At 43.9% G+C, this 66294-nt stretch overlaps 3 long non-coding RNA genes across 3 annotated transcripts; all 3 read right to left on the bottom strand.

Moving 5' to 3' along the window:
- Positions 1-18123: 18123 nt before the first annotated feature.
- LOC135367840 (uncharacterized) lies at positions 18124-19776 on the bottom strand. Its single transcript, XR_010414544.1, has 3 exons — positions 19673-19776; positions 18950-19010; positions 18124-18372 (listed from the first exon to the last, which is right to left on the bottom strand). It is a non-coding gene; the product is annotated as an uncharacterized LOC135367840 (long non-coding RNA).
- Positions 19777-24230: 4454 nt separating this feature from the next.
- On the bottom strand, positions 24231-26728 carry LOC135367839 (uncharacterized). The gene is made up of 3 exons (XR_010414543.1): positions 26599-26728; positions 25765-25843; positions 24231-24403 (listed from the first exon to the last, which is right to left on the bottom strand). It is a non-coding gene; the product is annotated as an uncharacterized LOC135367839 (long non-coding RNA).
- A 4979-nt stretch (positions 26729-31707) lies between these two features.
- On the bottom strand, positions 31708-33359 carry LOC135368490 (uncharacterized). Its single transcript, XR_010414796.1, has 3 exons — positions 33253-33359; positions 32497-32623; positions 31708-32050 (listed from the first exon to the last, which is right to left on the bottom strand). It is a non-coding gene; the product is annotated as an uncharacterized LOC135368490 (long non-coding RNA).
- Between the last annotated feature and the right edge of the window lie 32935 nt (positions 33360-66294).

Genomic DNA, 66294 nt, shown 5'->3' with positions numbered 1-66294 from the left:
GCTTCCTGATGGACGAAGGCAGGTTAATGATGCTTTTTATGATTGTGATTGATATACCGCGCCGGCGGTTAATTCCTGCAAGGAATGTCATACACAGATATGATTTGTTTGTTTGCAAAAACAAAAGGAGGAGGAAAGTGACCATTAGGTTACCTTTTAAAATATGTATTACTAAGCCCACGAAACTCATGCGCAACATCACCCATGTAGCACAAATTCAGCTGCATCCTCAACGCCCGGTGTATACGACAGACATTCACCATATATCAGCCTCTATCTATTTACCACAAACCCCTAAGAGCGCCGCTTGCCACTGCACTAATGCAGTTGTCTGGGCGACGAAAATATCTCGAATGTTGGCCCATGTTTCAGGAACTTAGATATACGACACATTATGGGATGACCATTGTAGAGAGGCTCGCATTCGATTCGCTGCTCAACCTTTTTTCATGCCCTTTCGCGTGTGTATTTCTTTGCCGTTTCGCCCAACCTATAGGAACACACAAGACAAGAAAAACGTATAGGAGGCAAATTGATTTCATATTCTGATAGTTTTTCTTTCATCGATTCTGTCGTATTGTATGACGACCCCTAGCGGGTTTCTTTTTATACGATATTTGCGCTGCTTGTCAGCACAAGCTTTGGAGCAACTTTTGGGCAAAGCTATAGAAATGGTCAGAAGGGACAAGCATGCGGGACGATTGAAATGGAATAGTGAGGCTTTGAGGGTAAGGATGAAAGGAACTGAATTGAAAGGACATCTGGCTTTGTGCGTACAGTATAGGTGGCGCTACATAAACAAGGGTTTTTCGAAGAAAGCGTACCGTACGTGTTGTGTGCTCAGCAGTTAAATTGTTAGGTGGGAAAGTCATGGTCTGAAATAACTCTCCTCGGTTGATTAGAGTTGGGAATGAGCTCAAGTATGGTCATTATGACAGACTTTGCCGTGGACGACGGGGGTACCTGCCATTTGCGTAGTAAAGAAGCAGTAAAGCTTTACTACCATTTACTACCATTTGGTAGTAAAGGTACCCTCTAAGGAGAAAAGGAGTACATTGGGGAGCAATTGCAGCTCCTAGTCCCTAGAATGAAATTGGTGCTTATTTTAGTCCCTGACCCTGAAGCTACCCCCCACCCCCCTCGCCCCCGGCACTGCAAAAAGTCCCTCGACTTCGCATAAACTTCCACGCGGTTAATGCTCCACGAGACCAATGGTATCTAGCCCTCAAAGCAGGCGCGTGACACTTCCATTGGCTGTAATGGAGCCAGTGTTTGCTGAGATACAGCGCTCCTTGCGGACGATGGACTGTTACAAAATTCTTAAAACTCAAAAAAGTTAACTCAAAACTCTTAAAAAAGTCGACAATGTTTAGACAGACATAAGTGACAAAGTGTGCTTTGGTGTGCGTGCACGTTTTCATTTATTTAGTTTTCTTGTTATTTAGTTTTTCGCACCTGTGAACCTATTTTTGGGGGGGGGGGGGAATATGTTTATTGAGAAAAAAAAACAAGGAAAGGTTAGTCAGGCAAAGGCCGACTTGCTATTCCTTTCGTAAAGAGGAACGGAAAAGGAAAGGGGACGAAAAGATAGGAAGAAAACGAAAAAAGGAAAGAAGGCGGCAAGAAAGAAAACGAAAAAAAAACGAAAGAAAGAAAGCGAAAAAAAGGGAGAAAACGAAATAGAGGAAAGAAAACGAAAAAATAGAGAGAAAACGAAAAAAAAAGAAAAAAAGGAAAAAAAAGGAAAGAAACGAAAAGAAAAGGGAAAGAAACGAAAAAGAGGAAAGAAAACGAAAAAAGGAAAAAAAGGAAAGAAGCGAAAAAGAAGAAGAAACGAAAAAAAAGAAAGAAATGAAAAGAAAAGGGAAAGAAACGAAAAAGAGGAAAGAAAACGAAAAAAGGAAAAAAAAGGAAAGGAGCGAAAAAAAAGAAAGAAACGAAAAAAAGGAAAGAAAACGGAATACACACACACATACACACATACAGATACACAAAAGGGCCTTAGAGGCTGGTCGAGAGACCGGTTGCACGGAGAAAGCTCAAGAGGGCAGTCGTAACTGCCCCCTGGTTGTGCAGGACCGGGCCGAGCAGGGTGGCCAAAGAGACGTTAGGGTAGCCAAGTTGTCGCAAGTGGCGTTGGAGGACGAGTCTTTCTGGGAGGTACCGGTTACAGGATAGGAGGTAGTGCTCGATGTCGGCTTCCACAGAACAAGTTGTGCAATCGGGGGAGTTCGTCTGGCACATTTTATGCAGGAGTGAGGGTGTCCGTGCAACATTCATTCGAAGGCGGTGGAGGAGTGATTCTTCAGCTCTATTGCAGCGGCAGGCAATAGTGAAGTCCTGCACGGGGTCAATGAGGTTTACGAAATGATGATATGAGGTAGAGTCCGCTCGGAACTGCCGGGTACGGACATAACGCCACCGACGAATGTGCAGGGAGCAGACAGAGATCGTTAGGGGCAGAGGGGTGGCAGGAAGAGCTCTGTTAGATGTTGCGTCTCTTGCTATTGTGTCTGCGCGGGTGTTACCCAGAAGGCCTACGTGTCCCGGGATCCATTGAAGCGTCACAGAATGGCCAGTTACCGCAAGTTGTGTCAGAGCTTGTAGTATGAGCGTGTGGAGAGTGCATATGGTGCTGGGGCGAAACGAGAGCAGCAAATCCAGTGAGGCCTTGCTGTCAGTCAGAACAACCCACTGTGCAGCCGGCAGACCGAGCAGATGCTGTAGAGCAGAGAGGATGCCGAGGAGTTCCGCTTCCATAGAAGACATTGGGTATGGGAGGACAACGGCTTGCTGAAAGTCACTATCAGGGATATAAAATGCAGCACCCGAGCTGTCTGCCGTGACTGAGCCGTCCGTGTATACATGGCGATGATTCTGATACGTGGAGTGCAAACAATGGAGAGCGAGTTGGAGGGCTACAGGTGCGGGAGTGTCACGCTTGCGCTGAAGACCAGGGATGGTGGAGCAGATATCAGGACGCGCAAGGGTCCACATTGCTGGCGCATATGTGGGAGTGGTTGGGGAGGGAGGAAGATGATCCTTCAGGCGGGCGATGGTCTTGCCGAAAGCTGAGTCAGGGCATTCGTCGTCAATATGGCAAAGATAGTGGTGAGGGTGACTGGTTAGATAGCGAGAATATACTCGAAGTGTATCAGCATCCCGCAGAAGAGGGACAGGAGTCTCCCGTGCTTCAGCAAGCGTGCCGTAAGTCTCTGATGTTCGTGGTACTCCCAGACAAATGCGAAGGCCGCGGGCTTGGATGTTAAGGAGCTCGCGCTCCTGTGTTTGGCTGAGGGCATGCAAGATAGGGAGGCTGTAGCGTAGTGTCCCCAACACGAGGGCCTGATGGACGCGATGAAGATCAGAGCAGGACGGGCCCCAGGACGCACCAGCGATACGTCTGAGGACGTGAACTGAGGCAGTCGCCTTTGTGGTAATCATCTTCACATGGCGGGACCAAGTTAGGTCGCGATCAAGTATAACACCTAGGTATCGGCATGAAGTGGCGAAAGTCAGAGGGGAGCCGTCAAGGTAGAGCGGATACCTGCGGAAGCACTTGCGCGAGAACGCCATTGCAACAGTCTTCGCCGGCGACACTGTTAGGCCACGGGAGGCAAGATAGGTGGTAATCACATGTAGAGAGCTTTGCAGTCGGCGCTGGATCGTGTCTCGACGGGTTGCAGAAGTCCAGATGCAGATGTCGTCGGCGTATATTGTGATGGATGTATGAGCAGGGATCAACGGGGTAAGGGAAGCCATGATAAGGTTAAAGAGGAGGGGGCTAAGGACACTGCCCTGCGGGACCCCACGGGTCACGTGGTGCTTGGTGGTGTCACCGCCAGCGGTGCGCACGAAGAGATAACGGCCTGATAAGAAGTCTTCTATCCATCGCAGGGGGCAGCCGCCAACTTGAGCCGCAGTAAGAGCGTCAAGGATGGCAGCATGGTAAACACTGTCGTAGGCTTTCTTTACGTCGAGGAACACAGCGGCAGTCAATAATCCCTCTGCTTTGGCTTGTTGTACCTGACTGACTAGGTTGATGACACAGTCCAGCGCTGATCGGCCCGGGCGGAATCCCGCCATCACTTCCGGGAAATACTCAGCAGCCTCAAGGAACCAGCTGAGACGTGTGAAAATCATGCGTTCAAGTGTCTTCCCTATACAGCTGGTGAGGGCAATGGGACGAAAAGAGTCAACGTGATGCGGCGATTGGCCTATTTTTGGGATCTGCCCTGCATCAAAAGGGATTAGGTGCATGGTACTTGGTACTCTACTTTACTCTACGCTTACTGGGTATGCACAGTTTCGCTGCATGTGGATAGAGGGATGCGTAGCGCGTTGAGGCTGAGGCTTGCGCAGGACACTATTTCGCACACGTATCCACCACCAGTTTTGCTGCTGCCCGTTCCTGGTGGTTCCCGCTTCCTCACGCACTCTTTGGTAAGAATGCGTTGCATTTACTTTGGCATGCAAGTATTGTGTATCCAACATCAATTCCAAAGAAGCCACAATGTATTTTACTCGCGATGTCAAACAAAAATAATACATCTGCAACAATAACAAACGTCAGTGCGTATATGGGTCAGTCAGGTTATACAGCCGCAATTCCTTGTCAAGGTACGTCGTTAATCTGTGCTCCCGGACTAAGTTTGTGCGCTAACGACACCAGCATGTTTCTCTCTGAAACGGATATTAACGAACAAATCGTAAAAGCGAATTCCTTGCTGCACAGTTTCTTGACATGGTCTGAAGCGAACATGCTGAAACTAAACACAACCAAAACAAAAGCAGTCGTTTTCTGACCAAGAAATAAGAAGATTAATGTACAGAACTGCCTTTACTTAAATGGGAGAACGGTTGACATAGTTAATACGGTAAAAGTTCTGGGTGTGCACTTTTCTGCGACATTGTTTTGGGATGCCCACATACAGTATACGTTCGTTCCCGGAGTTGCTCCATTTTGGGAATACAGCATCGATGCAAATATTTTCTCTCACGTCAGGCACTAAAATCAATATACTACGCGCACATCAACTCACATCTTAGCTACTGTCTGTTGGTTTGGGGAGCAACTTCTAGACATTCAACCTCCAAACTATTGGTCTTCCAAAAGAAATTTCTACGTATTTTAGAAGATGTGAGCTACTACTATACGACAGCGGGGCTATTCGAGAAGTATCGGATACCCAGAATTCACAGCCTTTACTACTATAGGCAGTTAAGGAAAACTGAAGTGACCTTCTGGACGTGGCGAGCTTAGAAATTACTAATCCCGCACTGGGGCACTTAGGTATGGTACCGCAATTGTTGCGGTGAATCACCTCACCCATAATCATTCATGTAGTTGTTGTTGTTGTTGTTCCCGCTTACAATTACCACCACCCTTTAACATACACTCTTAAAAATGAGCTTCACCGCATAGCACGCTCCTAGCCAACCATCATCTTCAATGATATCGTTATCTGCCCTGATTTGTTGAACACGGGAGGCGTACGCCTTTTGTGTGACACTTATGCTGTTCATAATTGTCACAGAAAAGGCGTACGCCTCCCGTTTTCAACAAATCAGGGCAGGTAACGATATCATTCGAGATGATGGTTGGCCAAGATCGTGCTATGCGGTGAAGTTAATTTTTAAGAGTGTACAAAGTTCCACAGTGCCGGACTTCGGACGGGTTCCACAGGTTGCAATATAATTTAGTTAGTCTACTCAATGATAATACATGCGATTTGTTGTCTTTACACACAAAATGATTTGCTATCATATTTTTGTAATTTAGAATAATCACTACTGTATATAAACGTCACAATGCTGTAGCATAGGTAAGGTTCAAAACTGATCTTTGTTTCATTTGATATTTATTCTATTGATGATTGAGTGATATTTTTGTACTTGTTTATCATTGTGCATAGAGTTGCATACATTGTGATTACTTACTGTGCTGCTGCAGGGGGTAGAGGACTTGTCAAGTCACTCGCGACTTTTTAGCCTCTGTTCCCAATCACTTGTGTGATGAAATAAATATTATTATTATTATTATTATTATTGAAGTATTAACTAAAAAAACGTCGATAAATAACAAATCGTTCAAAAAATGTTTCGCGTATCGACAGCAAATACGAACTTGTTGGAAAAACGCATAGAACACTGTGCACATCAACAAAGCCGGAGACGCACTACGAAGCCTCCCACTATGATCAGAAAGTAAAATGCACGGAATACGTGAAGGCAGAAAACCTTCTAATGGTGGCCGGGAAACACGGCGAGTGTCTCAGGCGTGCCCAAAGGACCAAAATTAGTCCTTTTTCTTCTTCTTCTTCTTATACGGTACACGTATACAGTCCACGTGAAGTCCACGCATGTCGCTTGCGTGTAAAATTTTCTTGCTTCAGGGTTACTCAGAAACAAAATCTCGAAGGCTAACTTTTCCAGAGAGCACTAAAGCACTGTGCTGGTATCAAAAACACAGATACCCAGAGTATCTGCAGAGCTGGTGAAGTTCGATCCACATTGAACAAGTAGTTACTCAAGTACAGCTATCACAAGAATGCTAGAGAAGATAAAACGGCGTACGCGCAGCCAAGCTGGTTGTGTTGTCCCTTTTTGGGTGTACTCAAGCTCTGACTTTCTTTATAATGATTACTAGAAAAGTTACGTGTCACATAAAAATGTCCCCAAAATAGGGTCAGAATTATTCGAGCTTTCAGTATTCACATTAATAACGTGCTAACTTGAAGTATTACTATGCAGACTGATTAGCATGTCAACTACAAGATATACTAAAAATCGCTACTGTCTGGTACGCCATGACAAAAAAATGAATGAAAAAAGAAGAGAAAAGAAATGAAAAGCTACCACGATGTTAATTTAGCTAGCCATAAAAAATTAGCATATTAATTACACGTCCTTATCGAGTGTGAGCTATACGAAACGGAGATGCGGATACTCCATGCTAACTTGAATAGTATCATGAATAGTGCGCTTGAATAGTGCGATGAAACTCCCCACTCTCCAAGGCCGAAAATAAAGTTGTTGTTGTTGTTGAATAGTATCAGCAGGAAGCTCTTCGGCATGGCTGTCATTACAGGCCTTCAGTATTTCTCCTCAAAGGTCTTCAAATATTTATGGACTTCCGGGTTGCTCCAGACACTATGTCCTCTCTCTCTTTTGTTTTCTTTCTTTTTTTTTTGCTCTGTATTTCACAGACACCCGAAGACCCCACGAAACGTTTGCACTTATTCTGTATTGTTCTCTATTGTAGTGTAATTATTCTGCACCTCAATTGTATTCCACCCATTTCACTTTCTTCCCAAACCCATGTCTTCTTTTCCGCTATTATAGTGTCTTTTTTCCTTTCTTTTTTTTTCTTCTTTTCCGGTTTTTTGTTTTCTCCCTTTCTATGGAATAGCAAGCCGGCTCTTTGCCTGGCTGAACCTTACTTTTCCTTTTTTTTAATACACATATCCCCCCCCCCCCCCATTTCACGTCATTTTCGTAGCACTAATAAAACGGCTCACATATAACGCGATAGGTTGTTGCCGATGCTGTCTCCAAATTGGAAATGCCAGCGCGACAAATCCTTTATCGACGTCTGGGATTATCTTCTGAGTGAGATACTGAGATAATGTCTATCGAAGACTGGAGGATCGAGATGACTTGTCTTCATCCACCTTGTCGCAGTGACAGCTCACGCATGTATTGGTAAAAGAGTGGAAGTTCAGACCCACGGACCGGCTCCCTCTAACATTCTACTGCTACCTGGACGATGGGACAAGTCGCAATGTTTGACTAGTCTAACATTTCCCTTTCTTTTCTAAATAACGCGTCCTGGAGTAACCAGTCCCGAGTGGCTCGGGACTAACATCTCCATTTTTTTATTTTACAAATCAATCAATCAATCACTCTCGAACATTTCAGACGAATTGAAATATCCCGGAAACAGGGAAATGTGCCGTGATAGGAAACGTCATAGAACAGCTATTTCCCCCTCTCACGAGAAACTTTTCAGTTTGCATCGTCACATAAACTTTCGTACTCTCAACACTTTCGGTTTCCACATTGTGCGCTGCAACTTCTTAATGAAACGCAGCAACTCACTCGCCCCTAAATATTCCCTCGGGATCTCTTACTATATCCTGTGCGCTCCACATGGATTGTGCGTGTTTCTGACCCACTCAGAGTCTGAATTTAATTTCGACGAAGCTGTCCGAGAGGGTCGTATCCCTGTCACCCACAAAACAAGTCCCTTTGAAAACACAGACATTACAAACGGAGCTGGGATCGTCTGTAGGCTGTCCCATGCAAGTGAGAAGTGCAATATGGGCAGACAAAGACTGTGTAAAGTGAACAGCGGCGAGCGGCTGGAATAATTGTGTTATACTCCGGCAGGACGAGAATAGAATAGCGTGGAAAGTGGCATACGTTTAGCGTCCTTCGAAATCCCAGATAAAGTTTGCAAAGTCTGCGAAGTCCTAGACAAAGCAAAGGGCAGGATGAATATGTAAGACGTAAAAAACACTAGTTCGGGATGTTTGTCGCCCGCCCCCAACTACTGGGTTTTCTTCCTCCTTTTATTTATTTCAACTGACTGCGGCTAAGTGGTCTGGGGTAGCCAGTCCGACTTTGTCGTGACATAAATCCCCATTGTAAATCCCCATAAATCACCGGCCTCTCGATCAGCCTTTAAGGCCCCTTTTGCGTGTGTGTGTTTTCTTTTTCCTTCTTTTCTTTTTTTATTCAAGGAATAGCAAGTCGGCCTACGCGTGACTAACCTTTCCTCACTTTCCTTTTTTTTATAAACATATCCCTTTTTTTTCTTTTTCACATCACATCACATTACGTGAAAAACTGTGTGTTGTGCAACAGTACTCGTTGCATTTTTACAAACATTTACAATTTTACAAACATTTTTTTACAAACATGCATTTTTTATTCATAGCTGACGCCAAAGAGTGAAGGACAATTTCCATATTTATGCGCATGCTTGAGAGGGAGGGCATGTAAGAAATGTCATGCAGAGGCGTTATATGTGACAGAAAGACATGCCGTTTCGCTCTTTCGTGAAATACGGTGCGATATCTGCATCACGAAGCCTTTCAGGCAAACCAGGAGAAACAAAGAGCAAGAGATAAGCGTATCGTCGGGAAGGTGTTGGAAGACTGGCCTATACCATCCACCTAATGCTATACGCCCCACCTTTGCGGACCCTCGTGCTGCTTACGACGGACCTGCATATTCCCGACATGTCCCGCAAAAAAGACACTCCTGTCCTCGCTGCGCGCCAGTTTGCTCTTGACCATTTGAGCTCGGCCCACGGTCAGCGTAAAGCAATTTTCACGGAATGGCTCGGTTGTGCACGGCGCGTCGTCTGCAGCTTTCTACATGCCTCACGGCGACACTGCGCAGGCTTTCAAGCTGCCTGCAGGAACTTTCATCCACTGAAGCGGAACTGACAGCCACCTATGAAGCGCTCAACGCCATATCCTGTTCACAGGCCGACTCGTGGCCCAACTTCACGGACAGCAAGTCAGCAATGGAGATCTTGGCGTCGTACCGGTGCAGTGTTATTTGCGATATCCGCACGCTTGTAATCGCCAGATACAACGAGCTCCTGGCTTCCGGCCACAGCGGACGGCTCCAGTGGGTGCTCAGTCAAGTCGGGCTGCCCGGAAATACCCGTGCCGACATTGCTGCGAAACGTGCTTACACCACGGCTGCCTTATGTCTCAGCATCCCGCTCTCCATGTCAGCCTGCCAGCTCCAAATACGTCGCTTGCGCTCTCGCTGTGTCCAAGATTTCGTAGAACGTGCCATCTCGCCCAATACATTTCTGCACTCCATCGACCCAAAAATGCAATACGTCCCTCCCCCAAACATCACGAGGAGGGAGGCATCTGCTATCCACCGTCTACGGTTAAGCGTGGCTCGAACGCCAACACGGCTCTTCCAAATCAGCATGCTTGACACCCCTACATGTGCAGCCTCTTCTACGTCCTCTACCTTCCTTCCTTATTATGGGTTTAGAGTGGTCAGCCTGACGGTATGGCTTGCTACTCTACCGAGGGCAACACTTCCCACCTGCTCCTCCACTGTCGCCTGTTCGCCGCTCCCCGTGCCGCTCTCATGGAGCGGCTGGCTGTCCTGGGGCTGAGGGAGGTCTCACTTGCAACGATACTGAGCTCCCTGCAACGCCCCCTTCAATGGCGCGTCGGAAGGGAACTCGTGCGCTTTCTGACTGACACAGGGCTCGCGCTGAGCCTGTGACTGCGCCTCTTTTTTTTCGCTCTTTTCGTTTTTTTTTATCACGGAAATAGCAAGTCGGATTCTGGAACCAGGCTAACCTTTCCCCTCTTTCTTTGTTTCTTTCTTTGCAATAAACCTATACCACCCCCCTCCATCCACCTATGACGCGCAATATCACCTCATAACATTTCTTGTGGTCATATAGAAGGAGACTTCATTTTAATATTTCTTTTTAGCCATGCGCTGTTAATTGCTCTGGAGTAGCATACATCTCCAAACAGGGTTGGGGAATTAGGTGACCCATTCCATTCGAACTTCATTCCTGAATTCCTCAGATTGAATCCATGGTCAATAACCAACCGTTTTCTTATTCAACCCAAGTAGCCAGGGAGTTGGGTAACGACGTCAGAGCCTTCATCATCACGTGACTCCAGAGTAGCCGCCCTTTGACCGTAATTTTCGAACGGCTAGAGTTACTCTGTGCTGAAAATGGCAGACTGGCCTGACGGGCGAGACGATGTGGAAGTGGTGGCATACGGTCTGTTCTTACCGCAGATGCGTGCACTCTAGCAGATTTTGAAAATGTTCGACAGTTTTTAACCAGCCCTACATTTCCGAATTGAACACCACCCAAATTGTCTGTCAACAGAACGGTTGGTAGCAGACGACGCATCGTCGTCTGCTAGATTGTGTGTGACGTCATAGCGACGGCTACCCTTCTTCAGAGCAGAGTTGGCAGGAGTTGGCATTGCACTAGTTCTAGTTTTAGTCCTGGCTTGTTGAGTTATATGGGAGCCAGTCCTTGTGACTGGTCTTCCGCCTCGATGCAGAGTAGAGAAGAGTTGTCACTCTTCGGCTACTCTGGCTAGTTTTCGCCGCAGAGTTATGACGTCGTTTCCACTACTATGGCTACTCTGGCTAGTTTTCACCGCAGAGTTATGATGTCATTTCCACTACTATGGCTACTCTGGCTAGTTTTCGCTGGCTCAAAGTAACTCGGAGTTGCCAGAGTTGAATAAGAAAACGCACCCATTGTTTCTCTTCTTCATCCGCCGCCTGCATGTGTGCCGGGTGCAAGCGTGCGCCTTGCACATTACTCGCCTATTGCCTGAACGTATTGCGAACGTGCATCACTTTTCAGTAGCAGACAACAGTTGAGCACAGCGCGCAGCCGGGCTCGTGATGCTGGACAAGTGCGGTGCGTGATCGTGGGTTCAAGAGACAGAAGAACGCAGCGTTCAACCGAAATACTTTCATAGGGTTACCCTTGCCATTCCATTCCGGCGAAAAAGCGGAATGATTCCATTCCCACTCCAGTAATAATTTCGTTGTTGCCATTCCATTCCATTCCGGTGAAAAAGCGGAATGGTTCCATTCCCACTCCAGTAATAATTTCGTTGTTGCCATTCCATTCCCATTCCATCCCGAGCTTTCTAAAAGAGGAATCGTTCCGGAATCATTCCGGAAACTCCGGAGTGGCAACTCCGCAGCCCTGTCTACAAATTTTATTTTCTAGTCCCATTATCATTATTAGCAGCGGCATACAGTCGATATACTTTGCTAAAGCGTCTGTCCTTGGCATAAACACGCACAGGATGCAAAAACCCACCGCGTGGTGGAACTACCTCTGCGGAACTACTTTGGTTGCTTTACAAAGTGTCTTCTTCCACTGAAGGAAATGAGCTAAATTGCCTATTCATCATACACGAACTTCCAAATCGCATTACTCACTTTAATTTCTTTGTGCGCTCTCGCTGTACAAGCACGACCGCCCTTTCTTCTAAAATAACATACACGCCCAACCACGCAACAAACGCCAGGAAGCTGTTATATATGTCACTGTGCATTAAGTAATGTGAATGACGACCGCAATATGTTTGCGAGACATTAACCAAACGCTGTCGTTTTACTGCTTAGCCGTAAACACGTTGTCCCAGAACTGTCACTGCGCTGGGCAAGCGAACACGTAATTTACTGAGTGGCTAGTCCTTATATTAAGTTGCCGACGGTAATAAACTCGGCACGATATGACGCCGTAAACAGGTACGCAGGCCATGTGCAGGTAGAGTGACGACCCCGGTGAACGTGGGTATGGGCGAGACACTTCTGGATTGTTTTGAATAACAACAATACGCGTCGCCCGAATACAATGGCACTCCCTCCAACCGCGATACAAAGCTGTTGGGCGGGTGTAGGACTAGGATAGGTTACAGCAACACATGTCGAACAGCAACATAATGCGACACGTACGATTATACGTACCTTACGTGTTTGGATACGCAGAACCTACAAATGCATAAATAAAATGTAGTAACTACTGGTACTTCATCATCACCTTGGTACTCTCATCTCATCGTCATGCTTGTGTTGAGCTCACGTGCATGAGTTGTTGTTCACTGGTAAGCAGAGCCAACACTCAAGCGTGTGACCCTTTTGTGCGGCAAGTTGTTTATCTACATTTGCAAAATCTGTTAATATGAGAAAGCGTTTTTAAGTGATTTAGTGTCGCTCTCTTCCTTCATTTTCAACATGTCAAACTACAGTAACAGTGTAACAGAAATACATGAATCTCTAAAAATAAACTAAAAAATCCCTTGCCGGATTCCGTACGCCCTGTAAAGTATGCTTTCCACAGCAGGATGCATAATGTGGCAAAGCTTACTTTAAGCAAGAGCAACACCGAATAACAATCTAGGTAACACATCGTTCGACATATTACGGATGATTTTCCATTGCGGACAATACATGCTTTTAATGTTCAAGGTATTACATACCTTGTATATATCAGCAATAGGTCAGGACATCATTTCTCCACTGTGTCGTACTGACGAACCTAGTGGAGGGATACCAACAAAGCATTAGACACGTCTAAGTATTCTTCATAAGACGTGCAACTGTGCGTCTCTCACGGTTTTCCAGTGAGAACAAGCAAGGTAAGGCTACTGTGTCTTTGCATATCTTACACAGCAATATGTAACAAGCACGTCTGTCTAATTACACAGTAGTTAATTCAGAACTCAAGTGACTGTAATGCTGATAAGATTTCACTGTTTTACGTCGTAAGACAGCTGTGATGTTGAGCGTTGAAATCTCAAAAGTACACGACACCCCGCACTGAGCATCCTTCTCTTCCATACCAGGTAATGATGCCATGTATAGTTGCACTCCAAGAAAAACAAAGTACAAAGAAGGAGTAATTGCAACTTTTACTCCTTTAGATTGCAGGTACTCCCTATTTCAGTCCCATGATCCTGAAATTTACTTCCCAGGATTGTAAATAGTCACTAAACCACGCAAATGGATCCTCTAATGCAACAGTCTGCGAAAATATGTTCTCTTCGTCAATTTCAATGCATAGGGCTGCATAACATAGCAATGTTATATCCACAGAGTAAGCCTCTTGTTGTGAAGGAGCTCATTATTTCATTCCCCACATCACCATCAGCAATGGGGTAGAGCATCGCCCTCTGGTGATGAAACTCCCCATTCACCAGTTTCAAAATAAAGTTGTTGTTTAGGTCGTGCTTCTTTCTTGACAAATTGTGCCCTACGCATGTCGCAATACTTTATAGTACTTCACATATCACTGTGGCCTGTTTAATTCAAGGTATTTTCACTTATGCACATGAATTATGTACATGGAGAGGAAGACAGAGAGTGAAAGGCAGTATCCGCATTTTGACATTCATTTACTCCCATGCAGTTAGTCCTGAAAGGGATTAATTTTTTTGTGGCAGTGCATTTAGTCCCGCAAAGGAGTAGAATTCCTCTTTTTTTTCCTTGGAGTGTGTTGGAGTCACCGCACGAGTTCGCAACCTTGGGATCAGCGGACGTCTTACCAGATGATATTCCAACGGCAGCGTGTTGTGAAAGTAACTGAGTAGCCTTGTTGAAACGCATTGTGGACGTCTAGGGAAGTTATTATTCTTCTTGAACGTATAATTATTATTATGCAACACCATACACACACTAACAATATCTTTACCTGCATAGTAATTCAATAAAACGACAAAAAGAGCGCAAGAAAAAGCGGCCTAAAACTTTCTGTGACAGTGCTGTTCAAAACCTCGAACTGGACAGACACATTTCCCGTATGTTCGATTCGTAAGATCCATGCTGCCAGTTTACACGCCGGCATGTGTGCCATGATGTTTACTACAATTTTCTTATGGCAAGTATACCGAATAGAAATTTACGCGGCATTCTAAACAACAATCATAAGCTATACACTATAACATAGAACATTGTTAATATGTCGTTTATGTAATGGCCTTTTCGCCCACAACTTCACTAAACTATCTGGCCATGCTAAAACACAGATTGTATCAACTTCGAACTTTACAGACTGCGTACAAATAGAAGAGGGCACGGAAGCACCACTGACCGACCAAGAAATAAATAAGAACAGGCTAGACGGGTGAGATGCGTTGATCAAATATCAAACAAAGTGAACGGTCGCCGACAACAGGTACCCTAACAAATACATGAAAAAAAGAAAAGAAAACGAAATGGGAGGCATAAAGACTGTAAGACGAGCGTTCCCCTGGTGACAGCCGAAAGCAACTGCTGCCGGTCATATGACTTATGCATTTTACATAAAACGTCAAACCGACGGAGTCGGCGTTCTGTCTCTGCTGCACCCTTCATCCCCCCCCCCATTTTTTCTTTTTTGTTACTTCGGGTGGGCTTGAGTGATTTCTTTCAGTCGTAAATGGAAAAGCTTTTTGGTGGCTGCTTAGAATGGCACTCGAGAAATCTGTGCGAAATTTCTGTATCTTTACATTAACCATACGTACGACCATAGGTCAGTCGATCTTCGAAAACGAATCGATCATTGTTGACGCTATCAACCTTGATCGTATGCTGCCCCAACGGCGCCAAAAACCCGATACTTCCAAATATTTTCAAACATGGCACGTCGTAGAGCAGGGATATGTTTATTAGGAGAAAGAAAGAGGAGGACAAAGAAAAGAAAAAAAGGAAAGGTCAGCCACATCGTAGCTTAATTACCAATCCAATGACGAGCAGCAATATTAGTTAGTAGTCTGCCCACTTATAATTCATTATCACTACCATATAATTCACGAGCGGAGTACTGAATGATGAACATCTGTGTTTTTTTTACATTATCCTACTTTAGTTTCCATATTTTTTTTTCCGATTTATGAAACATGCGGATAAGCTTGCATAGAATTATTGTAGCTCTTCCCGTACCTATGCAATTCTCCCGTACTGCAATGGAGTGGTTTAATGAAAGCGGGAGGCCAGAGCAGAGCTCGCATTAATGGGGGTGTCGACGGTGTGCAGGCGTCAGCGTTTCCTTCACGGTCCCATTCGACGTTCCGCAGACGTTCAATTAACCAGCACGGAAAGAGGGAGAGCAGTACAGGGTTAGGAGCTAATTTTGGCATCCAGTGACGAACGCCATTCAGGAACGGTTCAGGCATCATCTTAAGTTGATAAGTAAATTTAAAAAAATGGGCCTAATTGGATTAGATTGGAAACAAAAGAAAATATGGAGAGGTTAGTCCTGACCCAGTCAGAACTGGCTGCTCCAAAACGCGTTTGTGGGTGAAACATAGAACCGGAAAAAGAGCAGAACAAACAAACAAACAAATAGGCATAATCCTGTGCAGGCACAGGCCAGTAAGGTTCTTTATTTGAGTGACGGCAAACCCAACTATAGTAATGTTCGACTTAGGAAGGAAAAGAAATCTAGTCCGTCAACTACATACGCCGCTGGAGATAAGGAGACACAATAGCGCATAATGTAAAAAACCCCGAGACTAGGGAACACGAAGGGACAGACACAAACACGAAGTCTCAAACACAGCTCAGCTGTGTTTGAGACTTCGTGTTTGTGTCTGTCCCTTCGTGTTCCCTAGTCTCGGGGTTTTTTACATTATGCATCATCTTCACCAGCTCGCTTGCTTCCTAGCCATTTTTTCATTCACAATAGCGCGTCAGGAGAAATGTTGCAGCTCCACCATGCGCCATCAGTAAGGGAGCGCACTTTCTTTCGCCGCGTACATATGTCATGCGGCCAGTCTTAACAGCCAATACGGAAGCAGAGTAAGTATGATGAATTACATTATCTGGCGCGGGAGGGAGCGTGACCACTCTGTGTCCAGCCATCCTATCGGCGGCGCAGTAATGTTTTGAGGGCTGACAGACTGGATTTCTTTTCCTTCTTAAGTTGAACACGACTATAGTGATATCCGTATGGAACTCGTCCCGCTGAAGACTGTGCAACTGCCTGTATTTGTTTACCACATGGCCAAGTTTCAATCCAATGTTTATTTATTTTTTATTCCAGTTAATCCAGTTTTCCAAGTTTTAATCTTCCGGAGAGGCTTCGGGTTTAGTCAGGCTCTGCGTTGTTTCATATGGTATGAAATTGTTTCTCCATTTTTTCAGGTTTTTCTCATAAAACATTAATTTATGTATTTATTGCTAATAAGAAATTTTGTAGCATTTATTGAATAAGCCCCACCATGAACTGGATGAACTGTGATCTATTTCGTGGTTGTTTTCCTTTTTGTTTGTTTTTTTTTTTTTTTCTTTGCTGGGAATAGCAAGCCGCAGTAGCGCAGGCTAACCTTTCTCTCCTTTTTATGTAATGAACATATCCCCCCTCCCCACCCCCACCGCACCGCTGCTTCCGTCGGGTTTCGAAGACAGCAATAGTCGTCAGAGTGAATTTTAAAAAATGCGTGGTAGGTTGCACCCCTACAGGTTACCCAGATGTAAAGTAGACGAGCACGGTGTGGTTTGTCGAAACAAATTAGAGTCAACCGTGCTTTAAAGCGACTTCAAAACAAAAAAAAAGTATGTGTGACGCATGGCTAGAAATTGTCCATATCATCGTGGAGTGCTGACTCGTGGGAGGAAGAAGAAGAAGAAGAAGAAGAAGGAGAAAAAAAAAGGGGGGGATACTGAAAATCGAAAACACGTTATTCCGCTCTTCAAGGGTATTTTGAAGAAACAGCTGATGGAAGTTTCTGTGAAACGTATTGACAAACTGCCCTTCAACCTCGCGAAAATCCTCGGACCATGGTCGAACGCTGCCCACTAGATGCAAGGTCTTCGTCTTCTTGCGAAGTACAGGGTGTGTGCAGAAAAACATGACCCGCATTTTTACATGTAACTCGTTGTCTACTTAGCCGATGACTTCCGGTGGCGCACGACGGCGTATTTATGCGTGCGAAAGCTACAAAAAAATCCTGGAAGCCATACTCAGTGTAAAAAAATAAACAGAGCGCGAAAACATGGGCTTCCATGCATTAGAATAGGGCGGTCATGACAGTGATGGTAGTGCATTTCGGTCTCAGGAGAGTTGTGTGCAGGCACCGCTAGGGATACTGCCGATGAGCATCCATGTGGGACATCGTTTCGATTTATGCACCGATAGCTCCCCTAGCGGTACTTGAACACAACTCTCCTACGTCCACCGTGTTGCCCTTTCACATACACCCTGTTGTCCACCATGTTGCCCTATTCTGATGCACGGAAGCCGACGTTTTCGTTGTTCCGTTTATTTTTTAAGCTGAGTATGGCTTCCACAATTTTTCTGCAGATTTCGCACGCATAAATGCGCCATCGTGCGCCACCGGAAGTTCGTTAGTTAGGTAGGCAACAAGCTATGTGCCTAAATGCGGGTCATGTTTTTCTGCACACACCCTGTACTTGCGCTTCACCGGTCTGGTGACGGATCTCTGAAAGTGCTCCCCCCTTCATCATCCCCTCATCCGTTCCCAGTGTGCAATAGGGCAGTGTACCGCCTCAGCGTCGGTGAATGGCACACCTCAACATCATCCAATGAATGTATGTATGTGTGTGTGTGTCTGCGTGTGAAGAAACAGCACAGACGGCAAGCAATCCAACAGTCACTTGAATTGGATCATTTATTGTTTCCAAGACGAATATGTAAGAGTAATACAAGCTGCTGTTCTCGGTACAAGCTGCAGCATGGAACTTCACCAAGTAATTTGTTTTCACCAAATGCAAGAAGTCTCCATCGATGTTCATGTCTTGTTTCTACTTTTCCGAGAACTCCTTTGACTCGTCAGGTCCGCATCTGTTGTATCTGCAGCTGCACCTGCGGCTGCAATCATTATCATGGTCGCACTGCATAAAATATAAAATGATATATTGCGTTAGTTTCTGCTTACGCACGGTTTTACCAACTGTTTAACTTTGAACCGAGATCAAGGGTTGCTGAAAGTTGAAGTTAACACTGAATTCTTTTTCTGCAAATGCTAGTTGATGACGTAATGAATGTTTCAGTGACAATAACTCGCTTTAGTAAAGCATAGTTAAGCGTTAAACTCAAGTTAAGGAACCGTTGATATCGGTCCAAATGTTATTAATCGGCGTTGGCGATACCAGCCTTAGACATGGAAATGCCCAGACATTGTATGACTAGCGACGACAATGTAGTTTCCCTTTCTTCTTTTCTCAATAGCGCGTCCTGGAGTAGCCAGTCCCGAGTGGCTCGGGACTAACCTCTCAATTTTTTTTCTTTTACAAATCGAATCAAACCCGCAACGACATCACATGTGGCTGCTATGGCACTAACAAAAACAGCACAAGCTTCGATATATGGAATTTTCGTTATCTTACCGTGTACCCTAGACCACGAGTTGAATTTTAACTGAAATATCAGTTGACGAAAGTGGGTATGTATAGCAGAAAACGGACTTACAGACTGGCTCTTGCAGTCAGCATGCACGTCGACCGACTCTGATGAAGCAATTATGAAGCTCCTGTCAATGAACCAGTAGGACATATAAGAGATTACATCTTGTGTTGCATTCCCCTGGGGGGGGGGGGGGGGGCATGTTTAATTGTTGGTTTAATTCCTAGATAAAATATTGCGCCTGCTGATTGCGACTATTTCCTCATGACGGTAAAGGAGTAGTTTAGCTGCTACGTAGCACTACAATCGAGGTGTCCTCCACTGGCTGCGCTACGCCGATCGGATAGTGCCGAAACTTGCACGCGTACGCTCCCAACCCCAGAAAAGAGGGCACAAACAAACTGAGTGCTGCTTCATATAAGCAAATCAGTGTGCATATATCACGCATGTATGCCGCATGCGGCTACATAGGCTGTGTCGCTTGTTCGGTCTGGTTATGTCACTATTCGGTTCGTATTTTATCTGGTTTTAACATTATTATTCGCACATCCCTAGTCGAAATACCTCTAACAAGTGTCTGCGGCAGCGCCAGAAGTTATCCAGTAAGAGCTAAAGACAGTTTATCCGGTATGGCTGAACTATACCGGACCGCACACATCAGACCACACTTTGTGCCATAACATTTCCCTTCACCGAAAGTCAAAATCCTGAGTTTCGTTTCTATATACCTTTTGTCCACCTGTTATTAATGTTCTGACAAAACGTTAAGAAACGGAACGTAAAACTTACGTGATGACAAGTAGAATGAGTAAGGAGTGTCTCTTTGTGAGCATCATGGTGGAGTCAGTGTAACTGAATGACTACCTCTACCTACGCGGTATTCCCCCTTTATATTTGATGAGCGGCTAATCAATTTTCCATCGAAAGCGAAGAAAAAGCAACGGGGCGTGCCATAGTCCAGACGTGTATTTCTTGGTAGTGGACAATCAACACTCATACGTCATAATCATATACTGGATGATAGGCCATGCTGTCTAATTGGAATTCGAAATGGGGTTCGAAACAGGACGTGCTGTCCGTCTCGCTCGTTGCAGTGTGCTTTGTTGCATCGCCGTATGGACTTTGTCCTTATGGTACCTTATAGTAGTAGAATAGTGTAGTATCCTTATGGTAGCGGAAGTGTATTCTGCGAAGTGTTCACTACACAACTCAAGCCGCCCTATGCAATTATGGACGAGCGATTAATTTGATGGGGTTAAAAAAATTGGCAACGAAACTGTGCAATATCCGCTTATAGTTAACATTTTTTTCTTATCACATCGCCATCACCAGTTTAAAATTATTCTTTTAATAAATAAATACCGGATAGGGGGATCGTATACCGAAGGAAAGAACAAAAATAAGAAAGAGAGGGCGGTCTGCCTGCCGGGACGGGCGGCAAGTTGCCACGGAGAGAGACAAAAGGGGAAAGAAGAGGAAAAGAAAAAAAAAATGAGAAACGAAAAACGGGACACACCAACAAGACACACGACACATAGCAATGATTCGTTCAGTGCAGTGTGTTCGGTGGCTGTGCCATCTGGTTGTCACCTTCGGGTCACCATACAGTTCACCATAATAGCTTTCAGGTGGCCACATTTGTTACGATTTGTTGGGCAATGCAATTTCATTTGATGCTGCTTTTAGTGGTTCTGGCAGATACTGATCTGAGAACGCCTTTCGAACTCAATGTTATCGTTATTTAAAGCGTAGTTGAGAACATAACATTTCGTTTTCTCCAGCAACAACTCCAAACGGTGGTTTAAGTGGTTACGATTGACAATGTGTTTGGTGTGGGAAACATCATCACGAACTCGGTTAATGATTGAGTGGCGATGCCGCCAATGACTGACAGAAGCTGATTACTTCTTGCAGACGAATTACGGGGAAATAGCGCAACAGTTCTGGGTAACATAACAAGCTAGCACAAGCTGCTGACGCCACCTTCTATAAGGTAGGATCACGAGTTTGTCCTTCACGAAGTGGTTTGTTGGGTAACCGTTCATTGAAATAACGTTCAATCTCGCCAGGATTAACTAATTAACGAAATGAAAACTTGTCACGCAGACGCGTGATAATGCATTTCGTCATCCACCGAAATTGATATCCACTAACAGAACCTGAGCCTGTGCAGCAAGCAAATAGGGGCGACGCAGACAACAGCTCGAACACAGCTGCGCCCGAAGTTGTGACATCGAGTGACCAACCTTGCTCAGGGAGAGCAAAGGATGATGCCGGATGACGGAAACGGAAGCCGTGAACGTGGAGGAACACTGTTTGAGGAAACGCGACGGAGGGGATGGTACACATGCAGGACAGCTAGTGGACGAGATTGATGAAGAACACACAGCCTGAGCTTGAGCAGCAAACAAGTAATGACGACACAGACGACATATCTCAAACACAGATGTGCACGAAGTTGCGTCAGTCCCGTCAGAAGTCCCGGTCGGTCGTTGGAGCACCCATTGACTGGTCACGCATTTTGGAGCAAGGCAGAACTCGCGAAAACATATGGAGCGTTCATTTAATGATTTGTATTGTTAATTGTCTCTTTCCGTCGGGTAAGTGAAACCTAAACAAGAAAGCGTGGTGTACCTGCATAAACCAAGGATACGAAATACGAGATTGCATACGAGGAATTTTACGTCGATGACAACCGTCGAGCGTTTTAGAAATGCCGAGCATATGCATATGTTTTTTTTTTTGTATATTTTATAATTGAAAGATACATGGACATACGACAGCGTGAAGAACGGTCGACATATATTCTTCCGGGGGACACACATTTAGTAGATGATATCCGATTTGATTTTGTAGATATCTTGTAGCGCGTGACTATCTGTTTCTCTGCTGTATCGCGCTCGGCGCTGAACTCGATCTACAGCTTGCATTACGGGAGCAACTCTTCACAACCAATGCATTATGATATCTGGTGCATGCTTCTAAGGGGTGCATTCGGAATTAGACTCTGCATGTAACGCCTGTGTCAGTATTTTGCAGGTTTGTATGTAGAGGTAAATCCAATGGACAGTCAGCGGCCAAGATGCACAACCACAATGCGTGGACTGCATTTCATCAGAAATGCAGTTCATCAGAACTGCATTTCTCATTTCTCATCATTTGCATTTCTCAACTTGCAACTGCATTTCTCATTTCTCATCAGAACTGCATTTCTGCATTTCAGAACTGCAAAACTGCATGCAGAACTGCATTTCGTCAGAAATCCAGTTCACTGCATGAAAGCTTGTGTCAATAAACAGTTGAAAGCTTCACTGCGTGTACTTCATAAGCTCTAAACAATACGACGCCGAGCAGAACGACGGTACCGTTGTTCTGGAAGCCATCAGGACTACCGGAGGTATGTAAGCTTCGTAGTGCCATCCGAAAACACCTCCAACGCCTGGTTCGCAAAAGCTGGAAGTCATTCTGTTCCACGCTTTCCCCTTAACCACATACCGGAGGAATATGGCATGCAGATTGTTAAGACTCTTAGTTGTCCTATCGAGCAAGAGACTCCCTTCAGAGCTCTCGCGCTTCATTTGAAGATTTCAGAAATTACAGCTGGTGAAGAGCGCTCGGGACTAACATCTCAATTTTTTTCTTTTACAAATTAAATCAAATCAATCATTAGGTCGGAATGCCTTAGCTCCCATGTAGCAGGGGTTTAGGGAAAATAATCCCGCATATTGCGATACCGTTCGTTTGTTCAAATAAATGTCCATTACTGTCGGGATAAGGATGGTTCGTTCGTGTCAGCAAGTTTGTCAGCAAGCGTGATAATTCATTTCAAATGGTTCCGCTTGATGGGTTGTCGAATGGTGGTTTGAGTAACATTCTTTGGACATGTTCGCAGTAGAGGGCCAGCACGTTCTAGGACCCAGTTACCATAGCCACTGCGAGGCAAAGCAGAATTTATGGAAATAGAACATGCATTTCATCACAAGCCTTTTACTTTGAGACAGTCTGGCAACTCTATACGTAAAACGTGGCGCATTTTTGTCGGTGCACAATACGATAAGCCATTGATTCGGGCCAGAACCTTTGCAGGAGTTATAATAAACACACAAGTTATGAGAAACGTAGTGCCTCAATCCGTTACGTGTATGAGTCTTACATAGATACGGCTAGGTTTAGTAAGTGAAAGTAAATAACCAAATAACAATAACAACTTTATTTTGATCACAGTGACTGGGGTGTTTCTTCGTCAGAGGCGATGCCACAGGTCACCAGAAGGGCGGCATCTTGGAGACTCCACTTGTCACAGGCGGTAGCTCCACTGAGCAGTAAAAGCGACTGAGTCGCATCCCATTTATTAATGCAGCATCCTAACTAGACACGTTTCGTGGCGTACGGAGAGCCAGATGTATCGCTGCTGCATGTTGCTATGTCGCTGCAGAAAGCTACTACCGCGTCGTATTTCGCTCGATGCATCTCCGTGCAAGGCTGTGAAAACAGGTCGTGATGATGATGATGATGGTAGGAGCAAAAAAACATGGAGATGCGAGCCCGCTCACCGCGGGACAAGCTACTCCAGGTTTAGTAGAGAAGAAAAAAAAAAGGAAAAAAGAAACGTATAAAAAGACGAGAGCTCTTAACGAAGGTGATGAGTGAGCGCTGTGCACCCTGACAATGAATCACAGGCCATTCGCCCAGTACTTTCACGACGTCAAAGGGTCAGCCATCAAGACGGTCCAGGGATCTCTGAAGTTGCAAACGTGCAGTGCGAAACTGCGCACGTTCGAGGAGAATATGTTCCGAATCTTCACGCACACCACACGTCGAACACAACTACGAAGGATTGGCGCATATCTTGAACAGACATGCGTTGGCCAATGGGACGTTGAGTCGGAGTCTGTGAAGCAAAGCTTCGGGCGGCCGGGACATCAGCGGAGGGATTCGGTAAGAAAGGTTCGGGTCAATTCTGCGCAGCAGCGACGTCGGCTCTGCGGAATTCGACCACAGCCTCCGAAGGAAAACAGGTCGTAGCAGACTTGTGTTTGATTGATAGATTGATAAACAAAAATGTGGAGATATGAGGGCTACTCCAGAACGCGTGAATAAAAACGAAAGTAGAAAAACCAACCCCAAGATGACCAAGAGGCATAAAAAACAAATGAAGAAGCAGTGTCCAACTAATGAATGAGTTTAGTAAATGAGATAGTGGTTCAGATGACCGTAGACTAAATACACCGATGGCCCTCAACGCACTGCACAATGACCCCTGTCCTCAACGACTTGTGTTTCTTTATTGTTTATGTTCCATACATTGTTTCTTGAAAGAAGTACTTGTATATTAGAAGTTGTCATCTTGATATGTTGTCGGTTACATGAAATTCAATGTCGACTTGTATTTCAGTGGCCCGCAATTTCGTTGCCCATCTATTCATTAAGGCCCACCTGGGAGCTGGCTGGCTACGCCTGGATGCATACGCTGTAAGTACCGCATTTGCATCCTCCTCCACAGTCATCGTCGTTGTAGCACTACACGAGGAAATTATAAAATGATTAATTGATAGGTAGAAGAAAAAAATGGAGATGTTAGTCCCAAACTACTCGGTGCTAGTTATCGCCTTTGTATTTTTTTTTTTCGTTATCATTTTACATCTTATGCAGTCCCGTCGGCATTGGGGTAGTGGGCCACAACCCAGGTGGCGAATTTTCCCATTCATAATCATCAGTATATTTGTTGTTTTGTATTGTTGACTGATTAGATGAGTCACAGAATTTATGAGCCCATCTTCCTTAACGTTTTAGCTTACTACTCCCTATATCATTAATTTACTGATTCGCTTTATTTTCCCCAACAAATTAAACAATTGAGGCCAGTTCTAAAGCTCTGCCCCATTGCTTTTGCACTTGAGTGTAACACTGCATCGCGTGCTTCAGAATAGCGCCAACACTCCTGTGCTTTACAATTAACTCACCTCAAATTTCCCATAAATCCCCTCCCTGTGTTGCGCCTTTAGCATACTCTAAATTCGTTTAACTAATCTGGTAATCTAAATTTCATAACACCCTCCACTACCCTGAACCCTTTACACTGCCACTGTTTTGCGAAGTTTTTTGCTCCTAACCTTGGCCCAATATATTATAGTGTCTGTTGAAATGAGTGCCGTTGCGCTTGATGTCACAACTCTCCAAGCCTCCATGTCACAAGCCTCTCCATATTTTTCTTTCTTTTTCCAATCAAATTCCTCACAAACCAAGGTAGAGGGTTCCACTACTGGTGGCGCCACTTTAGGTGTATGCAGCTCAACAACACGTATAATGAGATATTTTCTTGAAGAGTAATAAAATGCTGACAGTATTTGGCGACACGATTACAAACCGCCCCGATCACACGAGGCTGAATTTCTGAGTTGATTTTGATTTGATTTGATTTGATCTGATGCTTATTGACGCAACAACAACGAAAATCATACTGCGCCAAGGTAAATTTCTAAGTTGAGATATGAGAAGAAAAATATGAAGACATCGGCTGGTTCGAATTTGTGATGCGCCTACTTCCAAATGTTGTTAGCCATGCGCTATTTTGAAGAGAAAAAACTGTTTTTTTTTTGCATGTAGAGAAGATGAAATGAAATTCAAACAGATCAACAATCCGCTCCATATCTTCAATCTTACCGTAATTGGAGATAATGTGATGAAGTTAAATTGAAGTTTGCATTTGGCACCTGAGCGGGGTAACATCCCTATGACATCACCACTCATCATTTAGCTGTTTTGTTGGATTTTGGAATGTCACTAATTTAGAAGCCGTTCCTGGTCTAGCGGAAGTGCAGTATTTGAAGTGAAAGAACACTCCGTCGAGGGAGAACATGTGTGATACAAAGTTTACGTACTTCAGAGCCTTCATCGTTGCACTCTTCTGCACTGTTTATGTCGGCGATTAAATCCCATGCTGCAGGCATCGATAAAACGCTGCAAAGGACGCCGAGGTATCGTTTTCTTGAAAAAGCATTAAAAAATTGCTGGACAACCAAAGGAAATGTGATCTCTTACAACCAACGTGACCCCAATGAAGGCATATATGAAATGTATGTGCTATGTATTTGCGAAGTCTGTACAATACTGTGAGAATACTTCAACTGAATTTACTAGCTTCCTCCAGTCGCGTTTTACTGCTTCCACGAACCTGGTATATAACCAACTGCTGATGTATCTTTCAGAGCATTTTATGTGATGTGATGTGATGTGATGTGAGTAAAGAAAAAAATGGGGATGTAAGTTTCGACGAAGTCAAACTGGCTACCCCAGTACACTAAATACAGAAAGTTCAATCTGACGATGAGATGATGAAAACGCAAAAGGATGATGTCCAGAGACGAACAGAGATGATAATTGAGTTCAACATGTAGGTCAAAAGTTCAAGAGCTGCGCCCAAGTTAGAGTAAAGTGGCGGAATCACCGGGGGTAGACAACGAGATTTGGCCGAGGCAGACCAACGATTAGGGACGACACAGACAAGTAAGCCTTGATAATACAGCCTTGATACATCTTTTCCCTGAGTTGTTTGCATTTCACCGGGGGCACACACAGGACACATCACACATTTTATGTGAAAGTTAAGCACTGCATCACTTGTATAGCCTGTACCATACGTACTTTAGGTATGTTTCCTATTCTTTTTTTTTTCTTTTTCCTGTGCGAATACGGAATGGGGAGGTAAAACTTACGTGAAGACAAGTAGCAAAAGCATGGTGCGCCGTACTAGAAACGCCATTTGTAGCTCACTAGCGGTGTGGCTGCTACTTGGTGTCTCCTTCTTGATTTGAGGAACATACAATTTATTTTCTCTGCAAGACACGTAGAACCAGTTATAGATTAATCTGGCACTTTTTTTACTCATAATGAAGCCAGACTTTTCATAAGCTGTGAAGCCTCATGGCAACAACAACAAATAAATCGTGACTATGACGTGGGGTGATTCACCGCTGGAGAGCAATACACTGCCCCATTACACGCTGAACATTAGATATGAGACATGAGACTGACAAGTTACCTAATGCAGAAGTCGATTGCCGTCAAGAAGGTCTTGTGCAGAAATATCCTCCGTTCTTGAGTTGAGATATCGCTTTTAACTAGTTTTCGTGTCATTTCAGCACAGATGAGGCTATCGGGGGAATAATTACTCCCAGATACATGATGGTGACGACATGATATATCCCTAGACGTACGCTGCACTAGCTCATTACATGTTACAACACTGAGAAACCGTCGCCAATGAGAGGGTAACATGACTTATATTTTATTTTACTGGCGACTTATTTCTTTAATTGCGGACTCTAAAGAGAGAACAAAAAAAATATTCCAAAGGATGGCCATTACGAAAATAACTTCGATGACCCTTCGAAAGGGGACACTCCTGTAGGCGAACCTCTGCCTAAATTTTGCCAATTAGTTCCCAGTAAGAAGTAGTATAGAAGACAGGAGAAGAAGGAATGTTCCCCACAGCAGAACGTCACCTACTACAGCTACGTTATTTTACGTTAGTTCGTCCAAAGCGTCATCAATATAGACAGCGAATTTCAAGAAATATTTAAATGACGTTCAAGGTATTTGAGACACAGCGCTGCGAGGTCCATCACTAATTACATTTTCCCTGACCAAGCCGATGTACGATATTGAAGTATGAGAGGTTAGCCCCACGGTTAGCAGTTTTCCATCAATATTTCTTCAACGTTCAGCTAGAAAAAATAATAGTAATAGGGAGAGCCTCGAGGAACGCCAGAAGTAGACGAGTAAACATCAGAACGCACACGAGAGACGCGGACAGCGCAACTGCTCTTACATAAATAAGACTAAAAAAATAACACAAGGGACTCACAAACACCGTATAGTTTGGACAGGAGAACCGCCATGATCAATTAGGTCAAATCCTTTTGAAACGTCAAAATAAACAACGTCAACCTAGCCACGAGTGTTGACGACCGGTGGAACAACAACAACAACAACTGATGGAGAAGTGGTGATGACATTGGATGTTTCCCCTTTGTTAGCGACAGGACTGTACCCCACTTCACGGAGGTTAAATATGAGAATGAATTAATGATCAGCACGACGCGAAGACAGGTCGCAGACAGGTGCTTGTACTTTTTGTGTGTAAGTGTACTGGGGTAGTCAGTTCGACTTCGTCGAAACGCACATCCCCATTTTTTTCTTTATCACATCACATATTATATCACATACTTTATCACACACACGAAGTTTTTAACGACATATTTCAAAAAGGCACCTTTTCAGATCAATTGAAAATCGCCAAAATTATTCCGGTCTATAAGAACACACACAACACACACACACACACACATTGGATGGTGATGGGGTGGGGTCTGTAAGGAGAGAGACACACAGTCACCGGGAACTATAGACCGATTGCTATACTCCCTGATCTAAGCAAAGTCCTTGAAAAACTTATTTTGAGAAGATTAGTAAGATTTTTTTAATAATTACGACCTCCTATCGCATTTACAGTTCGGGTTCCGCAAGGGAAGATCGACCATCTCTGCACTTGTAACCATTACGGAAAAGATAAGAAAGAATATTGACTCAAAATTATATACAATGGGGATCTCTTTAGACCTCAGTAAAGCGTTTGACTTGATTGATCACCAGCTTCTATTAATGAAAGTAGAGAGATACGGCATACGAGGTGTAACACGCAACCTAATTGAGAGCTACCTCAGCTGCCGGGCTCAACACGTTTCAATTGGCAATACACGCTCTGTTGAACGTTCTCTATCTCTAGGCGTCCCACAGGGTTCCATATTCTTAGTTCCCTTCTTATTAATAGTTTTTATAAACGACCTCCCTCAGTACTTAGAACCTACATCTACATCAGTCCTTTCTGCCGACGACACAAACATTTTTATTGAATGTAACTCACTTAATGCTCTTTTTGACAATGCAAATTCCACTCTGGAAAGATGCACGTACTGGTTGTCTACGAACAAACTTGTCCTTAACATTACGAAGTCAAACTATGTCCTTTTCACAACGCCCTCTGTGCCCATTAACATCGACAGCCTCAGTGTTATGCTTTCAAACTTTATCCTTGCTCGTGTCTCATCAACAAAATTTCTAGGCGTCACACTTCACGAGCATTTATCATGGCGCCATCATGTAACCGAAGTCATGCGCAAAATTCTATCGGGGATCCGTGCATTATCAAGAGCTAGAACTCTCTTTTCGATTCAGACACTACTACTCATTTATAGGTCATTGATCGAGTCACACATCATGTATGCACTAGAAATATATGGGTTAACTTGCCCAACACAGTTACAGCCTATTTATCTGTTACAAAAGAGAGCACTGCGAGTAATTCTTTCTCTCCCGGTCTATGAGAGTGTCACGTTTGCATTTGATGCGTTGAGTATATTGGATGTATATAAGCTTACCCAGCTGAGGCTATGCATGCTATTATTTAATGTTATCCATGGACATCTGCATATACAAAATGTTGACCTCTCATTTTATTCGTCTCGTTATTTGTTACGGAAAGATGAGTATATCCCCAACGCTCCCACTCCAAGAACAAACTTTATGCTACATTGAATTTCTTACCAGGGCCCCAAAATATGGAAACCCTCTCCTATCGTGTACGTGCAATGCGAACCCTTAGTGGATTCAAGCGGCTACTTAATGGGTACCTATATAATGGTACTATACAATAATCTTTAGAGAAGATTTCCATTTATAACGTCTGGGTTGTGCTAAATGTATAGGCATGTTTTGCATATTTATTGATATATAAGCCAGTGTCAGTTTCTTAGCCATGTAATGACCTTTTGTAAAAACATTAATGCAGTTTTTCGTTCATCAGTATCCTTTGTTATAATCTTTGTAGTCTTTGTATCTTCTCTTTTTTTTCGTTTTTTTATTGTTATCCACAAGACCATTTCTTATATAATGCTAATGCTGTCTAGCTTACAGGGACTGCTTTACAGGCTTGCCCTCGCAGTCCTCTTGAAACCATGTATCTTGTACTTTCTTCCAAAATAAAACAAACTGAAACATCACAAGACAGGTCGGAGTTGTCCTACTGAAACAAATGACACAAATGATACCAGATTATAGTAAGTGTCGATCTACCTGTCAGGAAGCCACTTTGGTTTTCTACAATTTCGTGCATGCAGCAGGCAGGAGTATAATATACTGATGGACCTAAAATTTTCTGCAAATAGTTCACTATCTGACTTATAAACCCGAACTACTAAGGACGTACTGCAGTATCTTGGAAATATATTGCACTTGAGCGACAGATTAAAAATATACATAAGCACGGACATGAAAATGTCGCAATAGGCATTGAGAAAGGCATTAGGTATGCCAGTGGTGTCAGGTAGCGGGCCGTAGTCGGTTTTAACTTTCGAACTGCATTAATGACATCCCTCTCGTCTAACACGAATGTGTGCAGACTATTCATAGAGCCAAAGCAACAATATAGGGTCAGCAGAAGGAGTTGTTGAGGTAAGGTCGTACACAGATGCAAAATGAGAAGCGAACATATTTGCTACAGTAGATGAATTCGACTGTACTGTGCTAGCGTCGTACAGTGAAGCTGCTGCTTCAGGTTGCAGTTGGTCTTGTTCGGTCCATTTCCGAAATTTTGTAGGGTTTATTTGCACGTCGATCTTGATATTGCTTAAATTCAACATTCGATCGCTCTCGATATAAAGTAAGGTTCTCATAATCAAGAACGTTTTTATGTTTTTTGGATCTTTTGTGATAATGCTTTTATTTGTCTTACTCAGATACAGGCGTGTCAGATGAGAGAACCAGGCAAGGAATTTGCGACGGCAGGGACTGTGCGTAAGTACAGACTGAGCTATACCGTCAGCAAGAATGGAAGTGAACAGAGACACTGCGGTGTCAGGACCGATGCAATTAAGAACAGAAGAGAAGTAAACACAAGCACAAGCACAATATGAGTAGTTTTATTTCAATTGGTTTGCAGTCAAACAGATATATTCATTCCCATGACACTGTGACATACCTGGGCATGATGCGGCTGATGCTGCGGCACGCAGAGAACATCAGAATCGTGCGTCACGACTCATATATTTCACCAAGTCCGACGCTAGGTCCATGCTGACTGCTGTGTGTCGCCAACTGGCTGAGGCAGACTGGCTCTCTGGCGGGGCTCGCGCCTCGCTGCTACACCGCGTTAACCCGGAGCTTGCCTCTACTTTCCCGACATCGTTCCCTAGGCCGTTTGCGTCACTTTACCACCGGCTTCGCCTCAACGTGCCCTACAGCTGACGTCTTCTTCACAAGCTTGGAAAGGCGGATTCACTCAACAGTGGCACCTGTGGGACTGTTGAGGACGCTGAACATATCTTATTATCCTGTCCACGGTATCAGCAGCACAGACAATCTCTACAAGCTTCCTTAGCTCGGCTGGATGGCAGACCATTTGATGTCGTTAAGGTTCTTGGCCCTTGGACACTAAACCATCAGTTTTACGCCATGCAGGCGTTTGTGCGATTTTGCGCAGACTCCAAGTTGGTGGACACAGTGTGACTGACAGCCTGTGTGGACAGTGTGTGTGAGTGACTGACCGAGAGTCTTCGTCACTCATTGGTTTTATTGTAGATAGCCATTTGTGCTTTCCTAAGTGATCTGGAGTAGCCGGCTCTGATAATGAGTGCCTATTTCTCCATTTTTTCTTTTCTTATCAACTCAACTCAGATATATTCACTCGATTTAATAACCTGTTATCTTTTTCTATGAAAGGCGTATAAAGCTTTGTACACGCGTTATGAAAGAAACAGACACGTTGGTATACTTAAACAGTGATTTTATTGTTTACAACACATTTAGGAAATAAAGCAGACGTTAAACTCGGACGTGTAGAATTATTTTCGGGATTCTTTGACGTAAATTCCTGAATACAGACTCCAACAGGTTCCTACATTCATCAGCATCGGTCCTCCCAAGCTTTTATGATCCTTTCGAAAGTGGTCAGTCTACGGTCGGTTTGTTGTCGGTTGTAGGTGCTCTCCAGTGGTGAATCACCCCAGGTCATAGTCACGATTTATTTGTTGTTGTTGTCGGTATGTTGATGCATACCTTGATTGTTTCATCGCATTTGCAGTCGGCTCCACAGTCGTTTTCGTCCTCGCACTGGGTAAAACACATTTTGAAATAAGTTGATGAAGTAGTTGAAGGAACAGTAAGAATGATTGAGCACCGTTCTGGTCTTATCACCATCAAGACGCATTGAGACCAGCACCACTACGACTCACTGAAATACAGAGTCGTATTGATGTGATTCTGTCCTGTATCTCTGGAAGTGATTCGTCCGTACGTCCGTAATTCTTTTTTTTTTTTTCAGTGGCAGTCCATTAGCCCTTCATTACCGCGAATGCTGCGAATTGATGAGCTCGATTCGTTTCTGTGGCTTTTGCAACAACGTCGATAACTAGATTTATCGGAATATTAAATGTACTATTAATTCCTCTAAAGACTCTATAATCTTCAGATGTTTATAAAAGGCATTGCCCAAACAAAATAAACTTCACTTAGCTGAACCAGCATGAAAAGGCATGTCTGAGACATAATTTACATACGTCCTCGCCTTCACTTTCGCAGTCCAGTAAGCCGCCCTCCTCCTCCTCCTCCTCCTCCTCCTCCTCCTCCTCCTCCTCCTCCGAAATCTCCTCCTCCTCGTTCGCTGATGCAGTTATTATAAAGCTTCTGTGAATATAGGAGTAAAGAATGCGGAATCCGCTATGATGTGAATAACGGAAATTATCAAAGGCAGGCCATATTTATGGACAAACACGAATACGTAAGCCTGTGAATATTTGTTTGAGTGCTCAGTTCAGTCTGGTGAACTGACTGAAGCCAAGCTGACCGCTAGGAATGACATTGTCTAGTTGTGGAAGAATATGTCTCGCTCCTGAAGCAGCCAGTGCATCGGAACCAGAATTAAAAGCGATAAAACTCCAGTGATGGCCACATAAACACACACACAGACGCACACATACAGGTACTGAAGTTTCAAAAAGTCTTATTTCAATGCAGAATTTCTCCTACATATCCTCTCTTCATCAGTTCACGCACAATTTCCCGTACCGGTACATTGCTTTAGGCGTGTTGCCGAACAGAAGTTTCCGCATTACAGAAAGTATTCTAATTGGTACGCGGAGCAACTTGAGCACACGACTAATAAAAATGCACTTTTGAAAACATTTTACATATTACTTGAAACGAATTCATGGATACTCGAAGCTTGCATATGCGACCTCTACCGCACTCAGAAATTTTCTAATTTCTCTATCCATTCTGAAACATGTACGCAGTAAGGGATGAGTATCTCTTACATTAACACAAGCAGCATGACAGAGATGCGTCGTCCCGAGAACCTCATGATCGGCTCCAGTAAGCGAATGGTTATGTGCTTAGATACGGTAGTGGCCTCTAGACACCTCTCTTCCCGGCATACTAGGGCTCAGAGAGCTGCAGCTTTATAAGGCATTTTATTACCAATGACGACAACAATATTCACATTAGGACGCCTTCCCAGTGGTATGTTGTCATATGTTTGAGGGGATGATAAAATCCTATTTCTGAAGAAATTGCCTGGCTTGTCTCATCATGTCATCTATGATTTTCGGCGCATGTCAAAACAACCCCCAACAACAACATATATATGGTGATGATGAAGTGGGGAGGTTTTCCACTCTAGGAGTGGAACGCTACCCCAAGCTAGGGGTGTAATATGAGTGGTGACAATGATGAGTAATGAAGACGAGAGATGACCCCCCCCCCCCCAACCCCCAGGTGGTCACGGTTATCCGCAGTTCTATGCTGCGGCAGGTGCAGCGTGTCGCAATACAAATTGGCTGATTCACATGACGTGCCAATCTACTCGCAATTATTATTATTATGTAAACGCGGACTAAAGCGCGGACTGTAATCTCTACAAAATGAGTTTCATATCACTTGTGTACAAATGTGAGTGACAGCCGTTCCTCGAGAGATTTTTGCTATAGTCATGTTCAACTTAAGAAGGAAAAGAAATCTGGTCCGTCAACTACATATGTCATCAAGGGTGAGGAGAAGCAATAGCGCGTCAGGAGAAATATTGCAGCGCCACCATGCGCCATCAATGGGGTAGCGCACTTTCTTCCGCAGCGTAGTGTCATGCGGCCAGTCCTACCAGCCAATACGGAAGCAGAGTGAGTATGATGAATTACATTATCTGGCGCAAGGAGGGAGCGTGTCCAGCCACCCTATCTGCGACGCAGTAATATTTTGGTGTGATGTGATGTGATAGAAAAAGAAAACAATGGGGATTTAAGTCGCGACAAAGTACCCCAGACCGCTTAGCCGCAGTTAGTCGCAATAAATAAAAACAAGGAGAAAACCCAATAGTTGGGGGCGGGAAACAAACATCCCGAACTATTGGGATATTGTATATAACTATATATAACAGAATACTTTGAGAGCTGACGGACTAGATTTGTTTTCCCTCTTAGTTGAACACGACTATAGTTTAATACACACTCCAGAGACTAGTGAGAGCAACCACTGTAAGCAAGACGTAGTTTATTAAACCAAACGTTGGGTCAGTGGCGCGCTACTTTTCGCAGTGTAATAAGTTAACAAAGAAATGTCTTCTATATGGGTGTCGCAGAACCACCCAATCGAATGGTGGTAGTTGAAGAGCTGGTAGATGTGAGGCCTGCGTTGTGTTTGTCCTTGTACGTTTAATTGCCTCATGCCTACAACGTTACGTGAAAAATTCCCAATCTCCTAGGGAAGTCTCATGCGTCCAGTATTCTGACGAAGATGATCTCCATTGTAGAACTGCATCGAACATGCAACACGAAATTTAGGTCCCGCAAAATATTCCATAGAGACGTCCCACATAATGAATTCGCGGAGTATTAATACCGCGAAATTAACCACTTTTACGGTATTAGCATTTTCAATTCTCTTTCACACATATCTGTAACACAGAAAAGAAGACATGGCGTACGTAGGTTACTTGACACTGTTATAATTTGTGTATTCAACCATGTGGCAAAGCTGTTAATAATGACTTAGTATGAATCCTCGGCCGACTTCAGCGGGAACTGTACCGATATTCGTGTGGAAGGTCTTCGGAAAAACCAGTGAAAATATCAGACAGCACAGCCGGTGGTATAGGATTCGAACCCACCACCTCCAAGTCTTCAGCTCGACTTTGGCTACCGCAAACGAGCGGGACACCGTAACGCGCTCGGCCATGCCGCTGGTACCAAATAAACTGCTTCCTAAAGCGGTTCTCTATCAGAAGTTTTGCTATATGCTACAACTGAAGCGCTAGAGGTGCAAGTGCGACTGAATTTCGGTACGCTTGGTGTAGATGTTAAAAAAACCACGTCGTAACGCTTTTCCCGTTCTGGATTTCCACTTGTTTTCCACTGTCTGTGTTTGCACTATGTACATGTATCACTTCTCACGGGCTATCCACCTTCAATGCCAAAAAGCCAACTTGCGGCAGTGACGGTATGTATGTGTTAAGATACGAGTAAACAACGTTCCTAAACAGCTCAACTGCACCACATCCTGCAGATTCGTAAATTTTGATTGCATCACTACAGACGACACTAATCATAGAGCGAAGTATGTAAACAGAAGACAATGAAGACCTATCTAGCGACGATCGGGCACAAATGCAGATGTTTTGCCTTATTAGCCAGTAACAATGCCCAGAGATGATAATTTATTTTCGCAAATTCGCTGTCAAGCAGAAATGGGTTAGTCTGACAGCTGCACAACGAACGTCACCAAGATGCCTACCAATCAGAAAGAGGAAAGCACCGTACCAGATGAGAAAAAAGACAGGAAGACGGCGAAGTCCAACTTGTACAAAGCATATTGACGTGACATCTTGAAGCAATCTAAACAAACATTCCGCACACGGTCCTTTTGTCTTGTCGACAAATAATCTTCCAGGGGCGTGAAGCGGCACTGCCGTTGGCGATCATACCACGTGCCAGTAATGAGATGCAGCTAAGAAATCTCAAGATCATATAAGGTCTTCCTCCCTCAAACGCAAAGGGGACGAATAAGCGGCTGACTCACTACCCAAACAGCACCTCTTTGCAAGAAAACCCGCGTAGTTATCCTAACGTTACATGCGTGAATGTAGAACAGATTTTTTGCTTTATATGATCATCCCAAATACATGAAGACTACCACATTGTAAGGGCGTGCGTGAGCACCTTGCTGACTACTGTCCAAATCCAGGCTGCGTTCCGATCCAGCGCAGCAATTATGTTGATGTTCCAGTTAATACATGCCGTGTTGTTGCACTTAGGAAGCAAACGATTGCATTTCTATTTGTGTGCGGACCGTGCGGAGAAGGCGGACCAAGCTGCTCGAATTGCACACAATAAAAGACCTATCACTCTAAGAAAAAAAGGTATGATTTTCTACCCATTTCGGTAGAGCTGCATTGCAACCACATTTCTACTCCAACCAGTTTTACCTTTTGGGTATAACTGCAGAGTAGAAACAAACTACAGAGTAGAATCTGTCGTTCTACCAGTTTGGGTAGGAAATTCTACCGTTCTCTCTTAGAGCAAACGTGAGAGAGAGGAGCAAGGGAAAGGGACGCCACCGCTTATACCCACGGGGGAGAAGTTGCGTGCGGATTGGCACGAAATGGTAGAAGTACCGTCCTGCTGCAACTCTGGGTAGTTTCTTAGAGCGTACTCATAAAATCTATTTCGCAAACTACCTGTTCACCTCATCTAATCGCCTCTCTAAGACCATGTTGCTAAGCGACGTGATGCAACACTTGCTCCTCACTTCAATCGACCCCAGCCGCACCTATTGCCTCCGTCCCATTTAAGATGCAACGGTCGTTGGAGTCCGTAATTCATCACCTGCGACTCAACGTTCCGTTAACAGCAGCATTCCTCCAGCAGTCGTTAATCGAACTGCTGAACTTGAGGAACCCTGGAGGAGAGGGAGCACGTGCTGGTCACCTGCCGACGCTTCGGCCCTAGTAATCTTTTAAGTTACTCGGTGCTTTGACGCACTAAGCGAAAAGGAACAGATTATCTACGTTTCTTTTACTTTTTTTTTCTTTTTTGTTCTATAGAATAATATATATTTGTTTGAACCCTGAAGGACACGTAGCACGGGCTGGTCACCTGCCGACGCTTCGACTCCAGTTGGAAAACACTGAAGAACATCCTCGAAAAAACTAGACCACCGACCTTTCAGCGTTGGGCAGGTACTATAGGGAGCTGGCCAAAGCAGCACCGACAACCCGCGCTGTGTGCCCTGGTGAACTACTTCAAGGACATACGGGCTGAAGCAATCTCTTGAGTCACTCTGTGCACAAGCACGCTAAGCGTCATGGATCCGGTGGTTGTATACCACGTGCGTTTGCAGTTTTTCTTTCTTTGTTTCTATCTATCGGGAGTAATTTCGGCTGTTGGAGGGACGTTAGAGGTCTCCTTCATCTTCCGTCGTCTTCGGTGTCAAAATCCCCACGCTGAAAGTTGGCACACATCATCTTCACAGTTGAGTATAGTTTGCGTCATGCGCTCAACGATTTCCCTTGGAGTTTTCTTCCGCATGAACAGGAACTTGATGGCAGCCCGAAGTTCCTTCTCCGAATTTGTCTTCTCTTTCGTCTCGCTCTTTGTGTCTACGGTGACAAAAAAGAAAAAACAAGAAAGATCGCACTCGTATTTTCAGCATGCCCTCGTATACCCTTCATTTTCTTCTGAGGAAGGAAGATCAGCACATCTTGTAGGAAATACATTACGCATTTGTCTAACGCGCATTCACGATTGTAATTCTTCAATGTGAGCTATATATGCAGGTATACGATCAGCAATAACGGACTTCACAGTTTAGATTTGTGCAATCAAGTACATCCACTGCATTGGTGTTTTACTCATTTGTGCCGTGTTATTATAACAACAACTTCATTTTAATGAGAATGATTGGGGTTTCGCCACAAGGGGCGATGCTCTACCCCATTGCTGGCGGTAATGTGGTGAAATTTAATAATGAGTCGCATCACAGTGAGGACCGAAACCCTATACTGTGCCCAAGAGTATAGTGGTGCTTCGTATTATTATAATTTGCAGTCAAACGGATTGCTTCATTTGTTTTAATGCTCCTTTCTATGAAAAGTCAAGGCAAAGTGACAGACAGTAAGACACGGATGCACACTGAAGTGATACTTCATTGTTTACAACACCAGTGGGGATAGAAGCAGAAGCACTCGGGCGTACATCTTTGCCGCAAATTCCTGGTCTTCCTGGCCGAAGGGAACAAGTGGTTGGCATTTATCACTTTCTTCTTCCTTGTTGAATACAGTGGCCGTTATAGGGGTCACTGCATACACAGCCTTCTCCATGTCCGCTACAGTCATCATTGGATCTGCACTGGAAAGGAAGCAGACCACACCTAATTTGCATGTCGCCACAGAAATTGGCTGGTACACCTTACGTGTAAGTCTGCTCCTAATTACTCTACGACGCCAACTTCTGTGTGGCCAATAACGGCGAGCCGGTTCTGTCATGACCTCTACCCCCCCCCCCCCCTCCCCAAAAGACAACCGCGAGCTCTTTCACTAGCACCACCACCGCCTACTGGAAAGAAGGATTTCCTGTATTTCTACATACCGTACCAAACTCATGTATAACTAAGAGAAGCTTTGGAGCAATCATCCGACATGTGTGGTATGAGCGAAATTTGAGACGTAAGGCCATCGCATTTAAACTGAAATGTACCACATTTCATCTACATACCGGACTGCCGCATCCCGAAGCAGCGCCGTGCGGGAGTGCCAGTATTATGAAGCCCCTGCGAATACATCAGTGAAATTCCTATGAACATACATTTCTGTGCCCATCCAGAAAAAATATATTGTCGATGGTCCCATACAATGACACCACATATGTAATGAGTTATCGGTTCGGCGTGAACGTTATTTTAAGTGCACTTAAGAAACAGAGCTTTATAGAATAAGATAAGCATGAAATAATCGGTTACGATTAATACATTATCTTCAGGTACTCTCTAGGCAAGTAACGCAGATATGACAACATTTTTCCTCTGTCGTTTCTGCATTTTTTTCTTTGTAAAAAAAAAAAAGAATGTTAGCAACTTTAGCAAACGTGCTCCATTATCGCTGTACTTCTACCGATAAAACGCATTCTGCAACACCGAGAAGCAAAATGAAGTAGATACTGCAGGATGTCTAAAGCATGACTGGTACAGGTCTCGGCAAAAGTTTACGGAACACTGGAGTGGTGTACATAGTCATCTGAGCGACACGGTTGCTGCAAACAGGAGCAGATAGACTTACAAACAGGAGACCGGGTACTCGACGCACCTCTCAGTAAGTGTGTCCACTCCCGTTCGCCGCTAGGGTGTCGCTGAGATCAAGAAATACGTCGCTGTGGTGTGCCGTGAACTTTTGTCGGGATCTGTACCTGTAGGACTTCTAAGAGTGCATTTTATTTCAATGGAATTGTAGAAGCTACGTAAGCTCCAGGTGTTTCAGGTTTAAAGCCACTAAGGAAAATGACACAACCTATATCTCACTTGCTTCTGAGGAGCGAGATTGCAAAACCCTTTAAACTGAGCCAGGAATATTCTATCATTGAAACTTAATATTGTGTTTTATTACTCTTGCAACTTCTGCCGAATTTATTACTGCGTGCTGGTATGGAGTCCCCTCTATCTCAACCTGCTACCCAACGCATGCAAAACAGGGCACTTTGTGGAATGCCAACTTCGACGCTTCAGTCTAGTTCCACTCTAAGAATTAAGATATAATATTATCTTTTGGTTCCGAAGCGCAGTGCCACGGACGCCAGCTAACAAGTTGTTTAGTGGCGACGTCCTCCAATAATGTCACGACCTCATCTCTTCTGCCACATCACTCCGTGAGCTCAAACGACGAATAACACACGAACCTATGTAGTGTTTCCTTCAAAGAGCTAGCTTCTCTCTCTCTCTCTTGCTTCGCTCATATTCTGTGCATTTTGCTTTATTCTGTATCTCGACTTATAGGGCACGAGCACGCTGAGAGGTTTATGTAGTGTGCGTCTGCCTCGACAGGGATCCGTTTGTCTTTGCGATGGCAAGTAAATAAATAAATAAATAATAAACCCCAACGGCATAGAGAGGGCATACTTACGTAAGGACAAGTAGAAAGAGTAATGAGCGTTGTCCTGCGAGCGTCATGACGAATTGCGTAAGTGGTATCTTTAGCCGTTGCGCACGAGCCTTTTATATCTCAAGAAAATGTCATTAACTTCGCAATCAGACTGAGAGACAGAGCAATTGCTCATCAGCAGCAAGTATATGCGGCGTTAAATGTATACCAGGTGTTTGCAAGTATATATTGCTCCGTGATAGAGATAGCCTGGGGGGATATGTTATTAAAGAGAAACGAAAAGGAAAGGTTAGAAATTACCTGACCTTTCGAAATAACATTCTATCAACTACATAACTGTTTATTACTTCAGCAGAGCACTCGTGAAATCTGAATATCTCATCACAAGATTGCTTAAAACGATTTGATGATCTCTACAAGTACTTACGATATTTACGGAGACGTGGGTGGGTCATGCGCAGTCGCCAGATTTCGTTCTCTCTCTTTTTTCTTCTTCTTTGTTCTCTACGCGTGAAAGAGTCAGAGAATAGTACACTGCACGGTAGCCATGCTGTCCATGGGGTTGGTTGTTGGTATAAAAAAGAAGAATACTATGGAGGCCAATCTATGAGGTATTCGCTGAGGTATGAGTGATTGATTGGTAAAAGAAAGAAAAAGTGGCTGAACTACATTATTCGGAACTTGCTGTACGTCAGTGCATGGACGCTTCGCGGACCCGATATTTGCGGAACAAGGAACCCATGCATGTCTGATACAATGGCATTTGTGACTGTTGCCCATGTTTCACGTCCACAGATGGGGGAAAGTCCCTGTGACGTGAAACCACTGGCCGAGGCTCGACCAAGACCCCGACTCCCTCCGTTAGAGGCTTCACCCTTCATCCCCTCAACACGGTATACGGACAACACCTTGGGCCTACAGGGACTAGTAGGCTTGGTGGGGCCACTCACGCAACACTGGCCTAAGCCGACGCGCGGCACACAGCCTGCGGAAGACGAGTTCAATTTTTTCTTTTGTTTCTTACCAGCAAACAAACAAACCTGCGGAAGCCCCCGGCCGGGTGCACTCTACAGTGAAGTGAGAGTGATACACAGGAAAGGGATTGGAGAGGACAGGGGAAAAAATGGTGGTGCACTTAACATTGTAACATTTGGGGGGGGGGGGGGTCTGGATACATCACTGCTTTTTGGGCACACCTCCGTGATACCTCCCTGATGCCTGCCTGCACAGCGACTACTGCATGAGCAGTTTTCGTCTGCATTTCTATATAGTTTTCTGTTCTTGTTTTCCTTTCTGTTCTTTTTCTGCTTGGAATAGGAAACCTGCTTACATGGCTAACCTTTCCTTTCCTTTTTTTGCTTCCATTAAGGATATCCCCACGTTGGCGACCATAACATGTGCCAGTAATGAGGTGCCGTTAAACCTCAAGGTCATATGGTCTGCGTCCGTCAACCGCAAAGGGTACACAAATAAGGGACTAACGCACTAACCAAACAGTACCTCAAACAAAAAAGAAAAAAAATCCCGCGTAGTTATCCTAACGCTACCTGCGTGAACGTAGAATAGGAAAATTGCTCTATTGCTCTATACGGCCATCCCAAATATGAAGACTAGCACACTTGTACGGGCGTGCGTGTGCTGCTTTGTAGCTACTGCCAGAGCCCGGGCTTCGTCGAATCCAGGTCAGCAACCGTATTGATGTTACACTTAATCCTGTCATGTTATTGTACTTAGGAAGCAAACCACCATTCCTTTCTGTTAGCTGGATCATCTCTTTCTTGATCAGGATGTTGTTTATTACTCAGGCAGATACTACAAGGTAGACAAAACTACATTAGACACTCACTGTCGGATAAACATAGGGAAACCAGTAAACATGCACGATCACGCGACCGTTTCTCAGGGAAATATAACGGGTAGACCAGCGGCGCAAGAACTTTCACCTAGTACCATGAACTGTGCTTCTAGGTGCACCACAATATGCTTGTGCAACAACCAGATAAGAGGGAATATCACACGTATGGCGACCCTGGGCGACGGCCCTGCACCTGTTGCGCCACAACACGAAGCGGGCAAAAGATACCACTAACAACAAAAACCTGTCGGAAAACCCCACAAACTAACGACCAAAATGTCTTAGCAACGACGTACTCTTCAAGAACGTGCAGCGTCGTTTCCACAGAGCAGCAGTTGGGACACAAGGAGCTGCTGGTAACACCCCAACGCCCTAGCCTATGCTGTCTTTTTTAGGGAGGAGTCCTTAGCTGCATTCCATAAAAATTCACGCACCATTTCTGGAAGACAAACTGAACCAACGTCTTTCTTTGACAGAATAACAAGTTCACGCTTATACAAAAATAGGTGTACTTCAATACTAAGCCTTATTGGATTTTTGTTTGCTACGTTTTGGAACTTCAGAAGCATGTAGTACGGAAGCACAAACTTCTTGGCCTCAGAACATCAGTTCTCTCTTCTTGGCGTCGTTCAATGAAAATTTCCCATTGCTTTAGTTTACCGTTGTACTGGTTGGTTTAGATTGGTGTAAGGAAAAATAAAATGGAGAATGGTTGCGCTCATAAAGAGGGACGGCTACTCCAGTTCAATTAAATATCCAGGAAAAGAAATAAAATGATGCTGTTAAGGAATAAAAATGAAAACAAAACACCAGCCGCGTGTCACATACGTCACATGACTGTCACAGTGAAATCACAGTTGTACTCTTTCCTTGTTCTTCTAAGGAAGGAAGACCAGCCCAGCTTGCAGTCAATGTTGTTGTTGTTTTTAAGTGTTGAGAGAGGTCAGCCAATATTTGGCTCAGTATTACACAATGTATTACCCATTTGGCGACCAACGAGCATTCATCACGGTAATTATTTAATATCAAGTACACAGGTACACGCAGATATAACAACATCAGCAAAGCAAAGATCAACAGGTTGTACATTTTACATTTGTTGGAATCGAGTACGTCCGCGGCATTGTGGGGGGGGGGGGGATATGTTTATTAAGAAAAAGAAAGGAAAGGTCAGCCAGACGAAGGTCGGCTTGCTATTCTAAACAAAAAAAAAGGCAAAGAAGGGAAGAAGGAAAGAAAAGGGGACGAAAAGAAAAATAAGAAAAGAAAAGGGGAAGAAAGAAGGAGAAAAGGGGAAGAAACTGAACTGAACTGAGAAGTTACGGAACTTGCGCCGTATTGTTTTACGTCGTTTGCAGTCAAACAGATTGCTTTAATGCTCTTTTCAATATTTCTCTGTGAAAGGCGAAGAAAGCTTGGTACGCAGGCATGGTGACAGACACACGAACACGTGATGTACACTAACCTAATTACTTTATTGTCTACTGGCAGGAATGTAGGCAGACGTTACGTGTTACACTCGGGGCACACGATTGCTGTCGAGGGATCCTTGCTGCAAATTTCTGAGTGAAGACAACGATAAGTGGCTGCATGTGTCATTTCCCTCCCGCTATCGGGTAGCATCCCCAATTATCCATGCCGCTTGGATCGCCGCACTGACAATCTAGTCCATGTCTAGTGCAGTCATCACTGTATCGGCACTGGAAAGGAGTAGATCATCGGTATACTCACGTCAAACGTGAGTATATACATGTAGCTTTTATGGAAACGGCAGTATATTGTTGTTAAAGCTGCATTTTGTCCACTGCAGCACCATTTCAACAACGTAAATGTGTGGCTAAAGTAATGGCCGGCAACGCATTTTGAACACGGCCAGAAACAACCTTTTGCCACTGATATCTGTGGCTCTTTACCTACCGTTCTTCTCATTTCACCGTAGAGTACATCCTCCCTTTCTGCGGATGAGTAAAATCACATCTACTGGTATATGACGTATATAGCCAAAGTGGGATTTGAGACGTAAGCCCATCGCATCTAAACACAAATGTACGACATATTGTCTACATACCGCTCCGCTGCACGCAGAAGCACCGTGCGGGAATGACGACATTATGAAGCTCCTGCGAATATGTCAGTAAGAGACCTATGAGGTGATACGTCGAAATACATATCTACGAGGTGATACGTAGCAATACAAAACATGCTGTCGCTGGTTAATTTTTAAAGAAACGTGATATCTCACAATGGCATTAGATATCTGTAATGAGTTACGTGGCTCAAGTTGTGATGCATTATTTCACTCTATAAACTGCATAATGTTGAACATTACTTTAAGTGCACTTCATAATCAAATCTTTAAGCAATGGGTTTGAATTCGTATATTATTCTCACATTATTCAGGACAAAAGTTAAGGGCATATAAAGGGTATAACCTACGTAAGAACAAGTATAATGAGCAAGGAACGTTGTCCTGAGAGCCTCATGATCAACTGAGTTATGATTTCATATGCCGTTGCGCCACCCTTTTATATCTCAACAAAGCTTCATTAGCTTCGCACGCAGATTGGCAGACACAACAATTTCTCGTGGGCAAGAAGTTAATTGCGGGGCGTTAATGGTTGTGATGTAGCCGTGTCGTTCTGCTTGAAGTACGTTTTGCTCCCCGATAAAGACTGTCGCAATATCGCAATACCATTCGTTTAATTGTTTGTTTTTTATTAATAAAAGTTGTTATACAAGTAATGTGCAAGGGAGGCCCTGTAACAACTGTTCATTACTTTGGCAGGACACTTATGAAATAAATGAATATCTCACCACAACATTGCCTCCTTTCATCATTATCATACATTTGTTGTTTATGTGATGTCACATGATGTGATAGAAAAAGGGGGGATTTAAGTCACGACAAAGTCAGACGATTGTTGTTGTTAATTTGTTGTTTCTGTCTCGGCTCATTTGATGAGTTCTACAACAATTAGAATAAATATTGTGACGTGGGGCGCACCCATCGACAAATTACATTTTCATTTTTTTTATTATTACTCGTTTTATATGCTCTACACATGAGGGAATCAGGCCATACAATCGATGAGGTGTTCTCAAGTTACATAAGTTACTCCACAGCAATATACAGCACCGTGCCAAAATATTAAAGTCTTCGCCTATGACCTCATGAAATGATAAAAGTTGACGTTGCGTGGTTTGTCAATGGGTGGTAAAGGCCAGTGCACCGATACCTTCACGACACCAACTGACCAGCTCCCGTGGCTCAGTGGTTAGCGTGCTAGCCATGTCACGTCGAGACTGGGAGGTACCCGGGTTCGAATCCCGGTGCCGGCTGTGCTGACTGGGGTTTTTCCTGGGTTTTCCTCAGACGCTTTCAGACATATGTCGGCACAGTTCCCCTACAAGTCGGCCCAGGACGCACATTTCCCCAGGGCGTCAGTCGTGACGTTGCCCACATACGTGAGGCCGACAACGGCAAGCCCTTTCAACATCACCACGACACCAACTGGTCTCTAATGTCCAAGGCCCGTCTCAGCGCCTGCCGGCTGGTGTGAAAGTGACCATGCCACATCCGAATGTGATGGGATCCCCTGCCACTACACACAACGAGCAACTCTATAATGGTGTGACGACGAGCAGTCTTGCAATTAAGAGTAGATTTACACGTAATGTGAGCCCACCGACACTTGTGTGCCCCCTACACACACTGCACGCGCCGCAGGCTAGGATTGTGGGCAATTTCGACCACCTGGGATTCTACAAATCTCCGGCGCACCGTGCCGGAAGCAATATTTACCCCCCCCCCCCCCGCATTGCTTCTGCTTTGCTTTTTTAGTTTGTTCATTGACAAGCGGGTTGCTTCATTTGTTTTAATAGGCCTTTCAACGGAAACCTAAGACAGCGTGGCATTTAGGCAAAGCTGGTTGTGCTCTTAACAAGTTGCTTTATTGTTTACAACATCATTAAGAGCAGAAACAGACGTTACGCGTTGCACTCAAACATACACAGTTGATTTCGGGGATTCTTTGCTGCAAATTCCTGACCCAAGACAACGTGAAGTAGCTACATTGATGCCGCTAGATAGCGCCACTCAATGTCAGTGTCCCTCTCCCTGTTTACAAACAAGTGACGTCAGATGATACAACAGCGCCGCTAACTTGGTAGACTGGAACTACTATAGCAAAACATCAATAAGTCACAAGAAAGCTACGTTTGAATATAGCGCTATTCATATTGTAAGATTTTTATGCAATTCCTAAAGATGGCTCCCGAACTACCATAGCAAAAAATAAATAAGTCGCAATTCGATTTTTATGCAATTCGTTACATATTATTAGTTGTATGGTCTTGTTCTGCTCCTTCTAAAGCTTGCTACCGGGCGCTCTTCCTATCTTCAGGAACCTGAAGCGCACGAGTTTCGAGTTTCTCTCGGGGAGTACGTCGTGCCTCTATACAAAGTAAGCGCGAACTAAGTCGTACTAAGTAATAACAAACCACATTCTGCGCAGGATTACGACGCTGACTTTCCAGACGATGCAACCAACCCTTGGGTGAAACCTTCTTTCCTTTCCGTGGTGGACTGGGAAGGCGAATAAAGACCACCAAAGCGACCAAAAACGTGACCTCATATGTGTGTACTATTAATACAAAGAAGAAACCCTGGACCTTCTTGAAGGAATACGGCTTTGTGAAATGGTGGTGTTCTCCATCCGCACTGTTTCGGTTTCGCTATGTCTACCAACGCCACGGTTACGTCACGGTGACGTTTCTTCGGTCTATTGCCCTGCACACACTGTGTTCCATATCTGTACTAGTACATTCATCATTTTCGGTGCACTGGGAAGGAAGCAGACCGGATCACTTGCCATTTTCACTTGGAATGTGAATACATGTACCTTTTACGGGAACTGTAGGGTGGCGGGAGAGCTGTATTTTCTTCATTATAGCACCCCTCTTTCAACAATCAATGTGTAGCAAAACTAATGGCCGGTAATGCATTTTTAATGCGCCCATAAACAAAATTTACCACATATACCTTTGGCTTTTACTTTCTTCTTCATTTCACTGTCGAGTACGTGCTCCTTTTCTGTGGGTGGGTATAATGACATATTTGTTTGAACTGCATTCGTGGCCCAGTTACTCCCCACTGCAGAGTTTTCTGCCGAAACGTTTCCTGCCGAATTCTCAGGAATAACTGTTTCAGCAAACTAATGCTTTCTTGTGCGAATGCAATGAGATACGCATTTCATTTTTATTTGTCCTATAACTTAGCAGGTACAGATTATGTCCCCTACGTTTATATGATGTAGGAAAATCGAGAGGCACGGACAAAAAAGAGGGACAACTTCACAAGCAGACTGACAAACAGAACAGTTTCTCGTGTGCCACAAGTTACATGCGCGTCGTTGGAGGTACAGGTTGCATCCGTTTACGTCTTGCTCCAAGACGGACATTGTCTAGCTTATTGCAATACTATTTGGTTCAATACACTGTTCGGTGCATCTGCGGAGCACTTATAAGGTATGAACATCTCATTTATGTTAAGAGTATCTCTCCAGCGGAAATGAAACATCCCACCAGTCATCAAACAAAAGCTATTGTTCGAACATCTCATCACAAGACTCTCGCATTTCATTTGATCAGACCAACAAGACTTCACACGACAAATATCTAGATACCAATATACCAAATACCAATGCCAATACCAAATATCTAGATATAAATATCAAATACGACGTTGGTGTTATAATGGCTATTCCGACGGGTACCTGCATTATGTATGCTCGATCGCTTCGGAAGACGGAAAGGGATTGAGGCATCTGTGTTAAAATACGTTTCCTGTGAGAAAAACATGCAGGTCATACTTCTCAAACAGGTTATTAATAGTCCAGGTTGGAAAGAAGCTCACGCTGTTTCACCGAAGAATTACCTGGCCCCGTAATGTATGAAATACTAAGGTACACCAGTATGTGTGCTACTCGGCTTAGCTAGATAATCAAACAGTTTGTCATTGTTTTTCTTTTGGGCGCGGCGATGCGTTATAGTTCCTCCGAGCAGCCGCAAGCCCCTGATCCGAAATATTTGACAGTGAACCACTTGTCGATTAGCTGTTCCTTTTTTTATTAGTGTTATGCCGAGTTTGTATTCATGAAAGAGTCGAGCTCGTGTCGTGATACATTTTCAAGGGATGAAGAGTATATGTTTCCTTTATTTTAATTTACCTTACAGACTGAGCGTCCTTCACTATATTTGATATTGAAAAATGCATGACCGTTTCCGTGAGACGTTTGAGATGAATCAGTTGTTTGTTTTTTTTCGTTCAGTACTGCAACATCAGAGTAGTAAATATTCTGTGTATATTTGTTAATACGTGAAATGTTTTTCCCTAACTTCCATTTCGGAGAAGAAAGATGATCACCAGCGCAACAACAACAGATACATCGTCGTCATCATCATGCTGCTGCTGCTGCTGGTGCTGATATGAGGTGTGGAACTGCAGTACTGTACCCGATCACCCATTACATGCGGGTCATTACGTGAGCGAAGTGGATCAAATTAATGGCGAACATACACCCACGCATGACAGGTGAGGCATATCCGAACCGCATCATGCGCAGCGCGGTGGTCCACACCAACCGCATGTAAAGCCAGACCGGTTCCAGTGGAAACATCGCAGGGGATTGGAGACATATGGCCACACTTTTGCGGGGAGGCACCCCACCTTCAATTTGCCGGACAGCGTAGGTCTGTCAAAAGGATGATGCTCATTAATGGCACCCTGTGATTGACTAGAATTTCAGCGGGCGGTACGTCAATTACTTCGGGAATGGAAATGGTACCTCGGCGTGGGTTAAGTGACGTATGAAATGAGGCTGACGACGCTGAGGCAATTTTCGATTGACAATGATGATATCCTACCCACTGGTTAATATTTTTCCTTTTATGTTCCAGAGGCAGTCGCACTTTTTGCTTCGGAATAGATAACGCGAACAAGGCTTACGATACTTTGGTCCCGAGATTTGAAGAACAATAATGCTTACCTATGAAGGTTTGATACAAGGGTATTCGTGATAGTCGCACATATTCCATGCCCGACGAAGACCCTGACTGACTACCATCGTTAGGGCCGGGCTCGAATCCGGGCGCTGACTGGGATCCCTGTGAAGTCGGCCTAAGACGCACGATCCCCCGCCCACTGCGATAGTCGCTATGCTGCCCGCCTGAGCGTGGCCGGCTACTGCAAGCAGTTCTACAACCTTCTCTACCACCACCGCTATAGCCTACCCACTTCACCCCCTCATCTTCTTGTCATAATCTCATCATCATCTTCAGCTGCAGTGGCGACGAGCTCACACCTGTGAGGCCAGCAAGAGGAAGCTGTTATCACCATCATCATCATCACCACCAGCGTCGTTAAAGGCCTCTGCCCCGTAACTTTTCATCTCCTCGTCACGCTACTGTTAACACCTTGGGACAGGGGACTGGGTACGATATGCTGCCACTCACCGAACTCTGCCGTACGATACCCAGCGCGTAACCCGCATATGGGCCCCAGCGAGGGCCTTTCCGATGTAGGGTGTGTGTGATTCAATGCGATGCGATGCAATGCAATGAAATTCAATTCAACCTTTTATTTTTGTGATGCTCATAAACAACCAAAACGGTCTACTATATGCAGTGATAGGCACACAGGAAAAGAAGGAGCTCAACAGGTTTATTAGTTAGATCATTTACTACATTCGCCCACAGAAATTTGTAGAATGCGATCGAGGCTTCCGCTTATTATCTCTTGTCAGACCACACCTGTTTTCCTTGGAGCAGCCTTGTCTAACTCAGTATCATTTACGTCATCAGCTTGGTATACGTCTGGATCCATGTAGACGCAATGCATATCTCCGCCTTCCATTCCGACGCAAAAACAATTTTCTCCACAGTCATCACCGGTCTGACACTGGATTGCAAAACAGAACATGTTATATGTCGTAGCATTCGTTGTGTGAGAGAATGAACAGGTGTAAAAAGGAACTCGTGGAGGCGTTTAGGTTTATTGCAAAGAAAAAACAACAGCTTTACTTTGGAATAGATGTTTGACGTATCTTATTCTATACACTATCTAAGAAAACGTCAATGCACCCCAATTTTTGTTGTGTCATTAGCGCGCTGTAATTTAGTAAGAACTGCAAAAACAGTTATATCGACCACTGACATCGTTCACAGTAATCTGATGTTCGGTACTGCTCAGCAAACGTATCTTGACGACCCGAACCCATAAATTAATCGATACCTATTTGAATTCATGAGCGCCTATGCAGGTAACATATAGGATAGAAATAAGGGACTACAGTAGAGCAAATTATATGACTTAATGAATAACGATCTCCTGCCTGATTTTTTTTTCACCCGCCTTTGCCGACATATTTCACTTCTCTTCAGTAAAAAACAACCGGGTAATGTTCGAAAATTAATTCAATCCCAGAGCCGAGAGATAGAATTGTAGGAGGGTGTAATACATAAAGTTAAATTTCACGCATTCTCTCGAAGGCCACACTCAAGTCAGATGTCCACTCAAGTCTAGAGGACATCGGCTACATTGCAAGTATTGCACAATAATGATGCTACGGAATGAAGTTCCAGCAGTAGGACCAGTATTTCAATTTTTCTTAGATTTTATCTCATTATTTTGTTTCGCTTATTTCCTAGATTACACATATACTAGATTTTATGCCACTTGGATGTAAAATTTAGCTGGATTGCAAACCGTCAGAACCAAACATGATCTAATCGATTTTGGCATTAATAGCATCTTTGATAGCAACGTAATAGCATCTTGGTCCCCTGAACATATTGACATTTTACCTACCTTATTGCACTTGCATTGCCCTTCACTGTCGGTGGCGGATGCCAACATTATGAGGTTCCTGTGAAGAGATCAGTTACTTAATTCAAATTGCTGAATGAACCAGCTGGTATAGGTGACTAGAAGTGATTTGGAGCGAACTGAACAGAGACAGAGACGAAGAGACAACACAGGCTCCATTAGCCACTCGTTTCATGTGACAAAATGTGATAAAAAGAGGGGGTAAAGAACATGAAACGACCAAAAAGCACACGTTTACTTTCTGTCTTCATTAGTCAGAGCAATTGACCGTTCGCTAATGCATCTATCTAGTTTGCAATCAAATATAGTATCAACGTGTGGTGTTTTGTACTTCTGAAGCAAGGAAGCAACAACAACAACAACAACAGATATATTAATGATGATGAATGGGGAAATTCGCCACATGAGGTGCGGCCCACTACCCCAAGGACAATGGGCAGGATGAAAGCAACTGGGTCATTGTAATGTACATTTGCTATTAAACATATTGCTTTCCTTTGCATACCCTAACATATTTTGGTGATTATATGAGATTACATATGGTCACCTATATGAGATTACAGTACATACATTTGAGATATAGATCGAGTCTCAGTTTAACTTACGACAGCATGAAGCGAGAATTCCCACATAGCATTAAAAAGGTCTGTGATAGATCATAACCTGAGTTCAGTTGAGTGGATAAGAAGAAAAGAAACTGTACCTGGCGTGCATGCGTGTTCCATATCAGATGCTCATAGAATGACGTTTTACAAACCGTTCTACTGTTCATGTTTTTAACCAAAATTCAGTAGAACACTCGGAGAGAGCAGCCTCGGACGGACAGACGGCCTTGATCTCCGCACGTGACGTCCCCCCCCCCCCCCGGCAGTTCCCCGTTCCTTTCTTTTTCTTCCTTTCTTTGTGCTGGCGTCACAAGTCACACGATAACTCTGAGGGCACCTTCGTGACGGCTACCTGATGTTCGACTAAGCGACGTATTACAGGGTGTTAATGGAACCTTACAGTTGTCCCTTCGGCTCCGGTTGTATTTCCCGTATAAATACACGTATCGCGAAGCCAGCTCATTCTATATATCCTTTCTGAAATAACGATGTCCCCTCCGGCTTCTGCAACTCACAGCGGATAGCTGGACCTTGTATCAAATTTTAAAATGTAAGCGAAAAGATAAGTAGTCATTGCATGTGGTGGAGGAATAACTGTAAAATTTATAGGGTAAAGTGATCAATGTTGAAGGCACCTGAACTACTTCGTTAATAGCAGTCAGAATATTAGCATAAATTGGACTATAATTCGTGAACTGAATCCCCATACCTTTGAGAAATGATCCACAAATTACGGTGGTGCTAAACCCGATATTTATTTCGTACGAGCCAAAAATGACAGGCTACATATTTTCATCAACTTATCCCACCCTATGGGTAAGTTGAGGACATCAAAAAATTAATGCTGGATTTAAATTTTGTCTTTTCTTTGGGCCAGCCGAAACTGTCAGCCACGAGTAATGCACATGAAAACACAGGGCAGTGACACAGCATCATAGTGACGATGTCATATTTTATTAGCTGAGGAGAAGAAGTGAGCAAACTGGAAGTCAATGCTCGCGAGAGTTACAGATGGGACAAAAAAAAAAAGGCCCCTCTTACCTCGACCACATCTGCAAAACAGCGTGTGACGTCTTTCTAAAAAGCCACTTGCAGAACGTCAACACGTTACTTCAAAGCCCAGACAACGACTGTGCTCACCCTGGTGTCACAGACGCGAAAGAATTATTGCTAAGAAAATGCCACGACAAAAACCCAAACTGTCCTCAACTTGTCCACGTCTTCAAGTAGCCCCACTTTACCCTATCGGAACACCTTGTATATCAAACGTCTTACTAATAAGAACTTTACTCAGTAAGTCCCCGTATTAAATATAATAAAAACAGACACATTTCTCAGTGCTGTACTCCTTTGAGTGAGCGTGTGAAAAACGAAAACTTACCCAAGGACCAGCAAGACGACAAGGACTCGGTGTCCTGGGTGTATCATGTTCACTTCGTGTCGGAATAAACTGGTTATCTGCGCTCGATTAACGCCTTTATATGTGAATTTTAAAGTATGGCAACACATAGATAATACCGACGGAATAAAGAGAGCTGATTGATGACAGCCACGGCAGAAAAAATTGCCTTCCTATTGTCTGACTTAATGGAATTAGGTTTCTGCGAGAACCATCGCATTCATTCACGTTTGTCTGGAGTAAACATGTGTTCTATCAGTGATACAGTCAAATAATAAGAGCCAGTTGACCTCCAGGCACGGAAGCAATACCGAAAGTAATATGTAAACTTTGTAAACCTCGCGAACAATGAGCAAGAGTGAGCAGCACATGCTGGTTCAGGCATACCTTCTCAGTATCAGGCTTCCAGTATTTGCGGAATAACCCAACAGCGAATAATAACAAATAACTTGCAATCTTCCATGAACATGTTATGCCCCTATCGCACCGGAAATTGAATGTCATTTCTAGCGAATGGCATTTCACACTGAATGCCGTTCGTTCGCTGCCACACGGGAACATGAAAGGACATTACACGAAAATTACGTTCGCTTACCGAATGGACATGGGCCGGGGAACCCATTCTCTTTTGCATGTCGTCATCCAAGAAAATAAGGAGCGTGGTGAAGATTGTGCGTTTCCACTGATTTGATTTGATTTGATTTTAAGGAAAAATAAAATGGAGATTTTTGCCATTTATATCCGGTTAATGTAGTGCTTCTGATTAATTCGTACATAGCAACGACGCCTGTAGAGATAACTGAAAAAGTTCTGACAATTCGACCCAGGCCCGGTTTCACCAACACCAATTAACACTTGAACGGATATCAACGGAACCTTTACTTGAATTTTACGCGGAACCCTGCTTTACTAAAGAGAGTTATTGCCACTAAAGCATTCATCAGGTCCCCAACTAACGTTTGTAAACAACAATTGAGTATTAATTTGAAGTTTTAGCAACCCTTGATCTCTGTTCAAAGTTAACCAGCGTTGGTGAAACCGGGCCCCAATCATGGTGAACAAATGTAAAAGTCGGTTATTTGCATCCATATAAACTTAATGAAAACGTGAAACACATCTGGGCTGTGATGCATCTCCACCAGTGAGGCGGCAAGAGGAGCTGTCACGTGCTTACGAGAACCAATAGAAATGGCCGATGTAAGAACATGTCCGTATGAAAGTTTTTTTTAAATTCCGTGTTAGCGCCGCGAAGCAACTGTGGCTATGAGCGGCGTACAGACCTGGACAGATGGAGAGTGGACAGCATGAAGGAGTGGGGGACAGGGGGGGTTAGTATGCGTCCTGGGCCGACTTTAGGGACAACTTTGCCGACATTCTCCTGGAACGACTTCGGAAACCAAGGGAAAACCTCAGACTGCACGGCCGGTGACAGGATTAGAACCCGTGTCACCTCCCAGTCGCGCTGTGGAAAGTGGTTATCGTAACCGCTATGCCACGGGAGCTGGTCGGTATGAAAGTAAGAGCAGGTGTAAACAGGAGCTTGCACCAGTGTACTGAATCCGAGGATGACTTTGAGATGACCAGATATCTCGAAACGAAACGACAAAAATATGCACGACGCCTACACTGCAGCATCTCCAAAAATGAATGCTCGGCGAATCTCACTCTACGCTGTAGATGCAGTATGTTAAACCAACAGTGAAGCTTTCTTTATGAAGCACGAGCTTTCCACGTAGAAGTTTAGATTTCCACAGGTGCAAAACAGGCGGTGTAAGAGCTATAGCTAAACTATGATGTCCACTTGAGCCCAGAGGGGGAAGGACGTAACGATGTCTGGGCTCACAGGTGGGCATCATGTTAGTATACAGGGTGAGTGTCTTTGAAGCTGCACCAGACTTTTTGAGAAAAAAAAAAAAAAGAAAAGAAAACATGCAGGATGGCTAATATTGTGTAACGCGAATTTCTGTGGTAGCTGTTGTGTGTGAATGTTGACACTTTTAAAAGTCTTCTGCCTCGCTTCTGAATCATCTGTTGCAGTTGAACGTCAGCCTTCATACCATCAGTTCACGCACTATTAAGCAGTATTTTAAGTAGCATACGTTTTCCGTTTCCGTTTCATCCTCATCACACTTTGGTAATGGGCATGGCTGCCAGTATTGTTCGTTCAAATTAAGAAAGAAAGGGTGTCTCGAACAATGCCCGCATAAGTTATGTCCGTCATGTTAGTTGCGCATATATTTGTAAATAGCTGTTATTGTTATTAATGATATTATTGTTATTATTTGATATTGAAACGTATGTCCATTGCTGCCCGGGGGTCAGGCCACCGTCAAGCTGTGAGCACACATCTTTTTGCTTGTACCCCCGCACCACTACGGTGAAATAAATAAATAAATTTATATATGACACTGATATACACACAACTACTTTAGAGTGACGAGTACTGTCTTGTGATCTATCAAGTCCAGGTTGGAAAGAAATCCACTCAGTTTCACTGAAGAATTACCTGTCCCATATTGTACGAAATATTAAGGTGTACCAATATGTGTGCTACTCGGCTTAGCTGGATAATCAAATAGTTTGTCACTATATTTTCTTTTGGCCGCGGCTATGCGTTGTGTTTCCTCCTCCGAGCCTTCGCCGCCCCTGATCTGAAATATTTGACAGTGAACCACTTGTCGATTAGCTATTCCTCTTACTCGTGTTATTGCGAGCTTGTGCTCGCACCGACCGAGCTCCTGTCGTTGTCGCACTCGTGTCCACAGCGGAAGACGACAAATGTGACGCCACAACACGAGATACGTTTTCAAGGGATGAGGAGTTCTTTTCTTTTCGTTTACCTTACAGACTGAGCGTTTTTTACTCCATTTGCTATTGCGAAATGCATGACCGTTTTGGTGAGACGTTTGAGATGGGCGAGAAACAAAAATTAGTTGTTTTTCTTTCAATACTGCAACGTCAGAGTCGCAAATATTCTGCGTATATTCGTTAATACGAGGGATGTTTTTCCCAAAAGAGGGATGATTACCGGAGCAACAACAACAGATACATCGTCCTCGTCATCATCATGCTGCTGCTGCTGCTGCTGCTGAAGATGATGATGACATCAGGTGTGGAGATGCGGTATTGTACCCGATTACTCATTAAATTATCGATTATATGCGGGTCATTACGTGATCGAGACGTGGATACAAAGCCATTCGTGATAGTCGTCCACATTCCATGCCCATGCATGGAGGTACCAGAGATGTCACACCCATTGGCCGGGCCCGACAAAGACCCTGACTACCATCGTTAGGGCCGCGGGCTCAAATCCGGGTGCTGTCTGTGCTGTCTCGGATGTTTTACCTGGGTTTTCATCAAACGCTTCTAGTCGGCACAGTTCCCTGTGAAGTCTGCCTAAGACGCACGATCCCCGCCCCCCTGCGATAGTCGTGATGCTTACCGCCTGAGCGTGGTCGGCTACGGCAAGCAATTCTACAACCATATCTACCACCACTGCTAGAGCCTACCCACTTCACCCCTCATCGTCTTGTCATCATCTCATTATCATCTTCAGCTGCAGTCGCGACGAGCTCACAGCTGTGAGGCCAACAAGCGGTAAGCTGCTATCATTATCATCATCATCGCCACCACCACCACCACAATCCTTTAAATCATCCCTTCGGCATGGTACTGTTAACACCTTGGGACTAGGGACTGGGTACGTGATGGTGTGACTCACCAAACTTTGAGGTGCGATGCCTAGCGCATATCTGGCATATAGGCCACAGCGAGGGCCTTTCGGATATAGGGTGTGTGTGATTCAAGGCAAGGCAAGGCAACGCAACGCAACGCAACGCAACCTAAATGGTCTACTATGCAGTGACAGTCACACAGGAAAAGAGGGAGCTCAACAGGTGTATTGGATAGATTATTTACTGCATTCGCCCACAGAAATTTGTAGAATGCGGTCGAGGCTCCCGTTTACACTCTTGTTAGTCCAAATCTCTCTTGCTTGGAGCATACTTGTCTAAGTCAGTCTCATTTAGGTTATTGTCTGGGTAATCGCCTGGATTGAAGGAGATGCAATGCAGTTCTTGGCCTCGAATTCCGCCGCAAAAACAATTTTCTCTACAGTAATCCTCAGGGCGACACTGGATTGCAAAATAGAACACGTTATATTCCATAGCATTCCCTGTGTGAGAGAATGAACAGGTGTAAAAAGGAACTCGTGGAGGCGTACTCAATAATGTGCAACCTCGAGACGAGCCGACAAAAAGGGACACACACCGTCGTGTGTGTGTCCATTTTTCGTCCCTCGTGTCGCGGTTTTGCTATCATGGATGATGATCACCAGCTCGCTTGCCACCGAACCATCCTTCAAAGGATACGGAACCGGCAAGCAGTTTGGCAGCAGAGTTCATGGTGGTAAGGTATCGGGAAGGAAAACAGAAAATACTACCACAGTGGTGCCCAAACTGTGGGTTGCGAAGCGGCCCACAAATGTAAAAAAAAAATAATAAAAAAATGCCGCCCTGTGCCCGCTATCCCTTGTTACCAGGAAGCCCGTGCCAGAAGACCCGGATGTTTCTCCTAAATGCGCTTGCATATAGGGTACGCGACGCTTTCACTAGTGCACGAGGGCCAAAATCTATGTCATGAGGGCGACTCACTCCCAATAAAGGTCACAGCGTCGGCCTCTATCGCGGTATACACGGACGCCCCGCCCTCAAAGTTCACCGCGCAGTGGAGTCTCTTCGAATTAGAAAACAATAAATGTGTTGTCGGTGAGCGAGGCATGTATATTGGGCGAGACCTTTTGATCCAGAGAACTCGCTCTGAAGGCTCCAATAGAATGTCAGTATCGTTTTGGCTAACGTTAATGTGCGGAGATCGGAAGACGTCCGGTAATGCAATGAGAGGTTGTTTATATTTTTATAGACTGCTGGGCGGCGAAGTTTGGGAACCACTGCCCTACCCCATTCGAAGCATTCTACAGTATTTTCAGATAGGCAACAACAGCTTTACTTTGAAACAGATGTTTGACGTATCTCATTCTATATAACGTCTAAAAATACGTCAATGAACCCTTATTTTTGTTGTGTTATTAGCGCGCTGTAATTTCGTAAACACTGAAAAAAAAAAAAAAGGAACAACATGGGGTTGTGACGCTAGAGGGCCCTGAATGAATTGAATATGAAGAATATGAAGGAAAAAATGTTCTATCAAGCAGACACTCATCTTTCACAATAATCTTCCACGTTAGCCACAAACTCAGGGTTGGCAACTTGGACTCGTGAAGTACTGAACACAGAACTGAAATAACAGCTGAAAGCAGTCGCTATACCAACATTGTTATTTAGGTTTAGGTTATCATAGACTATGTTAGATATTCCGACTTGTGTTTTACCATTACATTTAATGTGCTTCCACAGATCAAGGCTACTACTAACACGATCATTAAGCGTTTGAAAATATCTAATTTTAGCTTGCTTTAGTTCGACTCTTAACTGTCCCGACACCGCTGACAGCCTGGCTCTTGTTATTTCACTTCTGTTAGCTTTATAGAGGCAGTACAAGCGACTTCATTTATGTATGAGCTTTCTAATGGTTGACGATACGTATGGTTTGTTGCATCTTTTCTTTGATGTAAGTATTCTAAATGTATATACTTGTCAATCAAGCGAGTTAGAATACTTCGAAACACCACCCACAGAGTAGAGACGTCCCCCGAATGACACGTCTCAACAAAACGGGACAAGTTCGCCTGCAGCTCACTTGAAATACCAAGATAATCACCCCGGTCATACAAATACACTTTTCTGGGCGTCCCTCTATTTATACACGTTTGGGGTAACGAATAGTTGTCGACACACAATCATGGTCACTAAGACCAGAGACAACAACAGTGTCTTTGATAATCGAGTCGGTATTACACAAGACTATTCCGTACTATTTTACTCGGTATTACACAAGATTATTCCGTACTATTTTATTCGGTATTACACAAGACTAGCCTTGCCGTATGACTCAATTTAAAAAAAGGCATCCCTCCATACTGCTCTCATAGCCTTAAAAAAATATGTGCGGATAAAAAAAAAGAAACTCTGTATAACTTTAACACTGCCTCTTTTTCACCTAATGATCTGCAGACTTCTACACGGAAGCTCGTGAGCACGAAAATTACCCTTATCGAACCTTGCGTATAACACTGCGTTACACCTTGGATCCTTAACCTGGCATACAAGATTCGCATGCGTGTATAAAGCAAGACATCGAAAAGTGGAGCTCGAGAAAGTTTCATAGAGCGAACAATGGACATCCAATACGGGAGGGTGACGCTTTCTTAGAAAAGGAGTGAAATCAGTTATCGCTGGTCATTACAAAACACTGCTTCCACTTTCGCAGCGTTGTAAATACAGGTACACAAACAACTACTTTGGGTCACGCAGAGTCGCCCATTCGATCTTGTAGAAATCAAATCAAGACATCGACAGACAGCCGCCATCCAGTGATGGGCGGTACTTGAAGTACCAAGTACTCAAGTAGGAAGGGAGTTGCCTCAGGACAGAAGCCGCCGATATTTCGAACAGAGACTGTTCTTCTTCTGGGCACCGTCCTCATCATTGGCATGGTATTTAAAGGGTTAGGTGTGACGTGTTTAAAGGTTCATGCGAATTGTGGGTCAACAGCCCGGAGGGAAGAAAGGTCCGTACGGGTTTTTACGGCGGGAGTGAATGGCTGCTTTGTTAGAGTGTGGAGGGGATTATGTGAACGTAGTGATCTAGGCTACAGACCGGTTGCAGAAAAATGGAAGGTTCACGAACACCTGGACGAAACGGGACAACAGGCAAGAATTCGCAAGCATAGGCTGTTGACTGGCCTGGCTGTTGACCCACAATTCGCATGAACCTTTAAACACGTCACACCTAACCCTTTAAATACCATGCCAATGATGAGGACGGTGCCCAGAAGAAGAACAGTCTCTGTTCGAAATATCGGCGGCTTCTGTCCTGAGGCAACTCCCTTCCTACATCTCTACCGGTTCGCTGGATTTCTACCCATCCAAGTACTCAAGTAGTACTTTAAGTACATTTCTGTGTACTTGTACTTTACTCTAAGTACATTTTAAATCGTGTACTTTGTACTGTACTTAAAGTACTTTTTTTCCCCGAGTACTTTCCCATCAAGTACTCAAGTACCCAAATTTTGACTCTAGACAAAAAATCACAAAAGAGTATAAAAAATGCACCCTACTAGAAGCGCTAAAATGACGACAAGAAAACGTCATTTTAGCGCTTTTAGTGGGATGCAGTACCAAGAATCCCAGTCTGACCCTTTTACCAAAAAGGGTTTTTGTGCTGTTAAAGAGCATATTTGCAGAAGCAAATTTATTGTTGAGAGGCTTGAAATGTTGAAAAAATATCGACGCTTTTGATAATGTACAACGAATGGAATGCAAAGACACGCCCACATTATGACACTGCGACCTGCAGCACAATGCCTTGGTCAATTGTCATTTTAATTCTCCTAATGCAGGGTTATATGCCTTTTTTATATGGTTTAATTCATTGGCAATTAATAATCATTTGATACCGCAATATGTGACTGCATTACATGATGAACACTCTGAAAGATACACATGTTTTTATTTTTACATTTTACATTTTTTTAACTGGTCACATGGATTATATTGCTGCAGATCACAGTCCTATAAAAATGATCACTTACATTGTGCTTCATCCTTTTTTACTTTCTTCATATTCTTTTTTTAAACACGTTGTATTTCGAAAAGCAGCATGGAATGCCCAGAAATATATAATCTCCGTTGGCTTTTACTTTTTCCCCTTGAAATTTCCTAGCCTGTTATAGCAGAAAATTAGTACCGGAACACGACACTAGGGCGGGTGATCTTGGATCAGTCAGGGTATAATACATAATCACAGCACAGCTGACGGATTACCTCTCTACATGTACCTGCAAATTATGTCATCTGATTAAGTTCATATTCACCGGTTAGCACTTAACAACCTAGGACTTTATGGCTTTAGAGGATTTGTCAAGAAGGCTCGCTAAGGTTTTGCCAAAAAACCAAGACACAGATACTAAACAGTGAAATGCAAAGTGATACAAATTAAGTTTGCAATGTACTTGATGAATACTTGAAGTACTTTGCCTAGTACTTTGTACTTTACTTGAAGTACATTTGGAATTGGGTACTTTGTACTGTACTTGAAGTACTAATGACCCCAGGTACTTGGTACTTTACTTTAAGTATAATTTTGAGGTACTTTGCCCATCACTGCCGCCATCCCCATTTGAACATGCACGCGCAGCAGAGCCGTGTTTTGGCGTGCTCATCGCCAGTGTGAACCTTTTGAAACAGAATTTTAGCAGCAATTTTGCAGAATTATGAAGAGCAAAGTAAAGGTCTAACATCAGAACATGTCCTGGCAAAATATAAATAAAATCAAAATGGTCTTTTTTTTTTTAAATGTAGCGCAAAATCTTTTTATTTATTTATTTATTTTTTTTCGAAAGATACCCAACTTCTTGCTTGTCTCGGCAGACACCTGCAGATAGTACGCGCATGAGACATATATGAAATGAGAGACCATTAGAAGCTGAGTACCTTGATGCCAAGTAATAGGTGTCTGAATTGGGAGAGGGAGCTAGAACAGCCAACTATAACAATGAGCGACATCTACAGTCAGGGAAATGACGCGTTGAAGTTGAAACAAGATTGCGCGCTGGAGCATGTTCGCCATTTTTTATATCACAGAGCATCGCGGCTGCGCGATAAAATTTCCGCGTGGCGACCTGCTGGCCTGGGTGTATAGTAACGCATTCAGAATTTCGGAATAACATATTTTAAAACCGAGGAGACATGCGCGTGTAAAAACGGCAAAACTAAACATTCGAATTCAGGGCCGAATTTTCTCGATTTTTTCTTTTTTTTGAAGACAAGATATTCTATAGCAATCATTCGTTTTGCCCCTGTTTATCATTATATACGATGAGCATCTAAATATAAAAAACGAGGATCCAGGAGGTCGATGCGAGCTGCCTGCCTCATCTGACGAGACTGGTGACAGAGAAAAGAGCCGAAAAGTGGAAAATCCAGCGATATGCGATTGGATTGGATTGGATTGGACACATAAATAATATGAATATTGTGGCTCCACACGTGGAACCTCTGGAGGTAGATTGAATCAATAAGTCGGGAGCGTCCGATATTTCCAACAGAGACTATTCAAGGGGCTGCTCCGTATGTTTTGTACTTGTTTCGGAAGAGCTAAGGGAAAATAATGGGGTGTTGCAAGGTGAGGGAGGTGTAGGATATCTAACCACTGCGTTTCTTGCGCATCCGCAGAATATTCCATTAGGATAGGAAGCAAAGAGAACCATGTACCATTCTTGTGGAAAATGTGCACTGGTATCTTGAATGCACAACGATTGAAAGCAACGTGGTTCTCGCAAACTCTGTAGTTTCTACCTCAGAAGTAAAAGTGGGGTGTGAGTAATAATGGAACAGAAACAGCTCTCCAAATAGATTATTTATTATGTGCACCAACAGAAAGAATGCGGTCGAAGTTCCCGTTGCCACACTGTGCATACTTCTCGCAGATTTTCTCTGGAGCGTGTTCTCCGCTGCCAATGTCATGCTGCTATATGCCAAATGTGCCTCCGCCGAGGGTGATGCAGATATTTTGGCCATTTGAAGAGCCGCATACACAACCTTCTGAACAGCTACCATCCGTGTCACACTAGATTAAAAAAATAAAGGACGTTACATTCCGCGCCATTTCGAGCCTGAAAGCAGGAATAGGTGTCAACAGGAACTTGTGAAATCCTACTGAACCTAAGCATGCGGACCCGCCAAGCAGTTTGGATACTATACGCAATAGAATATCATGAAACAAAACGGATGAATATATACCCTACATTACTCGAGGCACGCTCCTGTATTTCCTGGAATAGGTGTTCAGCGAATCTCACTTTGCGCTGTCGAAAAATATGTAAATTCGCGCTAAATTTTGTTGTAATGAGCCGTAATCGAATGTGCTGTAGTTTCGTAAAGTAACGACAACAACAACAAAGAGATATATCAGATTCTATCAGGCTATGCTACGGAATGACGTAGCAGTGGAACTGGTATCTCCATTCTTGTCTTTTCTCGTGATCGTTTCCTGTTCATTTAATTTTCTTATGTTTATTTCTAGGTTACATACGGGATTCCATAGTGAAAAGCCTGAGCGGCTGCGCTATATGCAGACTCCACTCAGCTTGCATGTATCTACGCGATATTATACCTGGTGCATTCCACGCCAAGTGATCCAGCGAGGCCGGTCGACCATCGCCCATTGACACGAAAAAAATCAGAGTTCATTGTGGTGTTAGACATATACCAAATAATATAATCAGAGTTCATCGTATTGTGTTCATACACCAAATATTAAATATTAGCCTCAAACACTGCAGCGTTCCGACGCTAGAGGGCTCTGAAGCTTGCGCTGCGAGCAAAAACCATACTCTCAATAGAAGCGCATACGCATCACCAGCAGTATGCGCTGTGTGCACTGACGAAGTACCTTAAGGACATACGTGCTGAAATAATATTTTAAATCATTCAGTGCTTTCACACACCAAGCGTCCTGGAACAGCTGGTCGCACCAGTGCGATCTACGTTTCCATTTTTTTTTCTATCTATTTCTATTTCGTTCTACTGCACCGAATAATCTGAAAATTAAAATGTATTTTCTAGAAGAACCTTGCCACCTACTGACCGAGTGTCTACCGAAAAATTTAGGACTTGGTGAATTCTGGGAAACAGTTCAAGATTTGCCAACTTTGACCTTTTTAAAAAAAAATTAGTCTCTAACAAAACCTAATTTTGCAGGTGTAAATTTCATCAGGACTACCTTCAAATAAAAAATTCTGAACTCTTTTCTCAGCGATTTAGGTGTAGTAAAAAATCGTAAATCCACAGAAATCCTGCCTTGAAGCTGCCTATTTCAGTGAGAAAATTTTTATCGTCGATAACAATCTAGAAAGACGTGCTTTATGTAGAACTGTAGAAGAATACCTCATTTATGCGTGGAGAAAAAAATGAGAAAAGTACTTTTTGTTAAACTGAAGAAATTAATTTTCTTCGGCAGCATACTTGCGACGTAGGCTTCGCAGCGCGGTCACCGAGTATGAGCGCACTTTGCTCCTCCTCACCTCGAAAGAAAATAAAAGTATAAAAGTGCTATTATTGCTAAAGAAATGCTGGAGACTGTTCTCGAAGCGAATTAAGTCAACATGAACAAGGTCATATTCCTATTGACAGTTTTCGACCGTCTCAATGTTGGGGCTGCAAGAGGTCCCAAGTTCGCCTGACGGCTGTGTTCCCTTTTCCCGTTTGGCCCTTGCCGGCATGTCTTGTTTCATTGTCTATAGGTCTCGACCTTTCACACCTTGTATTCCGTCATGGGTTTCTGCTTCCTTCAGGTCTCTGATTTTTTTCGCCTTCGTTGACAATAATGACACTTCACAAATGAAAACGAGCGAATTGTTCTGTACAGGAAAATTCTACATTTACGGCATTTTTAGGGGACCATAGTTTGAACTCGACTGACATGTACATGTGTAACCTGCTCATCTTGTTTTGTTATACAGCTCCTTTTTTATTGTGGTTATCATCGAGCTATTTTGTGCTATATGTGCGCTAAATCAGTATGTGCTATATACATGTATGTGTTATATTCTGTGCGAGGGAAAATCTCGCTGAAAGAAGGCTTTAAACATTTAAATGCGTTACGTGAATAACGCAAAGAAGGAATTACGCACATTATGCGTCATTCACTACAGCAAGAACAGTCCCTTTTCGTCAAGGAATATTGTTGTTTTTAGTGAGAATGACGTCAGCTTGCAGCATCCTGACAGCAGGAAACCGCAGCAAAAGAATGTTAGGTTCTTGTGGAGGGCACAGTGAGGTCATTTCTGTATTTCAAAGGAAGATCGTAGCCTCCCTTTAATATTCATTTTTGACCACTTATACTGCTGTTCCGTTTCCCAAATATTCATTTGCACACGTGTACAAATCATGCGGCATCAAGATTTGGCTGTTAAATGGCAGTTCTAGGCTAGCTTTTGCTAGGACCCTGTACAACGTCCCCCATCAGTACCGTCACAGTGACCCTTCCCACGGAATATGTTGCAAAAGATGTCAAGAAGCGGATATACCAAAGTCATATACGAGGTGACAGAGATTGACGATGTTTTTATTTCTATTTTATTATAGTATTGTGACGCAGCACCATCTGTTAAATAGGAATTTTAATAAGAAATAGATCACTGACTTAAATCTCAAAGCGCAAATTTCACACGAATGCCAATTGTGAACAAATGGGAATTACAGAGAACCCCGATAATCGAATATAACCCTGGGTAAAGGTTATGGTAAAACAAGCTACGGCGAATGAAAGAAAGCGATTGAACAATTACCCCTGTGGATATTACTTGCATGTCCTAGCATAGCCTAAGTTTCATCGAAGTGTTTCAATAGGTTCAAAATAGCGGACAACTCAATGGCAACCACAATAAAAGAGAAGCGGTTTACCAAACCGGGAAGAGCACAATACATATGTCCAAATCAGTCGAGTTCAAACAATGGCGTTCTAAACCTGCCGCAAATGCAGAATTTTCCTGTGGAAAAGAACTCGCTTATTTTCATTGGTCAAGCGCCATTATTATGTAGAGGATATGGTGTTTTCACTACCTGAGTCCCCTGACCGGCAATGATTGTCCCAGCGGGCAGATGGTCGTGGCCTCACGCTAGGACGGTGCCTGTAGAACTGGCCGGCTGCGCTGTGGCGCGCGGCAGCAGAGGCACGTCATCGTCTGTGGCAGGAGCAGACAGGCCTCCAGAATTGTCAACGAAGGTTAAAAAAAAAGAAGGAAGACATCTGAGACCTGGGCCGGCTTGCACGAAACAAACTTAGTGTAGTACTTAACGAGTTCCCCACTTAGTGTAGTGCCGGAGTCGTAAGTAGCTTGCACGAAACTTTTACAACACTAAAGTGGTGGCGCTAGCTCCGCGCAATTTAGGACGCTGGCCAAGGGTCCCAGGGGCACCCTAAACTACCGCACTAAAGCTTAGGACTAACATGTCAGTCGCTATGAACCGTGTATTGGGGATTCGTCGTCGGCACCAACTGTATCTCGCAATACAGTACGCATTTTCCTCGCAATACTAACAACATCTCATTTTTTTATGCTGTGGGTGCCGTACGTTCCGTGCTTTTCGTTAGCAACATCTCTCAAAATGATCGCCGCGCGAGGTGCCTCTCACAGACACTGCCGGCGGAGATAATCTCTCCATCATCAAACAATTCCGGACATACTTTAGGCCACAGGCTTTATTTCATTTAACGAAAGTACGCAACAAGTGACCTAATGCATTCTTGCATTTACAATGATATTACAATACCTTTTTTTGGTTCTACAAACTG

The sequence above is a fragment of the Ornithodoros turicata genome, chromosome 9 (genome assembly GCF_037126465.1).
Source record: "Ornithodoros turicata isolate Travis chromosome 9, ASM3712646v1, whole genome shotgun sequence".
In the NCBI taxonomy this organism is placed as follows: Eukaryota; Metazoa; Arthropoda; class Arachnida; order Ixodida; family Argasidae; genus Ornithodoros; species Ornithodoros turicata.
This window is presented reverse-complemented; position numbering and strand designations above follow the sequence as displayed.